Raw genomic sequence first — 72,089 nt, 5'->3', positions numbered from 1 at the left:
ATATGTTCTCAAATAACAATGGAATTAAATTAGAAGTCAAAAGCAGAAATAAAGCTATAAGAATCCCTAAATATTTGGAGATTAAACAACATATTTCTAAACAACTGATGGGCCCCAGAACAAGTCTTGTGAGAAATTAAAAATATATTCTGAATTAAATGAAAATAAAATATGATACCAAAACTTGTGAGATGAATAAAAGTAGTACTTAGAGGGAAACTTAAAGCACTGAATGCATATGTTAGAAAGTAAGATACACCTGAATCAATAATATAAGCTTCATTCTCAGGAAACTTGAAAAAGAAAAGCATTTTAAATCCAAAGTAAATAGAAAATAAATAATAAAAATCAGAGCAGAAATCAATGAAATTAAAAACAGGAAATCAGTAGAGAAAATCAATGAAACCAAAAGCCAATTCTTTAAAAAGATCAATAAAATTGATAAAACTTGAGACAGAACACCTAATCAAGAATAAAGAGAGAAGATACAAATAACTAATATTAGAAGTGAAAGAGCCTGACCAGGTGGTGGCACAGTGGATAGAGCGTCGGACTGGGATGTGAAGGACCCAGGCTCGAGACCCCGAGGTCGCCAGCCAGCTTGAGCGCGGGCTCATCTGGTTTGAGTAGGGATCACCAGCTTGAGCCCAAGGTCGCTGGCTTGAGCAAGGGTCATTGGTCTGCTGTAGCCCCCCCCCCCCCCCCCCCCCGTCAAGGCACATATGAAAAATCAATCAGTGAACAACTAAGGAACTGCAACGAAGAATTGATGTTTCTCATCTCTCTCCCTTCCTGTCTGTCTGTCCCTATCTGTCCCTCTCTCTGACTCTGTCTCTAACAACAACAACAAAAAAAAAGTGAAAGAGATGACATTACAACTGATTCCGTGGAAACTAGAAGAATAATGAAAGAATATGATGAAGAATTTCATGCCCATAAATTGATATTAGATGAACTAGACCAGTGTTTCCCAACGTGGGGCCCACGCCCCACAGGGGGGCAATTCGATAGTTAAGGGGGGCAATTTGAAAGTGGACTCGACAGGACTTGAACTCTTTCGCCCCGGGCCATTTAAATGCAATGCTAGCTATCAGTGCCAAATTTAACAAAAAATGCAATTCTTAAATAATTGCGGTAAATAATTATTAAGTATAATTTCGTTTGATGAGACCAAAATATCAACTGGGTGATTGGCGTCGACAAGTAAACTTTGTCCTGGGTTCACCGGGGAGCGTGCCGTATGCTGCGAGGAACCCCAGACGTTTTAAAAACTCTCTAAACAACGCAGTTATTCTCACCTAATTGGCCCATCGCAACTTCTGTAGTGTCATCATTCAGTTGGTGTTAATTTGAAATGTGTCAGTCAAAACTGTTGTAAAAGCTCGTTGATTTAATAAATATACATATATATATTGCATAGATATAATTGGTAAGTATTTGATTTTATTTTTATCAATATTAAACTCTTTATTAAGTACTTCTTGCATCGGGACTAGAAAGCCTAATATTTTATATTATTGGGGCTATAATAGTGCATGCACGACAATTTTAATTTTAGAAGCATAACTTTCCAGAAAATTTTGTCAAGTGGAAAAAATATAGATACCTTTTGATTTGCGGTAGTAGTGTAGTAAATGTGTTATATACATTTAAATAAATATGAATTTTTAGTATACGTTTACTCTATGTCACATTGAATATATTTTAACACATATTTTAATATTAGTTTTTAATTGATCTTATTTTTATTATAGCCCATAGTAAAATGAGTGGTGCAAGCAAGAAAAAAACTCGTCAATATTCGGAGGAATATTTAAAATTTGGGTTCATACCCGCTGTTCACGATGGGCAGATTCCTTTTAGTCTTTTATGCCAGCAATGCTTGACCAACGAATCAATGAAACGAGGTCGTCTTGAGGCGCATTTGAAGGTGAAACATAGTGCTCATATTAATTCAGATTTGAGTTACTCTAAAACTTTAAAGAAAAATTTTGAAAAAAGAACAACATTAAAGTCTCTATTTACTGCTCATACTTCAACTAATAATCGTGTTCTTGAGGCTAGTTATCAAATTTCTTTATTCATCGCTAAAACTGGAGAAAATCACACTATAGGAGAGAATTTAATAAAACCGTCAATATCAGCATTTCTTAAAATGGTTCTTGAAAAAGATGACAAAGATGTAAAAGCTATGCCACTCAGTAACAATTCTGTTAGCAGAAGAATAGACGAAATGAGTGAGGATATTGAAAAACAACTTATTGAAAAGCTGAAAACAAGAAAATTATCCTTGCAAATGGATGAATCAACTTTGAGAGACAGTGAGGCAGTATTGATAACTTACGTAAGATATATTGATAAAGGACATTTTGCTGAAGAAATGTTGTTCTGTAAAAGATTAGAAAGCACCACTACCTCCAAAGATATATATAATAAGCTAAAAAACTACTTAGATGTCAATGATATACCAATGAAAAATATAACATCTTGTGCTGCAGATGATGCTCCCAATATGATGGGCAAGAAAAATGGCTGCTTAAAATTAATGAAAGATGCGAATCCAGAAATGATTCTTGTGCATTGTGTTATTCATAGGGAAAACTTGGTAGCTAAAAACATCTCACCTGTTCTGAATGAAGTATTACATACAGTAATAAAGTGCGTTAATGCTATTAAAGCTAGTGCCAAATGTGAGCGTCTTTTCAAGCTATTTTGTGAAGAACAAAATGAAGACCATGTGAGACTTTTACTTCATACTGAAGTAAGATGGCTATCTAAAGGAAACTGTTTGAAAAGATTTATGGAACTGTTTGATACTCTTAGTGATTTTTTAAGCGACAAACCTGAAATGAAGTATCTGTTAACAATAGATGGTAAAGCATTTGTGAGTTATTTAGCCGATATCTTTGAAAAACTAAATATATTAAATAAGCAACTTCAAGGAACAAATAAAACTTTTGTCGATGCAAAAGCAAAGATATTTGGTTTCATTACCAATATTGAGTTATGTCAGAAACATTAACAACAAAAACTTTAAACAGTTTCATTGGCTCCAAAAATGTGAAGTAACTGATACCGCTTTACTTGTTATTGTCAATCATTTGAATATTCTATCGGCTGATTTAAAAGAAAGATTTTCTGATTTAAAACAAATTGATTTCCCAACATGGATGATGCAGCCAATGTTAGTGGATTTGTCTGATATATCAAATATGCAGTATCAAGAAGAACTCGCAGAATTGCAAAATGATGAGTCAGTTAAAGCTTTATTTAATATCAAAGGAGTGATGGCATGGCTTTGTGAGGAAACAGAAATCAAATACCCAAATTCAACCAAATGTGCAAGAAAACTATTGCTACCGTTTCCATCTTCATTTTTAGCTGATTGTGGATTTAGTGCTGTAAATGATTTACTGGTAAAAAAAAGAAATCGGCTGGATATAACACAACATGGAGACTTGAGACTAAAGCTAACCAAATTGGAACCTAATATAAAATCTCTGTGCAGCAAGCATCAAGCGCAAGGATCACACTAAATTAAAATAATAAATTAATATAGAAAAATCTGTATTAAAATTATTTGGAATTTAAATTTCTGTTTTTCATTATATGTTTTGAAATTTTACTTACTGTGTTTTGTTAACAATTTCATAGTGATTTCTTCCTAGAACCTATCATTTATGTTTATTAAGTGAACAAATCAATTTTTTAATGTTAAAAATTATGTATGTTACATAGGGGGGTACATAAAAATTTTAGAAAGGTTAAGGTGGGGCATGGCACAAAAAAAGGTTGGGAAACACTGAACTAGACCAATTCTTAGAAAGATATAATCTACCAAACTCATATAAAGAAATTGAAAAACTAAATTGGACTATATTAAAGAAATTAAGTAAATAATTAATAACCTTCCAAACAGAAAGCACCAGCCCCAAATCATTTCACTGGTGAATTCTGCCAAACATTTAAGGAAGAAATAATACCAAATTCTCTACAATCTCTTCCAGAAAATAGAAGCAGAGGGAACACTGCCTACCCCATTATATGAGACCACTTTATCCCAGCACCAAAACCAGATGTCACAGAAAAGGAAAACTACAGTCTCTCTCATGAACAAAATGCAAAAGTCCTTAACAAAGTATTAGCTAATCAAATCATGTGGAAAATTAATTCTATGCCATAAAAAGTGGAATTTATCTCAGATATGCAAGGCTAGTTCATCTTTTAAAAATCAATATTGTAATCCATTGTATAAATAGGATAGGAATAAAAGTTATATGATTATAACAATACATGCAGAAAAAGCATTAAAAAAATATATAACATCATGATAAAAACTCCCACCCAACTAGGAATACAGGAGAACTTCCTCCACTTGATAGAGAACATCTACAAAATACCTGCAGCTAACAGTATATTAACAGTGAGAGGCTAGATGCTTTCTCCTAACATATGGAACAAGACAAAGGTATCCCTTCTAACCATTCCTATTTAACATCATCTTGAAAGTCCTAGCTAATGCAATAAGACAAGAAAGGACATATAAAAGGCATACAGATTGGTAAAAAAGAAATAAAACTGTCTTTGTTCATAGATTGCATGATTGTCTCTGTAAAAAATCCAAAAGAAGCCTGACCTGTGGTGGCGCAGTGGATAAAGCGTCGACCTGGAAATGCTGAGGTTGCCGGTTCGAAACCCTGGGCTTGCCTGGTCAAGGCACATATGGGAGTTGATGCTTCCAGCTCCTCCCCCCTGTCTCTCTCTCTCTCTCTCTCTCCTCTCTAAAAAAAAAAAAAAATGAATAAATAAAAATTAAAAAAAAAATCCAAAAGAATTAAACCTCCAGGTAAGTTTGGGGCAAGGTTTCTGTTTTTTATTTTATTTTATTTTATTTATTTTATAAGAATAAATAGTTAGGGAAATAAAAGAATTTGAGAAGGCAGAAAGCCAAATAAGAGACTAAGGTTTATGACTAAACTGAAAAGGATTCAAACATTTCCTCAGACTGAAACAATTCTAGGCTGAGTAGAAGGAGGTCAGTGGATTCTTTTGGGACGTTAGAGAGAAGTCTGCATGGAGCATGTGGAAGGCTGTATGCCAGACCCAGCCACCTGTGTTTGTTCAAAGATTATCACCAAGAATGACAAGGAGGCCACAGAGAGGTGGATCTCGAAGGGTCATGTGGACTACAGACTGCCAATGGCCCTGGGATGGGATGCAGCACCTCGGTTTTGTATTAGATTTCCAAGTGGGGAAAATCCCAGAACATCTAAGCTAAATTTTCTGTGGCCCAATGGAAGTGAGGTTTAGAGTCACAATTCATTTGTAGCAAACAAAGAAATGTGATATTTCTTAACAGAATATACTAATTCTAAAAAATCTCCCCAAAACAAAAACCAACCAAAGAAAACACTCCACACAAAAAACACACCTCCTTGCTACCAATTAGCTAACTATTCCCATGATTGTATAATTCTTCCCACAGGTAAAGATAATTTATACTAGGTACCTTATTTTGTTATCTTCTTCTTTTAAGTTTCCATCATGATTTTATTTCCCTTATTCTCTCTTACCTTGCCTAACTTTTTGATTTTTTACAAGTATTTTTAAAACAAATAATAAAGCAGCAGTACTCATATTTTTAACCTTTGCTGCCACCCTGTGGCTCTTTCATTACTGTGCAAGAAGAGAGGGCATCTCAGAGCTCCTGCTAAGCCATCAGAACAAGGGCAAGTGTAGGGAAGCACATAAAAAAATTGCAAGCCTGGAAATGCTGAGGTCGCCGGTTCGAAACCCTGGGCTTGCCTGGTCAAGGCACATATGGGAGTTGATGCTTCCAGCTCTTCCCCACCTTCTCTCTCTCTGTCTCTTTCTCCTCTCCCTCTCCCTCTCTGTCTCTCTCCCTTTCTCTCTCCTCTCTAAAATGAATAAAAAAAAAAAATTGCAAGCCTGACCTGTAGTGGCGCAGTGTATAAAGCGTCAACTTGGGACACTGAAGTTGCCGGTTCAAAACCTTGGGCTTGCCTGGTACTTATGGGAGTTGATACTTCCTGCTCCTTCCCCCTCCCCCCCCTCTCTCCCCTCTAGAACTAACTAACTAACTAAATAAAGGAACATTTTTTTTAAAATTGCAGGACATCCAGCCCTGGCCAGTTGGCTCAGTGGTGTAGCGTTGGCCTGACGTGTGGGAGTCCTGGGTTCGATTCCCGGCCCGGGCACACAGGAGAAGCACCCATCTGCTTCTTCACCCCTCCCCCTCTCCTTTCTCTCTGTCTCTCTTCCCCTCCCTCAGCCAAAGCTCCACTGTAGCAAGGTTTGCCCTGGCGCTGAAGATGGCTCTGTGGCCTCTGCCTCAGGCGCTAGAATGGCTCTGATTGCGGCAGAGTGATGCCCCCTGGTGGGCATGCCAGGTGGATCCCGGTGGGGCGCATGCGGGAGTCTGTCTGACTGCTTCCCTGTTTCCAGCTTCGGAAATGAAGGAAAAAGAAAAAAATAAATTGCAGGACATCCAAGGTGGTATTTCACTGTAATGCTTTGGATCTTAAACATGAATCTAGTACATGATATATATGTCTTTTTTTTTTTTTTTTTTAGTGGGCCATTCCTTTATTCTAGCCTTGAACCGGCAGGCAAGTAAAAACACACACAGAGGGCTCCAAAACCCTGACACATTCTCCAGTTTTTCCTAGAATCAAAGGCCCTCACCAGTCTCAGTCACCTCTGGCTCCCCATCTGCACACCTTCTCCATTTTCCTCTCTGCAGAAACTGGTTTCTCCTTCAGCACCCTGCCATCTTGGCTTCCCTCTCTGCAAAAATGGCTTCCTTTCTCTCCTTTCTCCTTCTTGTTGGAATCCATGGGAGTCCGAAAGACCAGAGTAACAGGCTTTATTGAAAGGAAGAAAGGAACCCTGCCGGGCACTTCTCCTGGGGAGAAGAGCACCAGTTACAGACTAGGGGCGAGTTATATAGTGTTTGGGAGAGCCTGAGGGGATACTGAGGCAAAAGTCCTGGTATGTCCGGAATGCTCCTCCATGGGGGGCTTCGAGCATGTGGGTGTTGAATCAAAAGTCCTGGTATATTCGGAATGCCCCTCCTTGGGGGGCTTGCCAGCTTCTTGGAAATCCTCTGTCCAGTAAGGGTGAGGTCTGACAGATAAGCGAAACATCAAGAGGGCATTTTGGAATTCACTATCTATCACTTCTCTCCTCTTTTTTAAGACTCTTTTGGAGCCAAAAACCTCTCCTACAGCAACATTAGCATAACAATGGCCCTTCCCAAGCAGGAAGGAAATTAGCAATTTCACAGACCAGTGCCATTTTTAACAATAAAAGTGGGCAAACTCAGAAAATACAGATTTTACAAACTCATTTGCCCAACATTACCATAGTTTAAATAAATCTTAATATCAGACACTATTAATCCTCCAATTTAAAATAAATTATTTTGGCTATTTTTTTAGTCTGTTGCATTTTAATATAAGTTTAAAGTGAATTCGTCAATTTCTACTGAGGAGCCACTGCGCCACCTCACCCGTAGGTGTTGTAAAGTACCAAAAGCTACAGAATTAATATTAATATTTTGGGAGGTGTAAAGCCAGTAGCCGCGGCCATCAGCACATCCGCCTGGCCCATGCAGGTCCGCATTGGATTCAGACAGTCGTTAAAGAAACAACGGAGCCAAAAACTGATGGGCCATCATCTTTAATCCTAGCTTGCACCCAGCAGGCAAGTAAAAACACACACTGGGCTCCAAAACCCACTCACATTCAGTGCTCACAAAGCTACTGACTTATCTGAGTTTCCTAGCGTAGGGACCCACCTTACCCTGAAGGTTGCATGAGAGGTTGCATAAGGAACAAGGAACTTAGAGCTGACCCAGCCCCCATATCCTGTCTATCTAGATTTGTAACAGTTTTAAAACTTCCACTACCTGCCCTATGTTACTATGCCATGTGACTCCCTCCCCCCTCCCCCCCTGCCAATAGCTAATAGCCAAGTCTGCTTTTGGAAACTGCTTGCTTGCTCAGCCTATATAAGACCTAGTTTTGTAAGCGTTTGGGCGCGGTTCTCATCTGCGACTTTTTAAGAGTATAGTGTCCCTAAGACACCCGAGAGTCCGCCCCTGCGCAGGTTAAAAGCTTGGCCAATAAATTTTCCATCTAAATTCCTGAAAGTCTTTGACATCTGTTTTGTACCCTGGTGGATGCTACACCTAGAATCAAAGGTTTCTAGCTCATCAGACTTATTCACCTCTGTTCCCCATCTCCTGCCTTCTCCCTGCACAAACTGCACAAACTGGCTTCTCACTCAACACTCCACCATCTTGGCTGCTTCTCCTGGCCTTCTCCACGTGGCCTTTCTCTGCTCTCTGCTATCTCCTCTAATGATAATCTCAGAACCAAGAGAGCAAGCTCCTCTTCTGCCCCCATTTTATAGTGTAGATTCATAACCCTTAATCTAATATACAAAACAGGGAAATCTCTAATACAAAGTCACTTCTCTGAGGCATGATTGGATTTACCACACCACATCAAAAAGGGTGGGAAAGGCTTAGTCCTAAACCAAGCCCCAGGCTACAAGGATTCTGCCTGCCCACAGCCCGCCGCCCCCAACACACATTAATATCACCTGGGCAAAGGCCTCCACATGGGCAGCGCCATCTTTAACAAAGTGAGCATAGTATATTTTATCTGCCCAACAGGAGGCTTGAAGAACATTTTATTAATTTGGGTTAAGATGTACAGAGAAATTGTGAGAAATAGTCCCTGTACTGTGTGATTGGCATGACCAGGATGGCCCTTGGCATTGTATTGTAAATGTAAAGGGGAGGAAAACATGGATTCCCAGACATTCCACCATGCCTGTGGGGAAAGGGGTGAATGGCTAGCCAGGTACAGGGAGAGAAAAGCCAAAATAAACCTTTTCTTATAGCAATGAAACATTTGTGGACATTTGTCCCCACAGAAACTACCTCTCCTATGTAAATGTGTGTGATTAACACGTGTGACTCTGGACAAAGAGATGGTAGAAAACACTAGATAATATAGGAATGCCTTTTAATATGTAAAAAGACATCTTTCTACCATTGTGTTGACTTGTAAATTTTGTTTTCTCCAAAATAATGTATGGCTTGCAAATTGAATGTGGTCCTATCATGTTAAAGGACATATGACTATAACCAATAGTGGTAAGGGGCTCCTAATTACAATTTTTGCTTCTGTACTTCCCACTTACAATACTATAAAAACTAAGTAGAACAAAGGGCTGGCACGCTCTCCCTCAGACTTCTGTCAGAGATGCCGCCGCTTGGCCAAGCTAGACAATAAAGCTTTGATGTGTAATCGACGGACTTTGTTTGTGTCTTCAATGTTTCGGGTCCCTCTGGATTAGGCTTAACACAACCTTTAATAAAGTTGCTGAAATATTGATTATGATTTTATTGAATTTATAGGTCATTTAGAGAGAACTGATATCTTAATAATACTGAGACTTCCAACCCATAAATATGGTTTAGCTCTTCATTATTCAAGTCATCTTTCGTTTCTGCCAACAATGGTTTGCAGTTTCTAATGTAGGGAGATCTTTTATATCTTTTGCCCCTAATTTATGTCCAAGTATTTAAATTTTCTGATGCTACTGTAAATAGTATTTTTTTTTAAATTTCCAATTGTGTGTTGCTGGTACCTGGAAATACAATTGATCTTTGTATATTAATCCTATTTTTTATTCTGCTACCACACAGAGCTTTCTTATTAGTTCCCATAGCTTTTTATAAATTCTGTCAGATATTCCAACCTAGACAAGCGCATCTTCTACAAATAAAGGCAGTTTTACTTCTTCATTTCCAATCCAGATACTTTTTGTTTCCTTTTGAATAGAATTAAGGTTAATGGTCTTGGTAGTATAGGAAACAGGTTTAATGCCAACTCCACCATCACTCAGTATGTCCTTTTTGACGTCATTTTCCCTCTTTGAACCCAGTTACCCTATGAAGTGATCTGAATGCTCCCTCCCTCTTCTAACATTCATTAAGACAAAGAATGCGTTCTGAAAGCTGTTAGCACTCTTGTTTTAATCCAATTTCCTGCCTCTAGGCATCTGAGTCCTACCCTCTTCCAGTTAAGGATTGACTCATTGTGCTCAACTACAACTGAGTTGAACTGGAGATTGTCACCTTTTCTCCTCCCAACCTTTCAGTGAAACAGGGAGCAGCTAGTCAGTCGTTCTCTCACCATTTTCCTGCTGCCTCCTGTTGGCAAGGCCCAGTCTGTTTCCTAGCAAAAGCCAAAGCCTTTCAAGTCATAAAAAAATTAGCTCTGAATCACATATATTAAAAAAAGCAATTTCATTTAGTTTTAATTTTTTTCCTTTTAAACTCACTTTATTCTCTTGTTTTTGAATTCAAATCTTATCAATAATGTAAGGTTATGACTTGCTGAAACAGGGTAGGCTTAAAAGCTGAAAAGACAAGGTCCCGTCAGAGTCCAGTAGGGGAATGGTCCATTTACTCCTCATCCGTATGGGAGAGAAATGGGCACACTAAGTTAGACTAAACTGTGTCAGAGAAAACCTGAATCCGTGAAAATAGGTAATTTGGGCAACCCAAAGCCATGGTGAGAATGAAAGATACAGCAGGGTTTTTTATTCTTTTGAGTCACCATGCACCTGGATCTTATTCTTAGGTTTAGGAGACACCTTTTCTTTTTCTTTCTCTCTCTTTTTTTTTTTTTTTGTATTTTTCTGAAGCTGGAAACGAGGAGAGACAGACAGACTCCCGCATGCGCCCGATCAGGATCCACCCGGCACGCCCACCAGGGGCGACGCTCTGCCCACCAGGGGCGATGCGATGCCCCTGTGGGGCATCGCTCTGTTGTGACCAGAGCTACTCTAGCGCCTGGGGCAGAGGCCAAGGAGCCATCCCCAGCGCCCGGGCCATCTTTGCTCCAATGGAGCCTTGGCTGCGGGAGGGGAAGAGAGAGACAGAGAGGAAGGAGAGGGGGTGGGGTGGAGAAGCAGATGGGCGCTTCTCCTATGTGCCCTGGCTGGGAATTGAACCCAGGACTTCTGCATGCCAGGCCGACGCTCTACCACTGAGCCAACCGGCCAGGGCCAGGAGACGCCTTTTCTTCTGAGGAGACCAACTCCCATTAGAGGTAAGGTATGTTCCCCCTCCCTGGCATCCAGAGCATCACATAGGCTTGCCCAATCAGATGTGCTCACCTCAAATTCTGAATCCCAAGTGGGTGAAACGGGAACCATGCAAACCCCGTCAGGCAATGGAAGATGGTAGCAGCATCCACGTCGGATCCCAAGACCAACTTGCACATCCAGTTTCCACAATTCAGAATCATCTGTTTCAGCTCTTTTACTTTAGAAATGCAGTGTGGGATAAATGAAGACCACCCAAACAAAAACAGGCAAAGGCTCCTGTAAAGCCAGTAGCCATGGCCACCATCACAGCCGCCTGGCCCATGCAGGTTCGCATTGGATTCGGCAGTCGGTAAAGAAACACCGGAGCAGCCTGACCAGGCAGTGGCGCAGTGGATAGAGCATCGAACTGGGTTGCGGAAGACCCAGGTTCGAGACCCCGAGGACGCCAGCTTGAGCGCGGGCTCATCTGGTTTGAGCAAAAGCTCACAAGCTTGGACCCAAGGTCGCTGGCTCGAGCAAGGAGTTACTTGGTCTGCTGAAGGCCCCCGGTCAAGGCACGTATGAGAAAGCAATCAATGAACAATTAAGGTGTTGCAATGCGCAACAAAAAACTAATGATTGCCTGACCTGTGGTGGCGCAGTGGGATAAAGCGTCGACCTGGAACACTGAGGTTGCCGGTTCGAAACCCTGGGCTTGCCTGGTCAAGGCACATATGGGAGTTGATGCTTCCTGCTCCTCCCCCTTCTCTCTCTCTCCCCTCTCTCTAAAAATCAATTAAAAAATCAATAAAAAAAAAGAAAAAAAAAAGAAAAAAAAACCCAAAAAACTAATGATTGATGCTTCTCATCTCTCCGTTCCTGTCTGTCTGTTTGTCTATCCCTCTCTCTGACTCTCTCTCTCTGTCCCTGTAAAAAAAAAAAAAAAAGAAAGAAAGAAACAACGGAGCCAAAAAATGGTGGGCCATCATCTTTAATCCTAGCTTACACCGGCGGGCAAATAAAAACACACACTGGGCTCCAAAACCCACTCATTCAGTGCTCACAAAGCTACTGACTTACCCGAGTTTCCTAGAATCCGAGTTTCCAAGAATCAAAGTGTAAAGCCAGGAGGCAGGGCCATGGCCAGCATCAGAGCTGCCTGGCTCATGCAGGTTCGCATTGGATTCGGACAGTCGGTAAAGAAACCATGGAGCCAAAAACTGGTGGGCCATAGTCTTTAATCTAGCTTGCACCCGGCGGGCAAGTAAAAATACACACTGGGCTCCAAAACCCCAGTCACATTCAGTGCTCACAAAGCTACTGATTTATCCGAGTTTCCTAGAATCAAAGGTTTCTAGCTCAACAGCCTTATTCTCCTCAGTTCCCCATTTCCTTCCTTATCCCAGATACAAACTCTGTACAAACTGGCATCTCACTCAGTACTCCGCCATCTTGGCTGCTTTTCCTGGCCTTCTCCACGTGGCCTCCTCCCGCTGCTAGCTCTATTCTCTCTGCTCTCTCATGCTAACCTCAGGAACCAAGAGCTATATGTCTTTTTGTATCAGCATTTGTTCCTTAAAATCTTACTAGTTTGTATTTAACCTTATTTTAGTAGTCTCTCATTTTTAATCTTAGTTCAAACTAAATGCATAGTTACTCTGGGAATACATTAATGTTGATCCTGACTTGACAGTGTCAATTAAGGCTTTTAATGGTCCCTGGAAAACAAATTGCTTAGGAAGCTGAACCTCTCTATGGTAGGCTCATGTCTTAAAATGTTGTAGAATTTCATGTTGGTTTAGAACTTGTCAGATTGGTGCAAAACATTTTGGCTTTCCCTTAAGTGGTAAAGATTAATGAAGACAGTTGTAAGAGGTGTATGTAATATACTCCCAGCCCATTTTCAGGCACATTTTTCATGAGAAATGTGGACAATTGTAATAATCTTGTGATCTGTCTCTAGTAGCCCCTTTCTATTACTTGTTACCATTCTAAATCAAATCTGATCATGCCACTGTCTGTTTTTAAGATATTGCATTGTTAATTTGTTGCTTTCAGTTTTATATCCCACATATGAGTGAAATCATATGGTTCTTTTTTCTGTCTGACTTATTTTGCTTAAAATGATATTCTCAAGATTCACCCATGTTGTCACAAATGGCAGTATGTCATCTTTTCTTATGGCTGAGTAGTGTTTCATCACACACACACACACACACACACACACACACCTATATTCATCACAGCATTATTCATGGTGGCCACATGGAAACACCCATTCCCAGATGGATAAAGAGGTGTGGTACATACATACAATCATAAGCTTTTACAATAGCAGGCTTCAGGTCTCTTAAAAGGATGTTTTCTAGAACTGTAAGGGAAAAGCTCAGTGTCTGACTGGTAACCTGAAATAAGAAAGGGAGAATAATCCAGAATCAGGGAGGCCTTATCTCTTTCTTCAGCATGATTCAGTCTTTATCCTTTGAGGCACAATTCTTAGGTGGCTGATAGCATTCAGGCTCCAACCAACTGTGCTCCCCAATTGCTCACATATGCATATGGTAATACACATTTTTTAATTTTTTTTTTTTTCATTTTTCTGAAGCTGGAAACAGGGAGAGACAGACAGTCAGACAGACTCCCGCATGCACCCGACCGGGATCCACCCGGCACGCCCACCAGGGGCGACTCTCTGCCCACCAGGGGGCTATGCTCTGCCCATCCTGGGCGTCGCCATGTTGCGACCAGAGCCACTCTAGCGCCTGAGGCAGAGGCCACAGAGCCATCCCCAGCGCCCGGGCCATCTTTGCTCCAATGGAGCCTCGGCTGCGGGAGGGGAAGAAAGAGACAGAGAGGAAAGCGCGGCGGAGGGGTGGAGAAGCAAATGGGCGCTTCTCCTGTGTGCCCTGGCCGGGAATCGAACCCGGGTCCTCCGCACGCTAGGCCGACACTCTACCGCTGAGCCAACCGGCCAGGGCTGGTAATACACATTTTAGAGTAGGAACTTGAGGAACTAGAGAAGAGGCTCCTTAGAGTAATAAAAATTTACTAGCCTTTTAGACAATTGAGACAATTTATATTTCTCCATAATGCCCAATGCATGGCTTTATTCAGAGTGAGAGATAAATTTTTTTTTTTATTTTCTTTTTGAGAGATAAATTCTTTTTACTGGTAGACTGACTTTATCCAGTTAACATTGCCAAATATCTAGAGCATAGACATTTTTCAAAGTGTAAACTTACACGGACTAAATAAGAGTCATGTGCTTGTGTTGCTAAATAAAACCAATTTCATTACTCAATGGTAAAACTGATCATAATTAATATATCTAGGCTGATAGCATATCCATTTATCTATCAATTTTTATATACATGTTTGTTAAGGTGAGATTGATATAATCACTGACCAACTCATGGAAATATATCTTATTCTTACTTTGCAACTTTCAACAGGGTCTCCAGATAAGCAGGCCTGTTTGTGGTAAAGAGTATTTACCTGAAGTAAATAGAAACACTTTAGTATAAACAAATCTATATCTTCTAGCCTGTTACGAATTTCTTTATGTTTCGGACTCACAAGACAGAAGACACACCAGATTCTATATACACCGGGCAGAGGGTTGAAACTCTTAGGCGGAATCAGCCCCGAGAAACTGCGCCACTGCATATTTATCAAGTTCCAAAAGCCATAGCTCAGCAGATAAAACTAGAAAGCTACACAAGCCTTTTTCTCCATCCGTTTCATCCCCAATCCTGCACGTCTACTGTTTCCTTTATGATTAAGGGCACAAGAGTCAGAGTCTCAGAGCTTATCAGTCATAAAGGACGTCTGGTTCTTGGAGGCATTCCTCCAAGAATCTTGCGTACTTGCATTCAAGTAACCCAGGCCAGTCTCCTGTTATGGCTAATATACTCCAAGATCTCTTGTCTCCAAGTAACCCCTGCTCTGCAGTTAACTGCCGTTTATATTTGTGCGGGGTTGTCTCCTACACTGGCCTTTCCCCACCCTCCTTGCTTCTGGAATTCCAAGTTCCAGAGAAGCCTGGAAAGAGGAAAGAAATTTAAAATGTTATCTAATGGAACAGAAAGGATGCGCTTTTCCAAAAGGCTTTCCTTATGATTGCTCTTCTCATGTTTTGCGCTGCTCAGGTGCAAAGACCCACCTAACCGATTACCTACCCTGATGTGTCTAGCAAGGCTGCAGGGCCCTTACCTGTTTAACATCAATTCACACATTGTTGTTCACTTCTATCTTGCTCGTGTGGCTAGATAGTTCAAGCTAAGAAAAAAGAGAAATTGTCAGTCATTTAATAAAGTCTTGGGGTCAGAGACAAGAGGACAGTGGGACTAAAATCTCTCTCTCTCTCTCTCTCTCTCTCTCTCTCTATATATATATATATATATATATATAAGCTGGGATTAATTTCCTTTCAGTGATATCTTGATCACCATTTATTTCACTAACAAGAACTCATTTCAAACCATTAGGCTGAAAAAAAGCCACTAATTCCACTAATAAAAACATACTGTACATTTGTTATGATAATTAGCAAAGCCTCTATTACTGATGGGAAATAAACATAATTGAAGTGCTCCTACTAGCTGACTGGAGCACAGCATCTGATTAGATCAGTTTCAACTGCTGGCCAAAGGAAGCTTGGATAGCTGTACACACTTCCCACCCCAAACTTACTAAGTCAGACTCTGGTGCTGGTGCCTAGGCATGAGTATATTTTAAAACTCTGTAGATGATCCTTATGTCTAGGATTGAGAACTACTAAGCCCTAACTGGTCACATTTGGGACATGGATTACTATTATTATTTTTTGTTTGAGTCAAAGATATTTATTCTTTTGCCAAATACAATCACTGATTTCCATTTACAATTATTTTTTTAAGGTAAAAAACAGCAGGTGGACAAAGTACCAGGATTGGCCTTGAGCTACAGATGTGATTCTCAGCTGGTACAGCAGGGCCAGGCAGGGCCAGGCAGGGCAGAATGAACCCGCTAGCAGACCCTCTCCAGGAAGGCCCAGCGGCCCCTCAGAGACCGCTGGTACACCGTTTCAAAAAGTCAGACTCATTTCTGTAATAGGGGTCTTCAGTAATGAGCTGGGAATATGAATTATTTATTAAGTTAGCCATTGCCCATAAAGCAGTAATTCTCATCTTGTCTGTACATTAGAATCAATTTCAATATAAATTGTACTCCTTAGACCCTATCCCAGGCCACTTAAACCAATTAAGTTAGAATATTTGGGTTTGGAATCATGGTACAGTTTTAGTAAAATAAAGCAAAACCAAAAACCTCCTTAACTGATTCTGATTTAATCAGGGTTGTGGCTCTAGTTCTTAAAGTACAGCTCCCTGGTTTTCCCAGGGTGCATGAGAATTGCATGAAGGGCCTGTTAAATAATTGCTGAGCTCTACCAACAGAGTGTCTGATTCAGTAGGTATGGGATGGGGTCCTAAGATGAGCATTTCTGTCATGTTCCCAGGTGCTGCTGGTGCTGCTTATATGGAGACCACCCTTGGGAGTACTGGCTTAAAGCAGTGGCAGAAACTTGGTTCTGCATTAAAATCACTTGAGAGGTCTTTTAAAGTGCTAATGCCCAGGCCACATTCAAAAACATGAGCTTCTACTAATTAAACATGCCAAATAATACCACACTATGCTAAATTAATTAAAATAAATGATAGGCATTATAACAAGACTTTGAGACCTTAGGAAAATTTCTTAACCTATGTCTCAGTATGTTGACTTAATACTGTTATTTACTAAATATGTAAAAAACTGAATGATTGAAAGTCTACAATCAGAGTCTACAATCATCTTTTGGGTATTAGATTTTTTTTGGTAGAAATATTTGATGGATCAGGGTGAACATGTTCTATTTGATTTTAAAGAACTTATTTCCTATCTTAAGTGGACAAAGGCTGAGGAGACAGATGGACATTTGGGGGAAGGAGACAAATCAAAAGAGAATCAGAGAAGGCAAAAGAGAAGCAAGAGCAGAAAAATGCTTTTCACAAAACAAGATATGAAGAGTATTTTGGATTTAAGACCAAATGAAAATTATGAGGTAAGATATCTTTAATTTTACTTTATAAAGTATTTTTTTTCTTGAACAAATTGATAGGTACTGAATTCAATATTTCTTCTTAGTCTTAAGCTTCTTATTAATTGGATTTTAGTTTAACTTTCAGAATAGTAAATACGTTTACATGGTTCCATAGTTGAATAATATATAATGGTATTTAGGAAGTGGTCATCTTCTCATCCTTGGAAACTTCCACTTACTTTTCCCTGTTCCTATAGGTAAGACAACACTTTTTAGTAGCTCCCCCGCCCACCGTGGGAATTCTTCTAGTCTTATGTTATGTAAATGCAAAATATGTGGACGCGTTATTTCTGCCTTCAGCCCTTTACTACATTAAAGAATTTATAATTGGTACCCTGTTATGTGCTCTACTATTTTCTTGTAACAATGTAATCCTGGAGATTTTTCTGTATTGCTATCTAGAATGTTTCCTCATTCTGTTTTCAACTATATACTATATTTTGCTATTGTTTAGATGTTTTCTAATATTGTATCCTGAATTCTTGCTACCTTTTTCATATAGTAAATTGTTATACTTTAATCTGTGCATTAACTTTTGACTCATCAGTTGGGTTTAAATAAATTTGAAAGCCATTTATTTTTACAAGGAGGTAGAGTCAAGTATTTTGTTTCTTTCTCTTTGAATTTCTATCATAGTCACCCATCTTCCCTGAAGCAAATGAATGCCTCTGACCAACTGGCCCGAATTGGGGAAAGATGAGTTTGGTAGTAAGGCACATACAAGCACACACAACAGATTGCTACATTTCAAAGTAAGTTACAAATAAAATATAAAATTCTCTACAAACCAATCACTGCACATCTCTACTTCTTTTCCTGTCATGGCTCCATATACTTTTCTAGAAAAAGTAAATTTCAGCCTGACCTGTGGTGGCGCAGTGGATAAAGCGTAGACCTGGACTGCTGAGGTCGCCGGTTCAAAACCCTGGGCTTGCCTGATCAAAGCACATAGGGGAGTTGATGCTTCCTGCTCCTCCCCCCTTCTCTCTCTCTCTCATTCCCCCCCTTTCTCTCTCTCCTCTAAAATGAATAAATAAAAAAATAATTAAAAAAAAGAATAAATTTCAATTTACAAAGTTAGATGTTGTCAAATCATATCACTTTTTAAAATTCTGCCTAATTTTAATTCCTTAATTCCCATGCTACCTGGCTGGTGGCAGATTCATTTTTAATTATAATTTAGTCCCTTCCCAGGGTCATATCAAACTTTGGATGTGGTACCTCAAAACTTGAGGTCATTTTATCTCCAGTTCATCATAGTAATAAATATTCTGTAGTACTTATCACGTAGTATTATAATGATTCAAGTATGTACCTCTCTCCTTTTTAAGAAAATTCTCCAGTGAGTTTCTCTAAGGGATGAATCTCATTTTATTCAATTTTGTATCATAGCAAGGGACATAAATATTTTGGGATTAAATCTTGGTTTAGGAGATACAGCTAATGATTTGTAACAAATGTACCCTTTAAGTACATTTGCAATCATGATTTCCATATGAACAAAGAAAAAAAGGGCTAGACCTAAGTGACAGAATTTATTACAGTACTTTTAACTTGTTTCCTTTGGCCATATCCCTAATTTCTTTCTTGTTTTTTTATTTTTTATTTTAGTGAGAGGAGGAGAGACAGAGAGACTCCTGCATGCATTCTGACTGGGCTCCACCTGGCAAGCCCACTAAGGGGCGATGCATTGTGCATGGGGCGTTACTCTGTTGCTCAGCAACCAAGTCACTTTTTAGCACTCGCAGAGGCTACGGAGTCATCTTCAGCGCCCAGCATGGGAGGCCAACTCGCTTGAACCCATCGAGTCATGGCTGCAGGAGTAGGGGAGAGAGAGAGAGAAACAGAGAGAAAGAGAGAGGGAGGGGTGGAGAAGCAGATGGTTGTTTTTCCTATGTGCCCTGACTGGGAATCGAACCTGGGACATCCACACTCTGGGCCAAGGCTCCACCATTGATTTCCTTCATATTCCATACTCTGGATTGATGCTTAATGGACAGTAATGTTTGTTCGGCTCTGAAACATGTTTTTTCCTGGCCTTGTCTGAAGTGAGTTGGAGGGGAAGCATGGCTTGAGGTTATGAGTGTGGATTTGGAAGCCAGACTTCTTGGTATTGAATTCTGGTTTTGTCATTTACTAGCTGAATAACTTTGTGTAAGTTACATCACTCTGTGCTTTAATTTTCTCATTTGTTATAATAGTACTTGATTCATAGGGTTGACATATTAATATCTGTGAGGTTTTTAGAGTAGAACCTGTCATAAAAGTAACAATTTTTATCTTTATCTTTTTCTTAGCCTGGAGACAGAGCTAAGGATGCTTGAATTTCAGAGTCCTTTAGAGTTCTAAGCTTATATCATCCAAGATTCGGTTAAACTAAGTCAAATGGAGACAAAGACTTCTAGGACTTCCCCAGAGATCTTCCTGCCCCTCCATCCATATGATAGATGATTTCAATACTTACCATATCTGAATACCTCCTTGAGTTTATATCTAGTTTTTGATCCTGATTCAAAGTTCCAGAAAAAAGATGCTCCAATATAATACTCCTATTTGGGCTTTAAGTACTATATATTCTTTCTTCTAAGAAAATTATTTTCTACATGTATCATCCCGTCAACATTTTCAGTCCTTTAGGGAATCTAAAACCCAAGATTAACTGACTGGTTATACATATTAGTTAATGGTAGCTTTGGTGCTAGCTGAGGATGTATAACTCTCAATTCAGGTCATGTCCCAGTTCGTTATGCTGTCTCCTGAGGTAATCTGTTCAACTTTGTACAATTTCATTATTTCCCTTTAATATGGAAAGTCTTTTCTAGTTAAGTCAGGCTTTTATTTTCTGGTAAAATTCACTCTTTGACTTTTTCTGAAGGTATTCCCATAACCAAACACACTTTATACTTTCTTAGTACATAATTCAATGTTTTCTTCTTTTCCCTGCAACCTCTACATGAAGCTTACACAGACCAACATTGTTGTAACCACTTTCATTTTCTGAAGTCTCAGCTCTCGATAGCTATGAATTTTTATTTGACAATTTTATTTCATATAAAAAATAAGAAATGCTTATTGAATAACTGCAGATACAATGCTAGAGACTGACTAGAAAAAATGGTTTATGCATTAAGGCTTCGGAGATACAAAAGCTATTTCTTCCATGGAGACCTGAGTTTGTGGAACAGGGACTCCAGCAAAGCAGTTTCCATTGACGTAGTCTTCAAGCATTTCCTTGATCTGTGGTAGTGGAAAGAATAAAAAATTAAGATGGACTTGGGTTTCTTGAGCAGCGATGATTACTTCCCTTAGATCTATGTAGTATGGGGCCTAAGAGAACTCATTAGTATGGTGGGAAACAAGATTCATTACTTGTGATTATCAAATAAGCAATCCTCTGAACTATCTGAATATCAGTGGCCCTATCCAAATAAATACATTTTTTTTTCTACAGTAACTTGCACTAGAAGCAATATGATGTCTATGAAGAATACTGAGCTAGAATTTTATGGAGGAGATTTGAGGGTTCCAACTGCATTTGGAAGTAGTGTGAATTGCTTACCTTTGCTGCAAGGAGCACTGTACTCAGCAATTGCAAACTCATCTGAGTAAAAACAAAATCATGAGGTGAAGTGAAAGGGATAGCAAACATTTATGGGATACAGATTAGTGAAAGAATATTGTGGGAAAAATTGTACTGTGTCAGAAACATCAGCATCGCTCATTTGATTCATTGCTGGCTGCTTTATATCATCAGTGTTTCAAATGCGTATGTTGTGTTTCTCTTTACCTTACACTTTTGAAGGACAGTGCAATATTGATTGCACTTACTTAAATCTAATATTGTCATATTCTTGATTTAGCTGAAGGGGACTAAATATCTTACAGTGTTATGTATTAGTTGATATATTTATACTATAGGAAGTTTCTACAATGTGTGTATAGAAGGCAATAAGAGGAGAATCAGATTTTATTCAGACAAAATGAAGTGATAAATGCTGTTAATATAATTAATTGCTCCTTTACATTTCTGAAATGTAAATTTCTGTGATCAGGAATGTAACTTCTATGTGAAAGTTCCTCAAGTTGCTCACACTCACCTGTCTCATAGTAATCATAGACTTTCACTATGGCTGGTTTCAGATCTCTTACTGGAATATCTTGTAGAAGCGTAAAGGACAAGCTTAGTGTATGATTTGTTACCTAGAAGGCAAAAGGGAATTAAATACAGAGGGAAGAGGGAGGGGGAGTAAAAGGGAGGGGGGCAAAGTAGGTGTAATGGGGGGGTACGTGGATGGGGGTGAGGGTCTTATATTGAGTGGGGCACTTAAATCCATGTTAACACAATAAATTAAAAAGTTAATTAAAATATATATATAAACAAAATAAAATAAAATTTGTTACTTCCAAAAAAAAAAAGAAAATCTGGACATACAAGTTCAAGTGTCTACATAGGTCATACTCTGATGCTCTTCTGCAAATACTTAACTAAGTCACGGAAGCAAAAACAACAACAACAACAAAACAAATGGAATTGAATATACTTTCTTCTCTCATCTTTGAGGTTAAATATTCATTTATTTATGGGGAAAAAGCTACTTTTAAAAAAAATAAATAAATGTAGTCCTTAAATTGTACAGAAAGCTCCCAAAGTAGAAAGAAGAAAGCCTCCCCAAATAGTTTCTTAAATAACTAAAACAAATCATATAGTTCCATCAATGCTAGTAGATGGCTTTGTTCATAGGGGGTGAATGATATATGATTTTTATTGGTTGAATAGCTTTGTTCATTTTTGATTATCCAGAGATTTGGCACATTTCATTTCTCTATTCTATAGGAATACTTGTGTTGATTCAAAAAGAAATATAAAAGGTCAATCCCTGTAGCCTTGTTTAAGTTTCATAAATTTGTAAACTATAGTATTCAGCAACTTATAAATGATAAACTATGTTGCAACACATAACAATAAAATTAGGTTGGTTTTTTGATGGTCTGGTCTTATTATTATTATTATTTTTAAAACAAGGTTTTCATTCTTTTTTTCCAGAGAGAGTCAGAGAGAGGGATAGACAGGGACAGACAAGAATGGAAAGATGAGAAGCATCAATCATTAGTTTTTCGTTGCACATTGCGACACCTTAGTTCTTCATTGATTGCTTTCTCGTATGTGCCTTGACTGCGGGCCTTCAGCAGATCAAGTAACCCCTTGCTCAAGCCAGTGACCTTGGGTCCAAGCTGGTGAGCTTTTTGCTCAAACCAGATGAGCCCACGCTCAAGCTGGCGACCTCGGGGTCTCAAAACCTGGGTCCTCGGCATCCCAATCCAACGCTCTATCCATTGCGCTGCCACCTGGTCAGGCGTCTGATCTTATTATTTTATGGCCTAAATCCTTGCTGAGATTGACAGTATTTTTCCCTTTTGTATTGTTGATTATTTTTTAAAGCTGTTTAAAAATACCCTTTTATTTGTTAAAAATAATCTGCCTAGCTGAATTTTCTTTGATTCACTTTGGTGACCATTCTTGATTTATGACACTTATAAAAACTGACACTTGCTTTTGTGTTCTTGTGTTCCCTGGTGTTGTTGATATAATTGACTCATCTAAATGTATACTCCCTTATTTTACTCAATATCTTCAAAATAACTTGAGGACATAATAAGCACATTTTGTGGAGAATTTCTTGCTTATGGGGTTCTAGAAATAGGTGTTTCTATTATTATATATAATAAACCATTTCTTTCTATATTCCCAGATGAAATATTCTTAAAGGAGGAAAGAACATTTACTGGAATTAATGTTAGATTTCTCTGATATTTAACATGGCAGTGATGTCTCCAGAATACTTTCACTTTCCTTAGAGGGATTATTGTCTATGTTTTTTGCAACTAGAGTGACAGGATTCTTACCTTGTCCAGGTAAATCAAAACATGGTTGTTGCTGACTTCTGTTCGGCTCACATCATTAGATCTTTCAAGCTAAAGAAAATTGAGACATTACAAATGTTAATAAACAGAAGAAAACCCTGTGGAGACTCAGAGAAAAGAACTTTTATTACTAACTTAAGTCTGATGGTAAAATTTCTTCAAATATTTTTGTTAGTAAAGACAATAATGTGGTAAAAATAAAAGATAATTGGGATATAAGGTTTTTATTAGTATGACACCTGGCCTATGTGTAAAGTTGATTTATTTGAAAAAAATGGGACCTAAGTATTCTAAACTTGGGAATTACCCATATTTCAAAGTTTAATTCACATTCTATTCCTTAATAAAGGAGGTGGCTTTTTTTTATTGTGTTAATTTATAACAATCTCATTTTGTCTGAACTTTTGTAATAATTGAAGTTTATGTCAATCTGTCATTTTCATATTTTTTTCATGGTTTATATTTAGATGCTTTATATTCAAGATTCTAAGCTACATGAAGGTAGGAAGCTGTTGACATTTTATTTCTAGTAAGTGTGGCTGCTAGCAGTGTGTTATGCACGTGGTGGACACCAATACAAACATGCTAAATTATATTTCTGAGGTTGGAGAAAGTATCAGTCTTTCATAGAAGTTAATTTAATAAGATTATAATATATATTATTTTATTCTGGAGATACATAAAACATTAAATAAAATAGGGACTCTTGGACTCGTAATAAACCTACCATTTTCACTGTTGGTTTCAGGGGACTAAAGCCAGAGACCATCTTCACATCAACAATCACCATGTTGGAGGTAGGACGGTTCCCAGTGTAACTGAAGATCCAGGGAAGGAAGGAATTGGAATTTTCTGTTACTAAATAGTCTTATTTTCTATTTCACAGAATGCACTCAACAACACTCAACAACCCTGAAAGGTACATAGGAATTTTTTATTTTATTTTTTAGTGAGAGGAGGGGAGGCAGAGATAGTCCCACATGTGCCCCAACTGAAATCCACCTGGCAAGCCCATTAGGGGGTGATGCTCTGTCCATCTGGGTCCCTTGCTCTGTTGCAACTGGAACCCTTTTTTAGGGCCTGAGATGGGAGGCCATGGAGCCATCATCAGTGCCTGGGGCCAACTTGCTCTCATTGAGCCTTGGCTGCAGGAAGGGGGGGGGGGAGAGAAGAGAGAGAAAGAGAGAGAGAAAGCAAGAGGGGGAGGGGTGGAGATGTAGATGTGTGCCCTGACTGGGAACTGAACCCGGGACATGCACATGTTGGGCCTCTGGGCGATGCTCTACCACTGACACAACTGGCCAGGGCCTGGGAGTCTTTCTAAGTCTCCTACCCAAGTGGTTCAGAAGACTGGCTAAACATTAGGATCTTCAGGGAACCTGTTAAGCCAGAGACCAGGAGTACTCTAGACCTGAAGAATCAGAAATTTACATGTGTCAACTCGGAGCATGCGCATTTTAAGGCTCTACAAGTGATGAATAGCTGGGCTTGAGACCTTTAATCTGTTGGTTATTTGTTACATATACTTTATATTCACTTCTTTCTCTGAATAGTGTTATAATATTCAGCTTATAATATTCTTGGGTATAGATACATTTTTTTTTTGTCCATTGAGAAATTTTATTTTTATGTATGTATTACATCTCTAGAAAAATAATTCCAGGACTTTCCCTCCTGTGCACTTTCATCTTGCTTTTTCATGGTCCATGATGCCCACCAAGGTTGTCAGTACAATGAAACCAAATTGATTGGATGAAAGCATATCTTTCTACCTTTTTTCTAGATATTTGAGTTGTACATCAAACCTGGGGCTGTGATTACTCCACACTAGTTTAGCCTTGGCCGGTTGGCTCAGTAGTAGAGTGTCAGCCTGGTGTGTGGAAGTCCTGGGTTTGATTCCTGGTCAAGGCACATAGGAGAAGCGCCCATCTGCTTCTCTACCCTTTCCCCTCTCCTTTTTCTCTCTCTCTCTCTTCCCCTCCTGCAGCCAAGGCTCCATTGGAGCAAAATTGGCCCAGATGCTGAGGATGGCTCCATAGTCTCTGCCTCAGGCACTAGAATGGCTCCAATTGCAGCGGAGCAACACTCCAGATGGGCAGAGCATCGCCCCCTAGAGGACATGCCAGGTGGATCCCAGGTGGATCCCAGTCGAAGGCGCATGCAGGAGGAGTCTGTCTGACTGCCTCCCCCTTTCTCACTTCAGAAAAAAAAAAACAAAAAAAACTTGTTTGCCTTTCTTTTTGGCATTGTTGATACTCGAGAACAGCAGCTGGGACATTAATGTGCACCATTAGGCAATACAAAGAGATGGCGGAAAAGCTACAGATATATTTTTTGTAGTCCTTGTAGCTATTTAAATACTGTTGTGTGTGTGTGTATGCATTTTTTCCTCAAACTTACTTTTTTTTGTGTATAATCTGAGATTTAATTATTGCCAATAGAAATTCTAACTAAAGAGCCACAACCTCCTTCTATTCTTGCTTTTCAGGAATTCCTTCCCACATTTTTTCCCTGGCTGCTTGATGATTGGCCATTATCATGAGCCACACAATAACTATTTGGACCCAGAAGTTCATGACCAGCAGACATCTTTTATCCGGGGAAGACAACAGCCCCTAAGACAGAAATTTGGGAAAAATTAGCCAAAATGTGTAAGACAACACCAGATTTCATCTTTGAATTTGGAATCAGAACTCAATTTGGTGGTGACAACTGCTTTGGCATGATTTTGATTCCTTGGATTACATAAAAACAATGAGCCCAAACACAGACTTGCAAGACATGGCCTGTATGAGAAGACCTTAAGAAAACAGAGTCCTGGCCAGTTGGCTCAGTGGTAAAGCGTTGGCTGGCATGTGGATGTCCCAGGTTCAATTTCTAGTCAGGGCACACAGGAGAGGTGACCATATGCTTCTCCACCCCTCCCCTTCCTCTTTCTCTCTCTCTTTCTCTCTTTCTCTCTCTCTCTTCTCTTCCCACAGCCATGGCTTGATTGACTTGAGCACATTGGCCCTGGGCACTAAGGATGGCTCTGTGGAGCCTCTGCCTCAGGTGCTAAAAATAGTTCTGTTGCAAGCATGGCCCTAGATGGGCAGAACATTGGCACTAGAGGGGTTGCTGAGTAGATCCCCATAGGGACTCATGCGGTTGTCTGTCTCTCTTATCTCCCCTCCTTTCACTTGAAAAAGAAGAAAACAACAACAAAAACAGGGGAAGGAATGCAAGAACAGTATGAAGAATGATGGGACTGTGAAGGTCATTGTTGGTGTTGGCAAAAGTGAGCTGGAGATTAGACAACAGAAGGAGTAAAGATTCTTCAGTGACTTTACATGTGGTGATTATGCAGATTTTTCATGAGATGACTAATAAACTAAGAACTTTAAGAAAATAAATATAATTCCTTGTTTCTGTTCTGGAATGGGCAAGAATAATATAAGATTTTATTACAGTAGAATAAAATTAAGATGAATCATTACATTATAATGAAATCAGAAATTCAGGTCAGAGGCAAGGGATAATGTTCTTCCTTTAGTTATTACTGAGAAAAATGAATAACCTTTAAATCAGGGGTCCCCAAACTACGGCTCGCTGGCCACATGCGGCCCCCTGAGGCCATTTATCCGGTCCCCGCCGCACTTCCAGAAAGGGCACCTCTTTCATTGGTGGTCAGTGAGAGGAGCATAGTTCCCATTGAAATACTGGTCAGTTGGTTGATTTAAATTTACTTGTTCTTTATTTTAAATATTGCATTTGTTACCGTTTTGTTTTTTTTTACTTTAAAATAAGATCTGTGCAGTGTGCATAGGGATTTGTTCATAGTTTTTTTATAGTCTGGCCCTCCAATGGTCTGAGGGACAGTGAACTGGCCCCCTGTGTAAAAAGTTTGGAGACCCCTGCTTTAAATAATGAGATGTGATGATAATAGAACTGGAGGCAAAGGATGTACAACATAAACCTCATCACTGAGAATTTCTATATCAGCATGAGAATACATGATTTTTTCAGTAAATGTAGTACAAACATTTGCTGCCTCAGCACTCTGCTTAATGAGGAGTGCCAGTAAGATTGGTTGTTATACCCAGAATTAGGTGATTCAGTTGGAAAGTTTTACCTGACATTCAGTGATATCTGGAAGCTGGTGTGGGCTTTGGGTCCATCACAAGTTTGGGGCAGAGTTTGTACCTCCAGAACAAATGGGAATTCCTCCTTTTCTGGGAGAATATTGTATTTCAAGGATGTCTGTAACATCAAAGACAAAGATGTGTTTCTTCCTTCCCTAGTATTTCTCCCAACTTTGTCAACTCTTTCTGCCCCAAGAGTCTTACCTGGAGGTAGACACATCCTTCTCCTGACACTGTCATGCTATATTCTCCAGGCACCTCTGGCAATGAAATCTGCTGCAGTAGCAAGCGGTTGTAGTTTTCTACTTGGAAATTTCTGGAAAATGTCCCTGAAGATTGGATGGTCACCTGTGCAGCCTTCCCAGTCCTGGTGAAAGTGGCTGCTCCATATTTGGACAAAGCATGGAGAGCCACCACTGTGTCCTGAAAGAGACAAGTGAGAGAACCACTTAGGTGTGATAACCCTTTGAGGGCTCCTAGGCCCATGTCAGCTGTCACAAAAGGGGTTTTGATTTCTTGTTTCCTTCACTATTTAAATATTAAAGTTCTGATTTCAATATTGGTTATAATCCTTAAATAGATGACAGTACTGTAACATTCACCTATCTTTCTTGAACTATATGCCCTAAAGTTTATTTTATTTATCAAGAAATTGATCCTTTTCTTTCTATAAATACATGTAGGATATGAAGTGTAGAAAATATATGTGAATGGGAATCATTTATTGGCATTGGCTGTTTGCCTAAAATATCTTTTTTATTTTGGTGAATAGTGATTTTATAAATCAGACAAAGAGTTTTTGTAAAGCTGAGTCATAACTATGCATTTTTTCCTTTGGATGATTCCTAAATATTAATTACTTGACACATAAAAATATCTAAATTTTATATATATATATATATGCACACAATATTTATACATATAAAATATAATTTTCTTTTCACTATTTAATTTTTTTACTTTCAATATACATATTGAGAAAAACAATAAGAAAAATTCAGTTATCACTCAAAGCATTTGAAAACTTGACAACTGTGGTCATATCTGTTACCACTCAACCAAAGTTCAGTTGTCTTCTGAACTCCAGATTAAATTCTACCCTGCTGCTGAGATCAGTGTCCTGAAAAAGCCCAAAGTTCTTTGCAGCCATGATCAAGGTCATGCTTGAGTTTGTCCAAAAGAAATAATAATTATAATTATCTACTTGATTTATTGACATCTTTATTTGGCTCTTCCTCTTTTACTGGAAGGTTGAATTCCCCTATTTTCATGTTTTCAATTTTCATCAACACTGAACCTGGGTAACATCCTTTAAATAATGTATAAAAAATGAATGCTAACCATTCTAATACAGAATTATTCAGTTTTTTCCATTTATATGAAAAATAAAACAAGTACAATGGAGAAAGGATGAAATGGCATTTTGTCATTACTGTTTAGGCTAACATCTAAATTCTTTGAAGATAAGACTTTCTGCTGTATACATATTGATGAATTTCTTAAATATAAAATTAAATACTTAGAAGTCTGAATGGATAAAAATAGTTCTTTATGTTTTTGATAAGTGGTTAAAGAAAGCATGACATTTGTCAGCTTTAAAAGAAACCAGTTCAAGAATAAACAATTTTCGAGGAGAAATTATTGAGGGCTGAGTAGTATTGCTAAGAACAGCCTGAAAGGGACTCTTAGAACTTCCCAAAGATTGATAGATTTTTCTTTTTCCTTTTTTAAAAAAACATTTATTAAAGGGCACAATGAAATAAGGAAGGGTTTAGGTTATAAGAAGCAACAGGAGAGCCTAGGCGGAGATGCTTTGGCTCTCTGGAAATGTCATACGAAAAAAATGCGACTCCGCGGGGCTCAGTGGGAAAAAAGAGGGTCTTGATGACAGGTTCAGGGGGTTAACCTGGGATGAGGGGCTGCTGCCCACTGCTCCCCTGGTTGCAAGTCTCAGGAGGACCCTTAGGATTTAGGAGAGACGCTTCAGTGTGTGGCGGGGGAAGAGAGAAAGGAGTGAGGTGACGGCATGGGTGCGCCCTAGGAAGGGAGATGGGCAGATTGATAGATTTTAAAATTCATTCTGCTATGACTATTGGTAGCGGTGCCTCACTATTTCAGGAAGGCAGAACTGTTACTAGAAAGAAGACCCTGTGAGAATACACAGGAATGGGTGCCAGAATTTTAGGCAATTTCTTTTTAGCTCTCTTTGACTTTCATTTTCCTTTATTTTTCACTATCCCTGAACGCTAATAATGTTTTCCTCATTTCAAGTTATTCTCAGCTTTATTTATTTATTTTTATTTTTTATTTTTTTTGTATTTTTCTGAAGCTGGAAACGAGGAGAGACAGTCAGACAGACTCCCGCATGCACCCGACCGGGATCCACCCGGCACGCCCACCAGGGGCGACGCTCTGCCCACCAGGGGGCGATGCTCTGCCCCTCCGGGGCGTCGCCATATTGCGACCAGAGCCACTCTAGCGCCTGGGGCAGAGGCCAAGGAGCCATCCCCAGCGCCTGGGCCATCTTTGCTCCAGTGGAGCCTTGGCTGCGGGAGGGGAAGAGAGAGACAGAGAGGAAGGAGGGTGGGGGGTGGAGAAGCAAATGGGCGCTTCTCCTATGTGCCCTGGCCAGGAATCGAACCTGGGTCCCCCGCGCGCCAGGCCGACGCTCTACCGCTGAGCCAACCGGCCAGGGCCTCAGCTTTATTTTTTATTCCTGGATGTGTTTATGTCTTGTTCAGACCTTGTGATTACCTGAAGGTGAAGTAAAAGGTTTAGAAATATTACACACCTGGGTAGAGGAGAAGCCCCCTCGAGAATTCTGTTGCTTTGTGATCCACCTCACAATGTGCGATGCAGAAGTCAGCTCCTCCGAGGTGGGGGCGGGCTGGGCCGTGAGGTGAGCGAGGAGCACATAGGACGTCATCTCCACCTCAGCAGAGGGAGCCTGGGGTTGGTAAAAGAGCCCCACTCGTTCCCTGGGTTTCTGAGGTCGTGTCCAGTGAATAGAATTATCTGGGGGTGAGAAAAATAGGTTTACAAGTGACTCCATGCTCACATTTAACTTAAGGTAGTCAAACTTACCTAAACCAGAGCTGAAGTGAGGATTGCATTCCTATAATCATCTCTGGAACCTAATCTAGGTGATTTTCCTTCTGTGTAAATCTGAACGTGGTTTCTTTCTGCCAGGTTAAGGCAGAACATGTTGCTGAAGTCAGAGGAGAGGTTATTGAGGGCTGAGTAGTATTCCTGGGAGCAGTCTGAAAGGGACTCTTAGAACTTCCCAAAGATTGATAGATTTTTTCTTTTTTATTTTTTTTAAAAAACATTTATTAAAGGGCACACTGAAATAAGGAAGGGTTTGGGTTATAAGAAGCAACAGGAGCGCCTAGGCGGAGCTGCTTTGGCTCCTGTATTTGGGGCCTGTAGCCATCCAGGTTTATAAATGGTTGCTACAGTTGAGTTGGTGGGAGAGCAAATAGCAGTTCTCTCACTGGTTGGCATCATTTCCTATTTCTGATATTTTCCAGACCTAATCTGGTGTTTGTTAAGTGTTCTATAAAGCCTACCCCTAGAAGTTTCTTGTGAGGATCACAGATCACTTGAGATAATGGAGTTGATGCTCATTAGATAGAAAAAAAAATACAGTGATTCTTAAAATCCCAAATACTGAGAAGGCTGTGAAATACTGGGAACTGATTTACACTGCTGTGCAAAGTAAAGTGCTCTTTGGAGAGCAATCTGGCGATATCCAGCAATGGGGAAGATGTGCTCAGACTACCAAGCAGATAGAAGGAGATGTGTGTATTCATTGCGGCATGGCTTGTTATAGCAACCAATAAGAAACAAGCAAAGATCCAAGAGGAGAGACTCTCCATATAAACAATACCTTTTTTACTTTTTATTTATTTATTTATTTATTTATTTATTTATTTATTTGCAAGAGATATAGAAACAGAGAGAGGGACAGATAGGAACAGACAGACAAGAAAGGAGAGATGAAAAGCATCAATTCTTTGTTGTGGCCCCTTAGTTGTTCATTGATTGCTTTCTCATGTGCCTTGACTGGAGGAGGGCTGCAGCTACAGCAGAGCAAGTGACCCCTTGCTCAAGCCAGCAACACTGGGCTCAAGGCAGCGACCGTGAGGTCATGTCTATGATCCCATGCTCAAGCTGGAAACCCCGCACTCAAGCTGGTGAGCCCGTGCTCATGCTGGATGAGCCTGCGCTCAAGCCATTGACCTAATGGTTTCGAACCTAGGTCCTCTGCGTCCCAATTTGACACTCTATACACTGCACCACTGCTTGGTCAGGCTGGATATCTTTTTATTATTTGCATTTTATTTTTCATTTCTCCGACACGCCCTCCCCCATATAGACCATTGTTTACAGAGAAGTATTGTGTAAATTGGAAAAGATTTGTCAACATTATCAGTTTTGTGAAATGAGCATAAAATACCAGAATTTATTCATGGGGTTACTTCCTTCAATCTTTTGGTTTAACATGATCTGATTCATCAGGTAAAGATCGGCTATATATTGAGAACTGCTAATCATAGTGGCTTGCACTTTAATAATACTTTCTATGTGCCATATGCTGTACTAAGTGCTTTATATGGATTAACTTATTTAACTCTGACAACTCTATCAGGTAAATACTATTATTATCCCCATTTTATTGATGAAGGCACTAAGTGACTTGCTCAAGGTCACATAGGTAATTAGTTTTGGTGCTGGTTTCCGGAGGCCAAGCTTCTCACTACTACAATATACTGCTCCTTATCTTTTGATGTGTGACTTGATTAGGAAATCCCAGATTTTATAATGATATAAACAAAAGAAGAGACAAGAAGGGGATTACAGGAGGTAGACACAGGGGGTTTGTGTAATGTTGTAGTATTTGATACAGAGAATGTGGGATAGGAGAAAGATTTTGGCTCTGCTCTCACCTTCCTTCACTGCCTCCTCACTAAGCGACTTGAGGACTTCGTTCCTTTTTTCCTGGTTACCTGCCAGGGCAAAAGCATAGGCCAGCAGTGCCTTGGTGTAGACATGGCTTCCCTGGGGTTCTTCTTTTGCTGACTTCCAGGCTGACTCCAGGCAGAACAGGGCATTGCGGACAACAGGGTGCTGTGAAAAGAGAAGAAGAAGGGATCTGGCCTGTGTGCACAGGGATATCTCTATCTTAAGGATAGCAAGAATAGTATTTTTAATCTGTTATCCTCACATTTGTAAAGCAGGAATATAAGGCATATCTTCAGAATTCTGTGTGTGTATGTGTGTGTGGGGCTGTTAAGGAATGAATAGCTTAAGAACATCATGGGGAAAGTGTATCTTCCTTAATGAATTGAACACTATCTCTCTTGATCTGGGAAACATTGGCATTGCCTAGAAGGGAAACTGACACTTGGCTTTTAGAAAGTGATATTTCAGTGCACCCAGAATTATGCTTCAGGAGGTGGAGGTGGTACCTACAGTGACAGGAAGAGGAATCTCCAGAAGGGCGATGGTGATATAGGCAGAGAGGGTCTCTTCGTCTTCTACTCCACCCTGCGTGGATGAGTGAGAGAGATTTGAGTCATTTGACTTCTGAAAAGGCTCTTCATCAGCTCTTTGTTTTCATGGAATTTATCCTTACTCATATTCATCCCCATGGGGCAAAGTATCACAATCAACCTATCCAGGTTTTATATTTTTCTGATACCTTCCCTAAAGAATTCCTACACTATTACCCCCTCTCTTCATCCTTGTACACATCCAAATGGACAGATCAAAGCTCTGAGTACACTTCACCTTCATGGCATTGTTGAGCAGTGATCCAGAACTTCTGAAACAGCCATTGTCCTTCTGCTTTTGAGAGAGCCAGGTGAGGGCTTGGGTAATGTGTGCTTCATCAATGAAGATGTGGGCTCGAGCCTGGGCAAAAGTCTTCAATACAAAGGCAGTGAGCCTGAGAGAGGAGGAAGTGATGATGATATTTATGTTACATAAATGGTTTTACAACCACTTTGAAGCAACAAGCTCCATAGAATACTTCTTACAGTGATACGTCTTGTGTAGTAGAGCCCCCATTTCCTTTGGACTACTTGATTAAATTGCTAGACTAGTATTTCCTTGCTGACTCACTTCTTTGCTACAAAGTTTAAGTACTTCTAATGTTAGTTTTTAAAAAAATCTTATTTCAGTAAGGCTTTAAATCTTTTTTTCTTTAGAGATTTCTTTCTGTGGACGGCAGAATCTTGTCATAGACAACTCTTATGTGCAATAACAACCTCTAATATTGTTTTGCCTTAGAGATTTTTAAACTGTTTTGTATCATTGATCCTTCTTATTTCTTTCTTCCTATTGGTGAATTTATTCTCAGTCAACTTGAATATGATCTAGAAAACATAATATAACTTAAAATGTACATGATTTAACTAGAACTTATATGATATGTTCATTGGCTGTACCATTAAAAAGCTCATGGTTATGGGACTTAGTTTAGAAAAAATTAACTATTTAGAAAGAAGACTTTGATGTATTAACAGGATGAATTTGGGGGACAAGTGTAGCATATAAGTATTTGAATCTCAGCTTTTCTGCTTGTGACCTTGCTAATCTTGCTATATTTATCTAGTATAGCCAACTATAAGCTTAGTAATAAGTATCTGATAGGGTTACTGTGAATATAATTATGATAATATATATAAATGAGCTGGCATAAAAATAAGAGGTCCAAAAACTCTTACCAGGTATTGCCTGTGCTCCCGCTATAGTTCTCCCCAAAGGTGCTATAAGAGCCATCATGGTGCTTGTAGTTCAGCTGTCTCTGGTAACCTGGAGTCAAGGTTAATGCAACAGCATGCAAGATCGTTCATGATGCAGCCAAAGAAACACCAAAATGTCTGGGCCTTTCTTGTGATAGTTTCTAAATTTTGCTGTCATATGTTAGAAGGTTCTGAATCTTAAACATTTTATTGGAGAAGGGACGCTGGGTAGTTGTTATGAAATTAACTGTCATAGTATTCTTATAAGAACTATCATAGTATGATAAGATGATGTATCATAGTATTGATAAGTAACTCAAGCTTATCAGGAAATCCAATCTATTTTTAAAGTAACATTGTGAGGTCTTCACTCACTTCATTCTATGACTCACCAGTATTGAGGTAGCCAGTGGCCTTGGACTTGATCTCTGGAGTCAGTTGCTGTGTTTCATTTAGATAATTCAGAACATAGATGTTAGGAGCAAAGAGGACCATATTCTGTTCTCCACAGCCATACGGCATTTTGAGGAGATTTTGTGTGTTTTGCATTGCAGAGCTTAATATATCACCTAGGAAATGGGAGAGATAGGCAGTCATAAAACTTATAGATTATAACTTAGCAGAATCATTAAGAAGAAATAAATTAATAGCTGAGGTGAAATGAGGATTGTTTTGAGAGGTAAGTCAGGGACAGAAGTTTGATTGGAAGCAACAAACAAAACTAAAAAGGAGAAAAGTTTAAATTATAATTGTTATTTTGAGAAAGTATTCATAGAAAAATATGTAGTAGAAACTGTTGATATAGTAGAATGATCTACTAAGGCTGGGGTCTCACCCAAAACTGAGAAGAAAGCTCGGGCAGATTCTTCTACCACATTTGGTGGCAGCTTAAGAGATAATTTTTCAGATAACTCAGCACCTAGAGAAAGAAACAAATCAGCATAATGAAAATTATTTCTGCTATGTATCTTCCTGAAGTGATCTAAGACCAAGAAGTCAGACTTATGCCTTGTACCTAAACTTCTGAAATGTTTCTTTTGATACTCCAGTTTTTTATATCTTAAATGTATATGAATAAGATTCTGAATTTTTCAGAACTTCTACAACCACTTTTACCCTTCGAGTTATATTCCAAAAGAATTCTACACATTTATAAGTGCCCCTGATGTCATTCTACGGCTAATATAAAATGGCTATCACAAGATGATATATTAAATGTCCATCCCCACCTGCCTTAGACAACAGTTGCATTAAAAAAACACCCTTATGTATACATAGAAAAATAAAAATACCCCAGAAGTTCCTGAATTCTACAATAATGCTTTCATCAAATTTCACCAGAAAAGAGGATATAGTATTTTTATGGAAGCCCTAGACATAGGGGTGGGGGTGAAGATGAATAGTAATTGACTCATCACAAATAAATAATTGCTGCTGATAAGCATACATTTACTGCCATTTTAATGTTGGTGAATTACACGAAGATGAAAAAGAAAAATGTAAATATTTATCTTCACACTAATCTCTTCCTCATAGATTAATAGTAAAACTTTTGTCAAAGGGTACAAAATTTCAATTACGCAAGATAAATAAGTTCTAAAGATTTATTATGTAGCATAATGCCTATACTTAACAATATTGTATTATATACTATAACATTTGATAATAGGATAAATCTTATAATAAATGCTTTATCACACAAAATAATAAAGAGTGGGAGGGAATTTTGGAGGTGATGATTAGGTTTATGGTATAGATCGTGGTATGTACTTAAATCTCCAAACTCATCTAGTTATATACATTAGTTATGTATGTTTTAAAATTATATTAATTACATATGGTCATAGAATTAAATTTAAATTAAATTATATAATTAGATATATAATTATATATTAAATACATATATAGTTATGTTAATTATGTATATATTATTTGTATGTCAAAAACCTCTATTACTTTCCAAAAAAGAAAAAGTTCTGTAGGGAAACAGATGCCATAAGTAACACAAAAGACAAATTACCAACTCAAAGCAAATATTTATAACTTATCCAATAGATAAAGATTCAGTGTCATACAGCTGAATCAGAAAAATGACAAACTACTCCCAACATAGACAATCAAGGATATGAAAGCCATTCACAAATATGCACAAATAAGCTCATCCTCACTTGTAATTAGAGAAATATAAGTTAAAACAATATATTGTTTCATTCACATTTTTGGTTAAAATTGAAACCTTGGATGGTAACAGATGATGATGATCATCATGGAGAATGTAAACTGATGGAAATACAAACATGAAATTAGGTAACAGAATCTTTTAGTTCTACTAAAACTAAGAATATACCTCCTGCTTTTGAATCAGGAATTTCTTATTTTGGCATCTACTTTAGGTATGCTTGTATATATACCTAAGGGGGCCTGCATTTACAGGGTGCATGTACAGGGTGGAGCAAAAGTAGGTTTACAGTTATGGGTATGAAAAACACAGTTTATTCTTGTATTCTTATTAATTATTGTATTATTTTCCATACGAACAATTGTATTTATTTATTTATTTTCAGTGAGAGAAGGGGAGATAGACAGACTCTCACATGCACCTTGTCCAATATCCACCCAGCAAACCCCCTGGAGCTGATGCTCTGCCTATCTGAGGCAATGCTTGCAACTGAGCTATTTTTAGTGCCTGACGCAGAAGCTTCACAAAGACATCTTCAGTGCCTGAGGCCAACGTGCTCGAATCAATTGAGCCATGGCTGTGGAAGGAGGAGAGATAGAGAAGGGGGAGAGAGAGAGGGTGGGGGAAGGGAGATAAACAGTTGGTCACTTCTGTGTGTCCCGACTGGGAATCAAACTGGGACTTCCACACGCCTAGTAGATGTTCTACCACTGAGCCAACTAGCCAGGACCCATTTATTTATGCATGCATGTATTCATTTATCCATTTATTCTGACAAATAGTTAGAAAAACCAACTTGGGAATGACTAAAAACCAAACAGAACTGTGATATATTGATAGTATGGAACCAACGGGAACTAAAAGAAATTACCTAGATTTATAATTTAACAAGGATAATTTTTTTTTTTTTTTTTCTGAAGCTGGAAACGGGGAGAGACAACCAGACAAACTCCCGCATGCGCCCGACCGGGATCCACCTGGCACGCCCAGCAGGGGCGATGCTCTGCCCACCAGGAGGCGATGCTCTGCCCCTCCGGGGGGTTGCTCTGCCACGACCAGAGCCACTCTAGCACCTGGGGCAGAGGCCAAGGAACCATCCCCAGCTCCCGGGCCATCCTTGCTCCAATGGAGCCTTGGCTGAGGGAGGGGAAGAGAGAGACAGAAAGGAAGGAGGGGGGGGTGGAGAAGCAAATGGGAGCCTCTCCTATGTGCCCTGGCTGGGAATCGAACCCAGGTCCCCTGCACGCCAGGCCGACGCTCCACCACTGAGCCAACTGGCCAGGGCCAACAAGGATAAATTTTGAGACAAATTACTACTTAAAAAAACAATTTACAGAATGAAACTGATGCCATATATGTAAGTCATACATACACAAATTCATCTACACATCTGATTTCTAAACATACATGGATGATCATTAAAGTTGTATTGAAAAAGACTGTAATGAGGTGACATTAGCTTTTAATATGAAGTTCTGGTTGTTTTTTTTTTAAGAAGAATTCATTTTTGTAATGGATAGGTAATTAAAATTAATTCTAATAAAACTGTTGATTAGCTCTAGTTATAAAAGAGATAAATTAAAATAAAAATTCAGAATGGGAAGAGAACCCATGATAAAAGGATTTGGTGATAACACTAAATTCACTTAAATGTAGTAATAAGGTTAAACAATCAGGAAATTAGATTTTTAGAACACATTTTATAAATTTTAATCTTGACAATATAAATATCATACTGGACAGATATCAGTGAGTAGGCAGAGAAAGACAAGGTACACATGTGCTGTTGGTTTAACATTAGTTTGAGGTAAGAACACATTGTATCGATAAATTTCCTAGTGCAGTGGTCAGCAAACTCATTAGTCAACAGAGCCAAATATCAACAGTACATCGATTGAAATTTCTGTTGAGAGCCAAATTTTTTAAACTTAAACTATATAGGTAGGTACATTCTTTATTGAGGTAGCGCCCACACGTGGTATTTTGTGGAAGAGCCACACTCAAGGGGCCAAAGAGCTGCATGTGGCTCGAGAGCTGCGGTTTGCCAACCACTGTAGTGTACTATATTTCTATAAATGTTTCGACTAAAAAATTCTTCAAGATAGAGTTATATATTTTATTATAAGCTTCTTCAGTTCCTGCCAAATGACTGACAAGACATTAGGTTCAGGATTGTTGTCAAACAAATGTTGACATGACAGCAATGGTACAGGCTATGACAACTTTTTTTGGGGGGAAATAACATAGTCCCGTTATCAAATGCTGTTGGTTCTGCAAAACTCAGTGGTGGTCTGAATTTAGCTACCCATATATTGTATTACTGAATATTCAAGGAAATATCCCCTTGGCAATATTCTGATTCTACCCACTTTCTACTTATAACCACATTATACACTGGTCAGAAAGACGTTTGGTGGTTGCACAGGTACCGTAAGAGAAAATGACTCTGATGCATTAGCTAAGGATATTGTTTTGATCCAATTACTTCACTTCTCTAAGATCAGTTTTCTCATCTGTCAAATGGGTTAATGTTTTTTTTGGCTTTTTATCTACCTCATAAAGTATAGAAATAGTATATAAAATTCCTTAAACTTCAAATGTTATACAAACTTCAGTCAACTGTTCTTTTAATTACTAACACTAAGTTTTACCTGATAGGCAAAGCAGGGAGTTGAATGTTACTTCCTTCTGTAGTCCTTCAGGCTTTAGGTGAAAAGAAAGAAAAGTTAGAGATGAGAGTGGACTGACTTTCAGGATTATTGTATTGGTAGGGTAACCACAAATTTCTTGATATTAAACAGAAGTGGAACTTATTTTTCAAATGTATTATATAAAATTCTTTTTAATTTTTATTTTTTGAGAGGGAGAACGAGAGAGACAGGAAGAGAGAGAGAGTGTGAGAGGCATCGACTCATAGTTGCTTTCACTTTAGTTGTACATTAATTGCTTCTTGCATGCACCTTGACTGGGTTAAGCCAGTGTTCCCTTGCTCAAGCTAGTGACCTTGGGCTTTTTACGCCAGTGACTCTTGGGCTCAAACTGGAGAGCTTTGGGATCATGTGGATGATTCCCTGCCTCAAGCCAACAACCCCATGCTGATGAGGCTGGACTCAGAGATAGCAAACTCAGGGTTTTGAACTGGCAACCTCAGCATTCCAGGTCGTTTTATCCACCGTACCATAGCCAGTCAGGCTGTATAAGTACATTCTATAAGTAAAAGCAACATGAAGGAGACAGGTTGGTAGATGAGAAGTGAAGGGAAATTGTGAAAATAAATTAAGAGAAAGAGATGAAAAGAGACATAGAAACAGATACAAATATTTATATCTGTAAAGTAATATAAAATATCTCATGACCATATATTATTTAGCCCTTTTTATCTAAAAATTATAGTCTTAAGTAGATTCACCATTGTTCTTATTCATTGGTGACCTATCAAATGGTCAGGCTTACTCACTTCAACCAAAAGCGCCTTGATGATTGTGTCTTTCTTTCCATATTCAGGGACCACAGCCACTTCAGTCCCACACAGTTCTTGAGACTCTAGTGCCTCTGCACTCACGGTGAAATTCATATTCCCTGAAGAGAGGGCCAATTAAAGATGAGCACTATCTCCTCTTTCCTCCATACCTCAAAACTTTAAGATTTATAAATATTCTGTAACTTCTTTTTTTTTTGGTTTTATAAAAACATCGGAGCAGGAATAAAAGCAGCATAAACTAGATAATAGTAATGCTGAACATCCAAGGTGGAGAGTGGAAGTAGGTATATCCATCTAGAAATCTTAGAATAAAAAGGAAAAAAAAAATCCTACCATCTGGGGGCAGGACATCTTTGTCTGAGGGAGGTAGAAATGGATATAAGAATCCCACTGCTACATAATCCTTGAATGGTATTGAACAGTATCTAGGAATCTGCCCCTTACCTAATGACTTTGGGGTTATTGCCCATGACACGGTCTGTCGTTCGTTCCCACAGATGCAGTGAGAGTCTTGTTCCTTCTCCCCTGGGACTGCTAGAAATTCAGGGGAGGCTTCTAGGTGCACACTAACCTGAAACCACACATGAGGCAAAGATAGGAGATCAGAGGAGGAAGGGGACCAATGGGAGAATGGCTTGAAAGAAAGCATTTTGGAGGAGTGGTTAGATTTTAGGTTGCCAAATATTGAAGACCATATAAGTCAATTTGAACTGTAAATAGGAGTGGTTTGGTTGGTATAATCTGCTCTTTCATACGGTGGGACCAGAAGTGAGGGAAAGTCATGTTGACTGTGGGAGGTCTATAACTTTGGCCTGGAATCTTGACCATTCTTGCAGTTTTCCCAGCAGAGTATTCAAGGTTTATGAATAATTATGTTTTCAGTGGAGGTAAGATGCTTAAAAATCATTTTTGACTAAGGATACATGAAAAGTTAAATATATAGGAATGCAGAGGTTGAAACCTTATAGAATCCAAGACATGTAAATGGAGCCTAACAATTTTTAATGTCCATATCTGAAATCTTCATATGACACAACTTTCTTAACCTTAGAAGATTGTGGTAAGAATCAGAAACTTGTTTCAAGTTGCAAATCTGGTGTTTGGAGATATCAGCAACTATAGTTATGAGTATGCTTATGAATATCTGATAGCATTCTTCCTCTGGTGAGAACGTTTTACACACGGGAGTTTGTTAGTATTCTTAGGAATGCAATTTTTAATTTAATTGATTTTGTGTTCAATTTAGGAAAGATAGGTTCTTACCCGGATGCATTTGGGAAGGTAATTTAGGATAGTGGCCTTGAGTGTGAAGGCTTCTCCACGGATCACAGAGTAGGGCATTGTGAGTTCCACAAAGAAGGGCTGGAAGGCTCGGAGAGAGGTGGGAAGAGAGAGCCCAAGTCCAGTGTCATTGGACAGGCAGAGGGCCCCTGCCTTCCACTCAGTGATGGTGTCAGGGACTGTCACTCCCACTTCAGCCACACCAGAGGAGCTGGGGAAGATGGCAATGTGAAGAACAGAAAGGAAGCAGGTAAAAAAAATTCTTTTTTGGAAAAGAACCCCTATAAATGATTCTATTGTCATGATCTGATGCACTCAGAAGAAATACTAATAATAAAGAGAATAAACAAGGCTTAAAATGGAACATGCGGTTGGTCTGATGGTAGTGGGTTATCAGAACTTATTAACTTAGTGTCATGAAAATGGAACATGTATCTCCTTTGCTTTCAACTTTGATTGTTTTTAGTTCCATTCCCTATCAGACATATAGCTGTAATATAAATCTATTATAGTCAATATAGTTATAAACTAAATATGTAATTTGAGATTGTTCTTAAATATTTCTCTCTAAAATATTGTTCCACTGAGGGCAGATTTATAATTTTCAATTCTACTATTACTATGTGTAGTTGGCCTGACGGACTCCATGCTTAATTCAGGATTGCTGACCAGTGAAGGACTTCTTATGGGTGTTAATTTGTGTAGTACTTGTTTATATTTAGTCCTTATGCCAATATTCTGGAAATTTTACATTACATTTGTGTAAAATTTCTTAGCTCTGATGCACTTATATTACTGATATGTCACAGCAGAAGTAAACAGCCATGTGTCTAAAAGAAATTCTTGGACACTGAAAAATTAGCAAAAAAATGGAAAATTGCGAGGAATCTCTATTACATCTTTTCTATAAAGGAAGTTACTTACTCGACTACCACCAAGTCCCAGATCCATGTCTCAGGAAAGTATTTTCGCACAGTCTCTGTGAAAGTCTCTGATTCATGTGTTATATAATCGTCATAACGTTCCAGTGCACTTGTTTCTATGGTAGGTGAAGGAGGAGGAGACAGAAACAATAAATATAACGATCAAGCTTATAAGAGGGTGTAATAGCTGCTGCAAAAGAAATAAACAGGGTGATGAAATATAAACCAGAGAAGGAAACGAGTGTTATTAATTTTATTTATTTATTTATTTTAGGGAGGAGAGAGAGAGAGAGAGAAGGGGGGAGGAGCTGGAAGCATCACCTTTTATATGTGCCTTGACCAGGCAAGCCCAGGGTTTCGAACCGGCGACCTCAGCATTTCCAGGTCGACACTTTATCCACTGAGCCACCACAGGTCAGGCCAGGAAATGAATGTTAATAAAAAGCTTCTTTGAGGAGATAATATTTTAGCTGAATTGTTAAGTATTAAAATAAGCTAGGAGTGGGGTGGGGGAAGAGAACCACAGAGGACATAGAGACTTCGAGGTGGAAAGAGCCTTGGATCCTGGGATTGTCTATGGGGCAGAAAGGAGTCTTCTGTGGTCCCTGCACATTGTGCAAGTGCAAATTTCTATGATATGGGGGTGGGAAGAGGGCAGGAATCAGAGTTTTCATTTGGTATGTTTCTCTGTGAGAGCAAAAAAAAAAAAAAAGACATAAATATCATGACAGTGGCTTTAAGAAATGGTTTGTAGGGGTGCAAAGATAAAGGATTAAAAAAAGTTCTTGCCTGATCAGACAATGGCGCAGTGGATAGAGCATCGACCTGGGATGCAGAGGACCCAGGTTGGAAACCTGAGGTTGCCAGCTTGAGCACAGGCTCATCCAGCTTGAGCATGGGGTCACTGGCTCAGCTGGAGCCCCCCCCCCCCAATCAAAGCACATATGAGAAAACAATCAATGAACAACTAAGGTTCTGCAATAAAGAACTGATGCTTTTCATCTCTCTCCCTTCCTATCTCTCACTCTTTCTCTCTAATACATACATACATACATAATACATAAAACTCTTTATTTCCCTATGTCTCAAAAAATCAGAGTTATGATCTCTTATCCTATTTACCTTCTGTTAATGGTGTGCTGGTAAATTTCTAACAACCAGCTCTCTAGAAAAATATTTGTGTATATATACTACATACCTAAGTTATCTATAAATCTGACAAAGGGTTGTAGAATGTAAGTTATAAGTAATAATAAAAATGTACAATAACTTTTATTTAAATTTCATATAGCTAATTTATTCTGACTGATTTTTGACAAACTTTGGTTTGTACTAAACCTATAGTCAACCATGATATGACAATCAAGGGCTATAAGCAAATGCTTGATTTCTATTTGACTCATTTAAGAAGTAGCCCATATCATTGGCAAATTAGTGAGATTTCTATATGAATACTGGCTGATGTTTTTGGGACTTTAAGGAGTCTTTACTTGGCTGATGAGAATGTAGTCCTGACCTGTGAACATTTCTGTTTCTGTTCACAATGTTCTTATGCCTGAAAACTTTTTCTTTCCTTTTTAACTCCACATACCGTTATTTACCAGATACAGATTCTTTATAACTGGCTTTCCTGATTCATCAATCAGAATTAATACTTTCTTTTATTCTGCAGATCTTCCCCAATCTTCTGACACTTTTCACAATCAGCCTTGTGTTGTCTCCAGCTTTGCATATGTGGAAGCCTGACACAATAAGAATTTATGGGTTTGTATTGCTATGCAATCTTGAGCCAACACTTGTGAGTCACAAGTGGCTTTATGGTTAATTTGATTAGATCTTTATCTTTAAAATTTTTTAATTAATTGATTTTAGAGAGAGAGAGAGACAGACAGACAGACAGACAGAAACATCAATGTGTTTTTGTATGTGCCCTGACCCAGGATTGAACCAGCAACCTCTGTGCATTGGTATGATGCTGTAACCCACTGAACACCCAGTTAGAATAATTACATTTTATCTTTTAAAAACATATTAGGTAATTAATTTATATTAACTTTTACCTGCATGAGCTAGTAGTCTTGGAGCTGATGTCATTGCAAAGGGGCGTTTATGTTTACATAGTTGGGGTTTATGAATCTTTGAGTTGGTGAATACCTTTAAGCCCATATCCTATAAAGAAAATTATCATGTAATCAGTACATAAATATTATAAAAATAGGTATATAGGTACATATCTTTTTTCATTGAAATTCACAAACAATCCAATTAATTTTATATTAAACTTTTAATGTTCATATTTATAGAAGGGATATTGCTATAGAGGTAATTTCATTCTCTTTTTAAAACACTTTCAATAGTAATTATTTTATATATGTGATATTTATAAGTACAAGGCAATGAATTTTAGTAAAAAAAAAAGAAAATTTGATTAATAGCCCCAAAATTTGCAGTGCTGGCTCTTTGTTATTAGTAGATGTTATTTTTAGTGACCTAGGAGAAGTCACTTGATTTCTTTTGTGCTTCTTTATGTGCTATCACCCTCAACTATGATATGAAGGCATTAAAATAAAGAATTTAAAAACATATAATATTTTGTAAACCTTAAGAACTGCCCATCTACAATACAAGGGATTTACCTGTAGGAAGCTATACATATCTTTTCCATTTGTGTCGGATACTGGGGAATAGATGATTCCATTGACATAGACATGGTGACTGACACAGTTTCCCTTGTCTTCTTCATGTTGATTCAAACTCTCAGGGAAACCACTGAGATCCTTTACAGGTAGCAGGTTATAAACCTGTAAAAACAAAAGACAAAGGGATAAACTGATTTATAGTTTATTTTTATTAAGTGCAATGATAAAAGAAAAGAATGATCACCATCAATCTTTGAGTACTTCTTTGCTTAGATATTTTATTGAGAAGATGATTTTGAAAATGTTTAACTTTAAGAGAAATTGAGGTCAGCTATATTTGAGCATTATACAAAGCTTTAAGATGATAGAATGAAATGATAGTTTCGTCTCTATTTTGTGGTTAGCAACTGACTTAGTGTATAATAAAGTTAATGGACACATGCTCCAAACAGGCACATGTTTACAGAAACAGAGAGAAAGTCAGAAAGAGAGACAGACAGGGAGAGACAGACAGGAAGGGAGAGAGATGAGAAACATCAATTCTGTTGAGACACCTTAGTTGTTCATTGATTGCTTTCACATATGTGCCTTGACTAGGGGGGTACAGCAGAGCGAGTGACCCCTTGCTCAAGCCAGTGCCCATGGGGTCATGTCTGTGATCCCATGCTCAAGCCAGCAACCCTGTGCTCAAGCTGGTGAGCCCCCACTGAAGCCAGGTGAACCTGCACTCAAGCCGTTGACCTTGGGGTTTCGAACCTGGGTACTCCATATCCCAGTCTGATGCTCTATCCACTGCACCACTGCCAGGTCAGGCAATATATACCTTCTATATAGAACAGAATAGTATTTTCTTAAGTATTATTCATGGGAACAAAATGTTCCAGATCTTCACAAATACATAAAACTTTAACTGGAAATGATGCTTTCAAATTCATTTGGAAAAGAAAAGTTAGACATGTAAAAATGTTGGTAGAGGCACTGTATTATATTCATAGGAGTTTAAAATGGACTGATAAGAATAGATTAGCAAATTAAATAATGTAATGAAATTAGACACTTTCTCAAAGGCAGCTCCCGCTGAACTATTCTCCACCTTCCTCCTCTACTTACTGTTCTCCAAGCATATTATATAATTATTGTCTGTCTAATCTATGAAAATGTTCATTCCATGGGAACATGGATTTTTGTCTTTCCAGCAGTTCACTACTAGATTCCTGGATCTTCATCACACAGTGGGCACACACCTAGGACACAGTAGGCACTGAATAAATATGTGTTAAATGAGTGGCTTATGCTACTTGGAGCAGTGTTTCCTTAGAAAAACACTATCAAGGATTGAGAGAAATTAGTGTTCTAACCCAGGTCTACTACTAAATACTTAAAAGCTTCTGCTTTATTATTAACAAATTAATAAAAATTTCTGGTTTTTTTTTTTTTTTTTACCAATCAGGTTTATAATTAAAAAACAAAAAACAAACCTCTGAGAACTATAAAGTTTTGTTATACAAACACAAAACATTGTTATTTTCCCACATATCTTCCTGCTTTCATTGTTGAAAGGTACTCAATACTTTTTTTAGAAGTATACTAATATTTTCAATGAAATTCTACTGGAAGGACCAAAAAGTAATTCTTCTTATAAGTTCCTCTTTTAGGGAAGAAAAATATAAATTTCCCTTTGTACCATTTTTATAGTAAAAAACATCAGTAAGAGGTTATTCTAATTTGCCTCATATTAAATATTTGAAGACATGAGCAAGTGACTATTAGAACATGGTAAGTAGTTTCTTAGTGTTTCACTCCAACATACCCTTTACTATTTCTTGTTAGCCCAATATTTTAAGAGAATTCACTTATTAATGTCATTTATCATATAGTAATTCATTTTTCTTAATTTTTGCTCATCAGTGACACTACAATATCTTCCTTCAGAAATTGTGTTCATCTTGAGACAACCAGTATTTCAAGTAACATAATTCTTTCTTTTTAATAGTCACTTAATAACTTTTAGCGAGAGGAAGGGAAAGAGCAGGAGAGAGACAGAAACATCTGCTCCTGTATGTGCCCTGACCAGGGATTGAACTGTAAACCTCTGCACTTTGGGATGATGCTCTAACCAATCAAGCTATCTGGTCAGGGCTCACCTGATATAATTCTTATGAAAACAGAATTTTGATATTTAAGATGTGCATTCTTAGTGCAAGTAAATGAACCATTTTTTGAAGCTTTTGGAAATGTTAAAACTAGTTTTGAAAACTTCATTATCGGTTTCATAGAGCTCTAGAATGTCAGGGTCTATCTATTAGCTATATCTATCTATCTATCTATCTATTTATCTATCTATCTATCTATCTATCTATCATCTATCTATTATCTATCTATCTATCTATCTATCTATCTATCTATCTATCTATCTATCTATCTATCTATCATCTATCATCTATCCATCCATCCATCCATCCATCCACCCACCCACCTGTCTGTCTATCTAACCATCTATCTCCATATGCAATATTTTTCTTACCAAAACAAAGTGCATATGAAAGAGCTCAGAACTATTCACTCTTAGATGAATATAATTGTAATAGATCCTATCCTACTCAGAAAGGCATTTCTTCTTGCTTGGAGACACTTATCTGGACCTTCCTGACCCGAGGCCGAGGAAACTCACCGAGGTCGGGGAGAGCTCTGCCTCAGGCTTCATGAGCAGCACACTTTGGTCCACTGCACGGAGGGCACAGAGCGACTGAGGAGAAGCTGTGACGCGCAGGCGGGCCTGTGAGGCTGGGAGACTCTGCGCTGGGCTGAAGCTCACATCCACCTGTGAAATTGGAAAGAAAGAGCAAAAAAGCAAATTTCCTGACTTAAGCATGTACTCACCAGTATTTTCTGAGTGCTGTCACATTCACTGCATAAACACTTTGTTTGCCTTTGCAGTGGCTGGTGCCATGTGGGACCTGAGGTCTTTTATCCCCTATACTTCACTTTGATTTTCAAAATTTGCTGGAGCCAATATAATGACATTTAATTATTTTTACAACTAATTTAATTTTGAGATGTCATTGTTATCTTTGATACATGATGAAGAGTTCATTAACTGCAAGGTAGAATGCAGATGGTTCTAGAGGTGCCTGTATTTTTCTTCTGGCTCTTTAGTAGCCGTAAACACTTGCTTACATATTTCACATTTCACTATAGAAGAAGGGAATGAGCTACTCTGAATCCTATCACATGGCAAGAGATAATGCATGAGAATTTTGCACTAGGAGTCAAGTGACATGGCTTCTTCGTGTGATTCTGCCATTCCCTTGCTGAAATCTTTTGGGAAGTTTATTTAATCCCTTTGGTCCCAATGCTCACATGTAGGAAATAATTAATAATGATAGTAACTTCTAGCTTAATGTTAAAAACTTACGATATGAAGCACCCACCTTGTTGGCCAGACAATTTTCAACTTTATATTTTGCAGAATCTCCCACTACTTCCCCGTCAGGGAAAATGGCATAGATGAGCAGTTGAGCGACTGGAGCAATGTCTGAGTCCACAGGGACTGACACAGGAAAGTGACCTTTCACTGGAGCACAGAGACAATGAGGAAGTGATTATGGGTTAGACATCTGCCCAGAACTAAAACGAAAATTTTCTTCTATTGCACAAAGGCATTTTAGGAGCCTGGTTGGGTTAGCGACGATTTCTGTTAGTAGGTGTAATATTCATATATATGTGTATGTATATATAATGAACTATGTAACAAATGGATGACTGCCCCTAAGAACTCCACATTTCTAAAAACTCTAGCTTTAGGGGAAAAAAAATCTTTTAAAACCATTTTTCCATCTTGGCTGCCATTTGATCTAGACCTCACATTAGAGAAGGGAAATAGACTCTGAAGTTGTGAGTTATAAAATCAAGAGTTTAACACATTGTATTTATTTTTATATCCTTTTCATTTCTCTGTGAACAAAATACTCTATTCTTCTTAAGAGAAATAATGTGCTTCTTTAGAAGTTATTTTTTGCTGTCTACGTAGGTTCTTTAGAGGTTGCATTAAACTTCTCTAAGTCTATTTATTGTGCTTCTGTGTTGTTATGACAAAGCAGCAAAAGACTAGTAGTTCATGATAGTTTTCTAGTAAGTGATCTTTCAGACATTCTTAGACTAGGAGAAAACATCAGAGATTTATAGTGTTCCACATTTATTCATAGGGAGAGTCCAATTCAATGGTGGAAATCCCAATTAAACTTTTCACAAATCATAACAATTTTTGAAAAAGAAAAATAATATACAAATACAAATTATTCAGTATAAAATCTAGTATATAGGCCCTGGCCGGTTGGCTCAGTGGTAGAGCGTCGGCCTAGCGTGCAGGAGTCCCAGGTTCGATTCCCGGCCAGGGCACACAAGAGAAGCGCCCATCTGCTTCTCCACCCCTCCCCCTCTCCTTCCTCTCTGTCTCTCTCTTCCCCTCCCACAGCCAAGGCTCCACTGGAGCAAAGTTTTCCCGGGCGCTGAGGATGGCTCTGTGCCCTCTGCCTCAGGTGCTAGAATGGCTCTGATTGCGGCAGAGCGACGCCCCAAGATGGGCAGAGCATCGTTCCCTGGTGGGCATGCCGGGTGGATCCCAGTCGGGTGCATGCGGGAGTCTGTCTGACTGACTCCCCATTTCCAGCTTTGGAAAAATACAAAAAAAAAAAAAAAATTTAGTATATAGAAGGCACTCCAAATTTTTACCTCCTCTTCATTGATTAAAACAATTTTGAAATGTCATTTGGTGAAGATGTCCCATGAATATTTATAGTTTGAAGATTTGGAATAAGCACAGACTATAAAAGCACTAAATCTACATTTTTAATAATCTGAAAAGAATATACTGAAGGAAAAGAAATATTTGATAAAGGGTGTAAAAAACAGAAAGATTACTTTCTCCTCTCAACGTTTTCATTGGGGTTAGGTAGAAATAGCCTCTCTTTATTTGAAATTATTCCTGGTATTCCTGCAGTGTAAGGTTGAATGTATCAGTGTGGGGTGGGAATGTGGAGTTATGACAGTACTCACATTCTCCTTGCTCCACGGGCAGTACATGGGTCCCAATTTGGACAATACCTCCCTTTGCCATTACCTGGGGGGAAAAAGGCAATATAAAGGAATTAAATTTGCCTGGCAGAGATCTTACACCACGTCCTCCTCTCCATGTGATATACTTGTTGTATTGCACATCTGCTGGCAATAATTAGCCCTAAGAGAAGTCAAACTTTCCAAAGAGAAGGAAACTTTCTAAAGAGCTTCATAAATCTTTGTCCTCCAGAGAGCATTTGTCCACAAATGAGTCAATGCAGTGGCCTTCCTGCTCACCAGATAATAGAACGTGAGCTCCTTCAGCTCCTGCAGAACCTGTCCATTCAGAATATAATGTGCTTGAATTTTCTGAGTTTGGCCGCAGGGCAGTTCATGAGGCATGGGCTCAAGGTAGACAAAACTGTTGCTTGGAGAGAATACAGGATTAGCGGTGTGATGAGCTTCTTTGTGTTCATCTGACAGCCATTGGTAGCTATGACAGAGGCTATGATCCTTGTATTTGGCCTAATGAATTAAAAAAACAATATAATTTTATAGGTTATATCTCATAGCGAATCAATGTTCGTTCTCACAAAACTGCACTAGTTGACTGTCTTTCCTAAACTAGCACCTAGAAATCTTTTGCTCCACAGTACAAAGTGGGCAAGAAGTTACTCCTCCTCCTTTTTTTTGTTTATCTGTATTGCAGGCATGGCTTGTGCCTTTACACTGAAGGGGACCCTTGGGTTGATATTTATATTTTTGAAGAACATAAAGGGAGGCATCTTTTGCCCTGATTAGTTTGCTCGACATTTCTTTGGCCACTTTACTAGGCAGATAGAAACACTGGAGTTATGAGACCTCTTTGATGAAACTAAATAATTTCCAGAAATTGGAGAATTGCATTTCAGAAAGTCAATACCTGACTTCTGATGAGCTTCAAATAGGCATTATGAGTAAATATAATATTGCAATCTTAAGAGTCTGAGAATACTTTTTGCAAATAGCATTGGCTCAAGAGTTAAATTGGTGTATTGGCCAAAGTCCACCTTTTCTGAGCTGTTTTAGACTGATCTTTTTAAATGCTTCTTGCAATTCTAGATTTTTAATCTTTAATGGCACTGTTTGGGCTATATTTCCATTTTCTTCCATATAGAAGTAGTTTGCTAGTTTTTTTTTTGTTTTGTTGTTGTTTTTTTGCATTTCTCTGAAGCTGGAAACGGGGAGAGACAGTCAGACAGATTCCCGCATGCACCCGACCAGGATCCACCCGGCACGCCCACCAGGGGTGATGCTCTGCCCACCAGGGGGTGATGCTCTGCCCCTCCGGGGCATTGCTCTGCCATGACCAGAGCCACTCTAGTGCCTGGGGCAGAGACCAAGGAGCCATCCCCAGCGCCCGGGCCATCTTTGCTCCAATGGAGCCTTGGCTGCGGGAGGGGAAGAGAGAGACAGAGAGGAAGGAGGGGGGGGTGGAGAAGCAAATGGGCGCTTCTCCTATGTGCCCTGGCCGGGAATCGAACCCAGGTCCCCCACACTCCAGGCCGACGCTCTACCGCTGAGCCAACCGGCCAGGGCCAGTTTGCTAGTTTTTTTTTCTAGGCCTCCCTATCCTCCCAACTGGCATGAGTGAGTCCTTTTGTAAGCACATCACTTTGTTCATGTCTTTTTTTAAAAAAATTTTTATTCAGTGAGAGGAGGGGAGGCAGAGATAGACTCCTGCATGTACCCCAACCAGGATCCACCTGGCAAGCCCACTTGCCAGGGGGCGATGCTCTGCCCATCTGGGGCATTGCTCTGTTGCTCAGCAACTAAACTCTTCTTAGCACCTGAGACAGAGGCCATGGAGCCATTCCTAGTGCCCAGGGCCAACTCGTTCCAATCTATCCATGGCTGCAGGAGAAGAAAAGAGAGAGAGAGAGAGAGAGAGAGAGAGAGAGAGAAAAGCAAGAGGAGGAAGGGTGGAGAAGCATATAGGTGCTTCTCCTGTGTGCCCTGACTGGGAATCAAACCTAAGGCATCCACACGCTGGGCAGAAGTTCTATCACTGAGCCAACCGGCCAGGTTCTGTTCATATCTTAATATATGTTTAATGTATGTTCTGACATATAAAGCCTCAGAATAAAGAGTAAACATTTAAAAATAATATTTTCATTTTCAGGACTAGTCCAGTGCCTAGCACACAGAAAGTATTTGAGATACTTTTTTTTTTTTTTCTGTGACAGAGACAGAGAGAGAAACAGAAAGAGGGACAGATAGGGACAGAGGGAGAGAGATGAGAAGCATCAAGTCTTCACTGTGGCACCGTAGTTGTTCATTGATTGCTTTCTCATATGTGCTTTGCCTGGGGGGCTCCAGCAGAGCAAGTGACCCCTTGCTCAAGCGAGCAACCATGAGGTCATGTCTATGATCTCACACTCAAGCCAGCGACTCCATGTTTAAGCTGGTGAGCCCACACTCAAGCCAGATGAGCCTCTGCTTGGATTTGAACCTGGGATTTTGAACCTGGGTCCTCCACGTCCCATTCGACGCTGTAGTCATTGCGCCACTGCCTGGTCAAGTGAGATGAGATACTTCTTGATGGCATAAATGAGTACACATTTGATATTCAGTTATTAGAAGTATAGGCTTGTACACCACCTATTTAAAGCTTAATCAAATACATGGCTCACAAAAATTAGGGGATCAGGGATACTCCAGTACTTTCAGCCTTTTGTATAGTGCATTTTCACCAATGAAATAAAAGTTGGTTTTACATCTCATTTGCATAATCAAACAACTTCCTTTGATTTGTTTGCTTTTCTGATGTTCTTTTTTAATAAAAAAAATCAAAATCAACTGCTTCTTTTTCTTAATTGCTTCATATTCATTTTGAAATATCCCCTAATTTTTGTGAGCAGTATATATCATTTATCCCTTTTCATATTTATTATTTTTATATTTTTGTATTTTTCTGAAGTTGGAAACGGGGAGGCAGTCAGACAGACTCCCGCATGCGCCTGACTGGGATCCACTTGGCATTCCCACCAGGGGGCGATGCTCTGCCCATCTGTGGCGTTGCTCTGTTGCAACCAGGGCCATTCTAGCGCCTGAGGCAGAGGCCATGGAGCCATCCTCAGTGCCCGGGCCATCTTTGCTCCAATGGAGCCTCGGCTGTGGGAGGTTGAAGACAGAGACAGAGAGGAAGGAGAGGGGGAGGGGTGGAGAAGCAGATGGGTGCTTCTCCTGTGTGCCCTGGCTGGGAATCGAACCCTGGACTCCTGCATGCCAGGCTGATGCTCTACCACTGAGCCAACTGGCCAGGGCCTATCCCTTTTTATATTTAAACAATTCTAGGAGGCAGGGGTTTTTCATCACTATTATTATGTAATATCTGTTGTATAGCTATATAGCTATAAATGTATATTTACATCTCCACTGTATGCTTCACAAAGCAAATTATATGGAGATGGGAAATGTCTGGAGAAAATTAGAACAGCAGAACAAAAATAAAGAACAATAATTTAAGAAGTGTATATATTTGAAACTAAATGCTAATAATGTTAAAAATGGGCTTTTATAGTAACAATATTTAGTAGTTAAAGGGAGCTTACTAGGTACTTTAACATGTCATATTGGTAATCCCCTCAACAATTCTGAGTTAGGTGCTAATATTACATCTGTCTAATAGATAAAATGAAGTATAGAGGTATTTAGTTATTTGCTCTTAAAAAGAGTTGAGCCAGAATTTTAATCTAATTTATTCGATTCTGAAACATACACCTTTTAGAAAAATTGTGGTAAGAAATACATAACATAAAATTATGGTCTTCACCATTTTTAAGTGTATGGTTTGGTAATACTAAGTAGTGTGTAATAGATCTTCAGAATTTTTTCATCTTGTGAAACAAAAACACTATAGCCATCCAGCAATAAATTTCTCATTTCCCCTTCTTTCCAGCCCTGGCAGCCACCAATCTACTTTCTTTTGCTATGACTTTGATTACTTTAGATACCTCATATTAGTGGAATTGTGTGTGTGTGTGTGTGTGTGTGTGTGTGTGTGAGACTGGATATTTCACTTAGCATAATGTCATCCATGTTCATCTGCATTATAGCATGCAATAGGATTTCCTCCTTTTTAAGGCTGAGTAGTATTCCATTACATGTATATGCCACATGTTTGTTTATCTGTCCATCTCTTCATAGATATTTTGGGTTGTTTTCTCTTTGTGGATGTTGTGAATAGTGCTTCTATGAGCATGGTTGTGAAAATATCCTGCTTTCAACTTTTTTGATTATATTCCCAGAAGTGGGATTACTGGATCATATGGTAGTTCTATTTTTAATTTTGTGAAGAAATTCCACACTGTTTTTCATAGCAGTTGTACCATTTTATAATCTCAGTAACTGTGCACAAGAAGATCCCACACTTTAAACCACAAAACTATACTGCCTCCTTTTTAATAAACTTTTTCAAAGTTAACCTTAAATTGGTTTCTAGTTTCTAGGTTTTTTTCTCTCCATAGGACTAAACACCACTTGGAAATTTCATCACTTTTAGGTTGCAATCATTTTCCAAGGCTACTTCACATTACTGGTAACTTTTTTCCAAGCTTACCCTGACAGTGAGGGAGGAATCTTTAACGTTGGTGGTGTTGATGGAGAACTGCACCAGGCCATGCTTATCAGTGGTGGCATTGATGTGATAGTTGGCAGCACGTGCTGTGATGAAGATGAGTTTATTTGGCATGGGGTCACCTTTTCCATCCACTAGGCGCACCTGAAGATTAAAATGTTGTGGTTCAATTAAATGACTAATCCCCAATAGGCACAAAATATATTTTATCAGAAATATTTATTGAGTGCATCTTATATGTTGAACATGGTTCCAAGCATTGAGGCTAAAGCAGTGAATAAAAAAAAAGTTCTTTCCATTAGGTAGCTCACAGTCTAGTAAAAGACAGATATTGAGTAAATGCATAAATGATATACATTTATATTGTAGTAATCAGTCGGAAGAAGAAAAACAAAACAGTGTTGCATGGAGCCAGGTGGGCACTTGAACTATCAGGTGGACCACCCTGTGAAGTACATGATTGTCTCACCACTATGCTGTACATCTAAAGTGAATGCAGAATAAAATGTAATGTAAACTATAATTAAAAAATTTAAAAAATAAAGCAGTGTAAAGGCATAGAGAGTGATGGATATCATGATAAGAGTGACTGGAAAATGTATTTTGGGAATCTTTTGGAAACATTGTGTATCACATATTACTCTTGGAGAGTCACAGAGCACGAGTCATACCATAATGAAAAATTTTAACCCATTAGCTAAATTTAATTGAGCCCCTCTTCTTGTGTGGCAGATGACTAACTTTCCATGGATTAATGTTCTTAAGTATATAAGTGCACCAGTGAACAATTAATTAATTGTCTAGAGTGCTTCACTAGTTGTTTTACATGTGATATCTGCTTTTCAACGTAGATTTTCAATCTTTTGGAAGGTAGGCAGGTTTCATAAGGCACTTCCTATGTGAAAAATGTAAAGTGGAGATGAAGCACATAATATTAAATAAAGGCTTAAAGTCATATTACTGCTAATTTAAACTCAGCAGATGGGTAGTCTTGTTTCTACCCTGAACATGGTGATTCTTTTTCAGGTTAAGCTACTTATCATGGCAGAAAGAAGTGCAGCAGCAGACTTCGTCAGAACGTGTAACTGATGAACAAAATCCACTTTGGCTGCATGTATGAAGACAACGATAAGTACAAAATTCTGATTTGTTCTCTCTTTTGCTGAGGCTCATGACTAATGGAATAGTTATTTAGCAGGACTAAATATAAAAAATGTACAATATGCCTCTGGAAAATTTAAAAACATGGAATATGGAGTATACTTTCATTTTAGGATGTGACCAAAGTTTCTGAATATGTTTGCTGTCATAATGTAATTAAAACATTCTAAAATTTACTCCACTGCTTCTTTATTGAGTCTCATCTCACTCCACTGCTGAAATCTTAGAGCATTTCCATTAAGAATGTGACACACAGCAATTATGCACCAAGATGCATACAGCTGTTAGATTTCTGGAGTCAGCAAGGTCCATTTTCACAGCTGCTTATAATAGAAAAATCACAACAAAAGATTTTTGTAGATCTATGAGAAAATTTATATATTTTTAAAACCTGAGAACCATTGTGTGTACTGTTTAAAAAAAATACTTGTTGTTATAAGAAAAGTATTGTAAATATAGCCATGAAATAAATTCTAAGTACAATAAAATCTTTTATGATTCAAAATAAAAATTGAAACCACCTATCCACTCACTTCCATATAAAGTTAGTGTTGGAAGGATAATGTATGTGGCCACAAAAAATTTGTAGATTCTTGTGAAAAAATACTGTAAAGATATGAGAGTGCCTGGTAAACCGTGCAAAAAGGATTGAGTGATATCATACAATGCTGTTCCAAAAGTGAAAATTTTCTAATTTTTAAAAATTTATTTAGTGATTTATTTATTTATTTTAGTGTGAGGAGGGGAGGCAGAAAGATTCCTGCATACATCTCCACTGGAATCCACCTGGCAAGCCCACTAGGGGGCGATACTCTGCCCATCTGGGACTGTTGCTTCATTGCTCAGCAACTGAGGCATTTTTTTTTAGTGCCAGAGGTGGAGGCCAGGGAGCCATCCTCAGCACCCCAGGCCAACTTGTTCAAAACAATCAAGCCATGGCTGGGGGGTGGAGGGGAGAGGGAGAGGGGAAAGAAGAAGAAGGAGGAGGGGTGGAGAAGCAGATAATCACTTCTCCTGTATGCCCTGACCAGGAATCAAACCCGGACATCCACATGCTAGGTCAATGCTCTACCACTGAACCAACCGACCAGGGCCCCCCAAATTTTCCAATAGTGCTTTAGAATTATTGTTATAGATTTCATGTGTAGATTGATAGAGGAATAAATTTATTTTTATGTGGTTTTATACTTTTGCTTATGTTAATTAACAGGTAACAATAATCAGGTATAGTTTTAGCAGAATATGTTGTGCTAATTCTGTGATGATGTGTGGTCTGATTTGTGAATTGAAAAATACTCCACCTGACATAAAAGTGAGACTAAGAGACATTGATAAGAGTGTGGTGGTTACGGGGGGAGGGGGGAGAGGGAGAGGGGGAGGGGGAGGGGCACAAAGAAAACTAGATAGAAGGTGACAGAGGACAATCTGACTTTGGGTGATGGGTATGCAACATAATTGAATGACAAGATAACCTGGACATGTTATCTTTGAATATATGTATCCTGATTTACTGATGTCGCCCCATTAAAAAAATAAAATTAAAAAAAAAATACTCCACCTGCCCAGAGAAGGGGATTCCTTGTCTCAAGTGTTGGTCCACTTTCACAAAGTAGAGTTTGGTTATGGTTTTTGTTATTTCACTGGACCCTTTTCCTGTTAACTCCACCTCTGAAAATAAAGTAGGAAAAAATAAGTTATTTTTTGGAAGGACAATCTCCATAAACTTCTTTCTCTCTCTCTCTCTCTTTAGAGACAGAGAGAACCAGAGAGAGGGATAGTTAGGGACAGACAAACCGGAAGGGAAAGAGAGGAGAAGCATCTTAGTTGTTCATTGATTGCTTTGTCATATGTGCTTTGACTGGGGGGTTTCAGCAGACTGAGTAACCCCTTGTTCAAGCCAGTGACCTTGGGCCCAAGCTGGTGAGTTTCGCTCAAACCAGATGAACTTGTGCTCAAGCTGGTGACCTCGGGGTCTCAAACCTGGGTCCTCCGCATCCCAGTCTGACACTCTAGCCACTGCACCATCACCTGGTCAGGCTACTTTTTCTCTTTTAATGCATACTTTGGCAAAGGAAATGTTACTGTCCATTGTTTTTAATCCCATACCAATGTGGTATGCAAACCTGTTCCTTCTTCTTTGATCTTGGCTTCTACTTCAAGTTCCATTTTATACCCTTGTCTCTTCAACTGGAAGACTTTGGTATTTACTTGCTGGGAGAAGCAGCCCTGACTGTTTAGCTAGAAGGGGATAAAAAAATACAAGAACATAATACTAGATAGATTAGTGGTCACTTAATCTGGTGGGATCTGGGGGGGGACACAACATAATTTAGATATTTCTTTTTTTTTTTTTTTTTTTTTTTACAGAGACAGAGAGAGAGTCAGAGAGAGGGATAGACAGGGACAGACAGACAGGAACAGAGAGATGAGAAGCATCAATCATTAGTTTTTCATTGTGCATTGCAACACCTCAGTTGTTCATTGATTGCCTTCTCATACGAGCTTTGACCGCGGGCCTTCAGCAGACCAAGTAACCCCTTGCTTGAGCCAGCAACCTCAGGCTCAAGCTGGTGAGCTTTTGCTCAAACCAGATGATGCCTCGCTCAAGCTGGAGACCTCGGGGTCTTGAACCTGGGTCTTCCGCATCCCAGTCCGACGCTCTATCCACTGCGCCACCACCCGGTCAGGCTAGATATTTCTTGTAAGAATGCAATACCTATTCTCTATGGATTAGTTATTATATTTTACAACAGTATTTGGTTTATAATTGACAGATATATTCCTTAGAATTTTAGATTTCCTAGAGTAAATGAGATAGAAATGCCTCAAAGATTTTGGGGTAATCTATTGTAACAGGCAGCTAACCTTTCACCAAAGTCAGGTTCTCCTATAGTGTACAGCTATTACTGGAAAGTGGCCACCAATGTGGGGACTGTGTTTCCCACCTCCCTGTACCTAGGTGGGGCCATCTGAGAAGGTCTCACTCATAGAAAGAGCAAACATGACATCTTTCCCAGGCAAGGTGGTTAAGAGGTATGTGTTGTTTTTTTTTTCTTTTTCTTTCATACAAATGGATGCCAAGATGGCTTTGGATGTCAGGTATTGAAGTTGTCTCAGCTTTCATCATTCTGTATGCTTGGTGCACCAAAAATACCCACAATGGACAATTTTAAGAAATAAATAATTCCTATTGTGTTAATTCATTTATTTTTAATTTTTTTTCCCATTGATATGAGAGATAAAGAGAGGAAGAGAGGGAGAGAGAGAGAAAGCATCAATTTGTTTCACTTAGTTGTTCCATTGAGTTGTGTGTTCATGGATTGCTTTACCTACGAGCCCTGCCAGGGGATGGAACTGTGTCCTTGGCATACTGGGACAATGCTTTATCCACTGAGCCCAATTATAGTTAGCATAGAATTCTCTTCTAGATTGCTCTCTTATTGAGTTAGCACCATGTTGTAACTCACTGGTTATTAACAATGCCTCAGTTGTTAATCTCTAGAAGAGTTTTCCACTTACCTTCTGACTGAATTTCTCACAGACAGCCTGGGACTCTTCACCGAAGCAGTTAGAAGGATTATTATACTTTCTGCATATGCTCATAGTCACATGTCCTGGGACCGGCTTCCCATATGTGTATCTGTCATAAGAACATTTCCAAGTGAATCAAAGCAGACACTGAACATTTACAATTTTTATCTATTTATATTTATTTATAGTCTTCTTTTTAACTACAGTATATTCACTCCCTACACTTTCCTTCTTAGGGCTCCAAGAATGTTGTGCACAGTGAAGTGATGACCCTTCTCTTCTAGAATTCTCCAGTGCAATGTACTGAAACTTACTACTATCTTCTTTTATCATGTCTTTCTTTTCTTAATTTTTAATTTTCAGTTTTATCTTAAAAAGTTATCTTTTGTATTACCAAAGCTACACCTGTTCTTACAAGAAAAACCAACTCTGACAAAACAAGACAGAGAAGAAACATGTACTCTCAATTCTACTAGGAATACAAACTACTAATACGACGGTGCCTCTCCTTCCGTCATCCTCTCTCCATGTGTAACCATGTTTATTTACATAAAATTTTACTTGTTTACTTTTTACACAAATGTTGCTGTGTTTTCTGAGGTACCTGTTTCTTTCCCTATTTAAAATTTTCTCTATATCTCTATTTCCAAGAATACTGGCTCACCAATTGTGTGGGATCAAGAACATGGTGGCCATTATTCTGAGATTGTGCAAGGGCACAAACCCAGTTGAATAGTGGGTGCATTATATAAGTGATCTGCAGGAGTGGTCACATCACTGTCAGCTCTTTCTATGAGTGCTACTGCTGGGCTACTGGAGATGGGCACATAAGCTCCTGGGAACATGACTTCCTTTCTTTTTTTTTTAATTTTTTTTCTTCTTTATTCATTTTTAGAGAGGAGAGAGAGAGGGAGAGAGAGAGAGACAGAGAGAGAGAGAAGGGGGGAGGAGCTGGAAGCATCAACTCCCATATGTGCCTTGACCAGGCAAGCCCAGGGTTTTGAACCAGCGACCTCAGCATTTCCAGGTCGACGCGTTATCCACTGCGCCACCACAGGTCAGGCGACTTCCTTTCTTTTTTAAAAAACATTTTTTATTAAATTTTTTGGGAGGCCATTGGTCTTCAAAACCATATAGGTTTCAAGTGTACAGCTCAATGAAACATCATTTACATATTTTATCGTGTGCCCAATGCCTCAAGTAAAGTCTCTTTCTGTTCTCATTTCCCCAGCCCTTTGTTCCCCCAGGCCCAGTGTCCCACCACACTGTTGTTTGTCTATGTGGTACATATGTGTGTGTGTGTTGTGTGTGTATGTTTGCTAAATCTCTTCACCTTCTTTCATCTAGTCCCCAACCCTCCTCCCCTCTGACAGCTGTCAGTCTGTTCCATGTGTCTATGCCTCTGTTTCTATTTTGTTCATCAGTTTATTTTGTTCATTAGACTTCACTTATAAGCAAGATCATATGGTATTTGTCATTCTCTCACTGGCTTACTTCATTTAGCATAATAATCTCCTGGTTCATCCATGCTGTTGCAATAGGTAAGATTTCCTCCCTTTTTTATGGCTGAGTAATATTTTATTGTGTAAATGTACTACAGCTTTTTATTCACTTATCCACTGATGGACCCTTGGGCTGTTTTCAGATCTTGGCTATTGTAAATAATGCTGCAATGAACACAGTGGTGCATATATTCTTTTGAATTAGTGTTTCAGGTTTCTTTGGGTATGTTCCCAGGAGTGGGATCGCTGAGTTAAAAAAGCAGTTGCATTTTAAATTTTTTGAGGAAACTGAATAGTGTTTTCCACAGTGGCTGAACCAGTCTGCATTCCCACCAACAATGAAGAAGGGTCCCCTTTTCTCTACATCTTTACCAACACTTGTTTGTTGACGTATTGATGATAGCTATTTTGACAGGCACGTGGTGATATCTTATTGTGGTTTTAATTTGCATCTCTCTGATGATTAATGATATTGAACATTTTTTCTTATGTTTATTGGCCATCTGTATGTCCTCTTTGAAAAAGTGTCTATTCAGGTCCTTGGCCCATTTTTTAATTAGGTTGTTTGTTTTCTTGGTGTTGAGTAGTATAAGTTCTTTATAGATTTTGGAAATTAACCCCTTCTCAGATGTATCATTGGAAAATATGTTCTACCATTTACTGGTGGGGACATGAATTTTCAAAGTTGGAAAAGACACACTCACTGAGAGAGGTATGTAATATGCCTTAGGTAGACTGATGAGTTAGATGAGATTTCACTATTATATTTTATCTCAACAAATCAGAATTCAAATTATTTTTCCCCCATGTATGCAAAATCAGGTAAATAATCTGTTGGTGATTGAATTTCCTCTATAATCTTGTGAAGGGGGAGCCACTATTTTTTAATATTATTCCATTTGTCTGTGTGTGTGTGTGCGTGCACCTGTGTGTACACACAAGCAGGTTTGCTACATTCAGAATGCCAGTAGCATGGTCTCTCTAGGAACAGTTACCTGCACCGTGATAGCTTTAATAATGCTGGTAGGGACGTGAGAGCAAGTAAGGAAAAGTAAGAAAGCAACAGGAGAGGAAAATTCTAGAGATGGGATTTTCTTGTGTGTTTAAAATATTTGTGCTATCACTCTTCCTTGAAACACTAGCCATAATATCTCAAATGGTGAATCTTTTAAAAAGAATTCCCCTCTGAATATTAACAAGGTATAAACTCACAGGCCACACACTGACACATTCACCACTTCTTCCAAGATAGTGATTATCTTTGGCATTGTTACTTGCACATCAAACTTGGGAAGCACTGTAGATTGGAGAAAAGGAGGTTTGTGATTAGTTTTCAAATTTTATGGAATTAGTATTTTCAGGTTCTTTGTAACAATTCCTTAACAATATTTTAGACCTCTAAAGTGGTAGCTCTCTTCTCCAATGTCTTCACCTTACTCTCAAATGGAGATTCTGACTGAAGGTCTACGAATCACTGTAACCTTAATGAATTAGGGAGAGTCCATTAAAACAAGGATGCTTCACATTTTTTGGAGATTAAAAATTGCTATAAAAAATAACTAAGTTCTTTGAAGTCCTATTCACAAATCATTTGTCTTCTCTGGAGTTAGGTATGTAAATGGTTCTACTCTAAACTCAGTCTCATCCACGGGAAATTAAAGGACTTCAAATAAGCTCAAATTCTAGGCCCTAGAAGTTTAAATATGAAGAAAAGCATTCCATGATTTTCCACAATTCATACCAAATTCCTCCACAGTGAAGGGGTGCTTTATACTTCTGTCTGATTCCTTCTGCACCACCACCTTGTAGGAGCCCTGGAAGGGCTCTGATGAGAGAGGGAATGTCAATTGCTTGAGGCCACTCTCTAACTGAACTTTCTGCCATTGTGCGATGCGATTTCCTTTGGGGTCCTATAGATACATTAATTGAAACTTACAAAAGGGCTTAAAGCATTAGAGACAATACAGGAAATCTGTGGACAGTCCTGTTATCCACAAAGAGGAAAAAGGAATGGGGAGGGGAGATGACTTAGAACCATCTATGTTATCCAAGTTTGAAGGCTTCTCCCTTCATACCAAGTTTCTGGGATACTGTAAGAATCTCTCAACTAAGAACATTTCCCCTAAATTTATTACTTTACGTGTAATTATGTAATGTTTCATTTAGCTTACTTCAACGTATATTAGTGGGATCTGAAAGACAAAAGAGAAAAAAAGAACTTTAGACTTGTTCAAAAATATTCTCACTTCTGATTTATAAGCAAGACAGTTTTACATAGAATAACTTTATCTGTAGTAAAACACACAAAAGTTACAGGTTAAGTATTGCAATGCATAAAAGAACAATATATCTGCTTCCATGGAACTTACTTTTCAATAAGGAATGATACATAAGAAACACGTGTATATGTGTATATATACATATAGTTGAGATATATATATAAGATATGTTTGATATCTATCTTTGAGATATATGTTTGACTTTTATTTTGTTTTTTTTTATTAAATGAGAGGCAGGGAGGCAAGGAGGCAGAGACAGACTCCTGCATGCACCTCAACTGGCATCCACCCAGCAAACCCACTAGGAAGTGATGCTCTGCCCATCTGGGGCCACTGCTCCATTGCTCAGAACTGAGCCATTTTAGCTCCTGAGGTGAGGCCATGGAGCCATCCTCAGCACCCAAGGCCAAATTGCTTGAACCATTTGAGCTATGGCTGCAGGAAGGGAAGAGAGAGAGAGAGAAAAAAAAAAGGAGAGAGAGAGAAGAGGGAGGGAGAGGGGTGGAATAGGATGGTTGCTTCTCCTGTGTGCCCTGACTGGAAATCAAATCTGGGACTTCCACAACTGGGCTGACACTCTACCTTGAGTCAACTGGCCAGGGCTGACACATGTATTTCATATATTTATATATTTAATAAATTTATATCTGTATCTATCTATATCTATATATATCAGGGAGTGGTAAGTAGTATCTTGAAATAAATCAGGGTTAAGCTGATAGATGAACGAAGTGTTTAATTTTAGATAGAGAAGTGAAAGTAGAAGCCTAGACTAGTTTCTTGGCTTGTTTAGAAGTGACATTGACCAGGAAGGGGCTGTAGCATGCAGATAGTAAGAAATCGTCTGGACACATTTTAAGCTAATGTAATTTTCTAATGAAGTAGATGCATACATGTGTGAGAAAAAGAGCAAAGGCAAGATCATGCCATAATCTTTGCCTTAGGGACTGGGAGAAAAAAATTGCCTCTGAGATAGGGAAATGTAGAAGAATAGATTTGGGAGAGAAAAATGAAGACTTTGACTTGGTGTGTCTTTATTAAGTTAAGAGTTGTTTCTTATAATAAATATCAAGTGTTGACCTGGCCTGTGGTGGCACAGTGGATAAAGCATTGACCTGGAACACAGAGGTAGCCTGTTCGAAACCCTGGGCTTGCCTGGTCAAGGCACATATGGGAGTGGATGCTTCCTGTTTTTCCCCTTCTCTCTCTCTCTCTTTTTCTGTGTGTGTCTCTCTCTGCTCTCTAAAATGAATAAATAAAATCTTGAAAAAAATATCAAATGGTAATTGTTTGGAACAAACATTGACTTCATTCTTTTCCTTTCTTTTTTTTTGTGGCAGAGACAGAGAGAGTCAGAGAGAGGGACAGATAGGGACAGACAGACAGGAAGGGAGAGAGATGAGAAAAATCAATTCTTCGTTGTGGTTCCTTAGTTGTTTATTGATTGATTTCTCATATGTGCCTTGACCAGGAGGCTATAGTAGACTGAGTGACCTGTTGCTCAAGCCAGCGACCTTGAGCTCAAGCTGGTGAGCTTTGCTCAAACCAGATGAGCCCACGCTCAAGCTGGTGACCTTGGGGTCTTGAACCTGGGTCCTCCACATTCCACTCCGACACTCTATCCACTGCATTCTCCTTTCCCTTTTTAAAAGAGATTTTGGTAGGTGTGTTTGAAAAAATTAGAAATCTTTGAGAAGTTATTTGAACTTAAATTATTTGACTTAATGTGTCTGTTGGTTAATATGTCTTTTTAATTTACCTAATTGAGAACTTTCCAAATAGGAAGTTTAATTGGTGATGATTGCCTAAGTATCAGTACCAAGATAGAAAGAATTAGCTACTCTCTTGATCAGGGATACTGTTTAAAATGATAATCTTACACTATTGTAATGTCAGAAATTACTGTCCAGATTCCTCCTCTCCCTGGTCCTCCCCAACACCAAAAATAGGCGCCCAGCCAGATTACACAGATAATAATGACTCTGTCTAGAAATTAGGAAACTCACCAACTCATTCAGGGGGTGAAAATTTTCATCTAATGAGACGACACGAAATTTCACTGAAATAGAAATATTTTTATCAGTCCCATAAATCTTAAACCAGGACTGTAGGCCAGTAGAACAAGTTATTAAGGAAATAGGATTATAGGACATTTAAGTGGGGAATACACAGGGGAGGATCTTTCCCTTTTGAAGTTGTCCTGACTGTAGGTCTCTTTGTACCTGTCTGCTCTGGTTTGTAGATGGGTTTGTCTGTCTGGATAAAGACCAGGCTCTTTTGGTTTTTAACCACCACTGCAGTCCGCCTCCTGAATTCCTGGGTTGCTCCTTTCACTCGGAAAGTGAGAAACATTACCTCTTCATTGGATGAAGGACTTGGGACCTGAAATACAAGAGAATCTTGAGAATCCATTCAGTCTTCCACCCTTCCTCCCCCATCCCTGTCCCACTCTTCCCTGGAGATCTGGACTCTGACTTAACTTTATTCCCTCATTCTTATCAGGGAAAACTGGCATGGACAAGAATTACTTCTGTCATTTTTCAATTGCAGAGACAGACACAAGATGGAGGAAGATATATCAGTAAGTAAGGTCACAAATGAGATTCACATCACCTTATAGATACAATCTTGATTCAATACAGAATTGATTCAATTACTATTACAATGAACTTTACCAAGTTTTGGTTATCGGCTAAAAAAGCATGGTAAAACATATTTAAGTCTATGAGAAAAAAAATTATAATATTTTATTGCTATAGGTTGTTGTCATTTTACATATGGGCAACAGTGAAGAGTTTGGGGGCTTATGTTGAGTATTGGCTTAGTTTGCTTTATTAATATTTTTTTCATTTAATTTTAAAAATTCAATTTTTCCTTTATCTAGTACATATTGCTTTTGTTTTCTTCCTGGAAATTCCTGCATTGGTTCTTTTGTTTTTTTAAGAAATATTTTTATTTATTTATTTATTCATTTTAGAGAAGAGAGAGAATGAGAGAGACAGAATGGGGAGGAACAGTAAGCATCAACACCCTTACGTGCCAGACAGGGCAAGCTCAGGGTTTCATACTGGTGACCTCAGCATTTGAGGTCGACGTTTTATCCACTGTGCCACCACAGGTCAGGCTGTTTGTTTCTTAATTTCTATACTTGGTAAATACATTTAGATTTCTTTCTGAAGTGTTTGCCAGCTTCTCAAAGCCTTATCTGGACTGCATTCTGTATCCTTACTTATAACCCTGGCCAATAGAACCAAGTATATAAAGTCTAACAACCATACTCACTGTGAAGGAGACACAATGGAATAAGTCCTTCTCTGCCACCAGGTCAGTGAAGAGGCTCCTGTTCTCTCTGAGAGACTTCAAGGAAGCCCTTACAGTCACTGTCTCATTCAGGTGGCTCAGAAGGAAGCAAGCCTTTTCAGGAGTTTCAGTGTGGAGCAGAGAGGGGACCAGCATCATATACTGCCTGGAAATGGGGAGTCCAGATAGAGGAGAGTGTAGGAGAAGAGGCATTATTATCAACAGCACTATTTTCCATCAAAATTACTGGTACTATCATTAGTTCTATACCATGAGAAGACAGATTGAGAAGCATGAAGTTAACCTTTGCTCTTGGATGGCACATATGAGAATTATTCTCCTGTCCATCATCACTTCCACAGCAGTGACCATTTTGCTTAAAGTGAGCCTTAAGTAGATTAAAATTTGCATGTTTGCCTTATTTTAAGAAACCCAAAAATGTAAATACTTGAATTCAAATTAAAAATACGTTAATTATATGTATTCATGTTATAAGTCTATTTTATGTTAGTATTGCTGTAAAAAGCAAGCAAGCTTTCAGTTGAGACACTGAAAGATCAATCGATGAATGCTCATTGAATATTTATATGTATAGATATAGATATTCAACACCCTGAGAAAATGGTATGGCAAGTACTTGCCTTCCACTTTACAGATGTAGAATCTGAGACTTAAAAGAAGTGAATCATTAGTTTAAAGTCTCAGTTATGGTAAACAACTAATGAAATCTTAGTGTGTTACCTAATGCTGGATGTTTGCATTTTAAATATTTGCCTTTCAACTCCCAGCTAGACAATGACTCCACTCAAAAATGATCTTCTAGTGACTGAATTTTGGGTCTTGGGAGCTCATGAGCAAAACAGAAATATTCTCAATTCCTTCATATATATAAAATACTTCATTGATTCTGTAGTTTTCAAATATTTTTTGTTCAAAGGATTCTCAATAATTTTTTAGAAAAATTGCATTCCTTACACATTTTCAAGAAAACAATAATTTTTATCACAAGTTTAAATAATAGCAAAAGATATTATTTATGATGATATTTTAAGTTAAAACTTACATCATTCTTTTTTAAGTGTCCCATTGAATCTTAAATATCAGAGATATGATACCCAATTTAACTTACTTTAAAAATATATCAAACTGTTCTTCTTGTAATTATCAGAAATTTAACATTTTTCCATTTTTTCTCCTTGAACTTAAATTTCCTTGCCACTTACTACACAAAAATTTATCCTAAGATTTTTATGCTTCAAAATTTTGTATATATATAAGTATATATATATATATACACACACACACACATATATATATATGTATAAATGTAGATTAGATGTGGGCATATACATTTAACTTTAACTCTTTGTCTAAATTTAATGTGACCATAAAGTTGTAAATGTTAAACATTTTCTTCTAGACCCAGTTCTTTTAAAAAATCTCACTTATATATAACAGATCAAAGCAAAATAAATATATTGCAAATTGTAATACATACATATTAGATAAAACATCAAAATACCTTTGAAGCATATCTTTAATAGAACACATGCTTATCCATAAATGGATATTCTTTATTGCAAGATTAAACAAGGTCTAGCATTAATTCTGTTGTTATTTTTTGTTTGTGTAGATGTAAATGCCATGAAAAATTATTCACATAAGAGTAAGAAAATGACAGCTAAAACAATTATACATTATTATCAGTTTTTGTAACTCCTTCTACGTTACATGCCAGAAGTCACCCATTGCCTTAATTATCAAGAATGACATCTAATCATCTATCAGCTAATGTTCTGTTTAGATCTTCTTTCAGTTTTGTTGAAACAAAAAATCTGTTAGCACATGATCTACAAAAGGGTTTTCTCCCCTGTCCGTAGAATTCTTTGCTTTCTCAACATCAACATCAGTATTTCAAATTGTTCCTTTCTTTGGCATTCTAAAGATTTTTTATTCTCCAGGACAATGCTCCATGGTAACATCTAATTGAGGGAGAGGCTTGTCTTTCTCTTATAAAGTGGCAGATGGGCAATTAAGAAAAGGGAGGCAAGAAAGGATAAATAGCATGGTCTCAAGCAGATTAATATGAATGTAAGAATCTAAAACTGAATTCCTTTAAAACTAACCATTTTCAATGCCCTTTAGAAAGTCCTAGTATATCCCCAGATAATTTAGAGATTCAGAGATGCAGAGAATTAGAGAAAAATGGTTAAGAATAAGTAAAAAATGAATACACTGAATTTATGAAATCTCATCATTAGAAGAGAACCTAAAGATAAGATGGTGATGGTTTCAAATGAAAGACAAATAAATGATATAAGTAAAATAAAGAAAAGGATTCTTTTCCTAACTCTTTAAAGTGCATTTTAATGAATCAAGCAAGAGTTTAACACAGATATATAAGTGGTGCACAACAAGAGTACGGTATTTTAATTCAAAGCAGAAAAAAATGTAAGGAAAGGACTCTGAATGTTTATGCTCTGTGGGAAACTCACGGTTGTCCAGAGAGTGAGGCATCTGTAGGCAGGACGACCAGAAGGAGGAGAATTAGACTTGAATGAAGGAGTTTGTTCTTCTCCATGCTGCAGGGAGAAGGAACTCGAGGAGACCAGACTGTATTGCACCCGAGTCCCTGGAGTTGGTCTGGTCCAAAGTGGTTCTCAGAGCAAATGGGTTTTATGTTGCTCTCTGAGACAACATGAAGTTCCACCCACACAGCTGTCTAAACAAACTAGAGGTCTCTGAATGTTCTCTGAAAGGGTCATTGCTCTCCGAGGCTTAATTTATGGTCAAGGTTAATTCCTGGCTAAATAGAATTCCTGGAGGGATAAAATCCACATTCCCATAAGTGCTTACTTTCTCTGGTTTTTACTATAAAGCAGCTGATCAGCTTTTCAAACCCTTCTCCCTTACTCCCTCCTTCCACTTCCCCATAGCACCTTTTATGGATTTCTACACATCTTTTGTGTGAATAGTTGGTAAGGGAAGCTACAATTTAAGCAATACTGGGCAGACTCCCAGTAGATATTTTACTGCAAGTCCTCCATTAAATATTTCTGCCTTAAATGTTGAAGCAGTTACAGAATTCAGTAGTCCTCTATGGAAATGATATTGAATTAAGCTAACAATGGTTTTTAATTTAAGGGCATTACTGGATTGCAGATAAAAAGCCAGTCCCTGGGAGAATAGTAATTAAAAAAAAATTTTTTTTTGTACTAAAAAACTGAAAAGATGAAAGGAGAAGTAGCTGGACTTCAAAAACAAGCTTTCACTTATTGTGCCTGACAAAGATCCCACTTACCTTTACCACCGGCTATACAAACAAATTTTGTTGCTGACTTCTAAATATGCTGCTCTTTATCAATCTTTAATCATAGACAATATTTCTTTCATCTATCCACCCATTTTTTTATTCCACTATTTATTTTTAAACGAGAGGAGGGAAGATAGAGAGACTTCCACACGCACCCCAACCAAAATCTACCTGGCAACCTCTGTCTGGGGCCAATGCTTGAGTACTAAGTTATTTTTAGATCCTGAGGCCAATGCTGGAATGAACCGAACTATCCTTAATGCCTGGGCCACTCTCAAACTAATTGAGCCACTGGCTGCAAGAAGGGAAGAGGGAAGGGGACAGTGTGCTCTGACTGGGAATCAAACCCAGGACGTCCATCTGCCAGGCCAACGCTCTATCCACTGAGCAATTGGCCAGGGCCTGGATTTTTTAAAATAAGTATTCTAGAGCCTAGTAGGACTAGTTATCCAGTAAAATCAAAGAGATAGAATGGAAGTTGGTACAATTATATAGGTGAGAAATGATGGTATTTTGAACTAGGATATTCATAATGAGTTTGAAAAAAGGTTGACAGATGTGTATTATTTTTATTCATTATAGAGAGGGGAGAGAGAGCGAGAAGGGGTGAGGAGCAGGAAGCATCAACTCCCATATGTGCCTTGACCAGGCAAGCCCAGAGTTTTGACCCAGCAACCTCAGCGTTTCCAGGTTGACGCTTTATCCACTGCGCCACTACAGGTCAGGCTGATGTGTATTATTTTTAAAAGGCAAAAGTATAGTATACAATGAATATATGAATGTGGTGGATAATGGAGAATGTGCTTTTCAATTTTCCTGGCTTGTCACTGAGTGAACTGTGTTGCCTTTAACTGATTGAGTGAAACAGAAGAAACAAAACTGGGAACAGAAAGACAGAAAAGCTGAGGATTGGAAAGATAGTCTAGTGTTAGAAAGTGCTTGTGATATATTCAAGTATTAATATTCCCAAGGAGCTTATCATTTCCACCTAGAGTTTAGAGCAGTGTGGTCTAATAGAAATAAGTGTGAGCCTCCTATGTAACTACTTTTTCTAGCAGCCACATTAAACAAACAAAAAGAAAAAGATTAATTTCAATTCTGTATTTTACTTAACTCAATATACCCAAAATATTATCATTGCAACTTTTAATCAATATAAAATTACTAATGAGATACTTTACTTTTTTTTTTTTTTTGCACTAAGTCTCTAAAATTTGGTGTGGATACTACACTTAAAACACTTATCAATTTAACCACATTTCAAGCACCCAATTGCCTATGTGGTTCCTGGTTATCATACTTGACATAGTAGGTTTAGAGCAATGTTTTTCAAATTATGAGTCACCATTATAGTGAGTTATGATATGATCAGTGAGTCATAACCAAGATTTAAAAAAATGAAATAAAATATAATAAAATAGAAAATAAGCCTGACCTGTGGTGGCGCAGTGGATAAAATGTCGACCTGGAAATTCTGAGGTCGCCGGTTTGAAACCCTGGGCTTGCCTGGTCAAGGCACATATGGGAGTTGATGCTTCCAGCTCCTCCCCACCTTCTCTCTCTCTCTCTCTCTCCTCTCTCTCCCTCTCTGTCTCTCTCTCTCCCTTTCTCTCTCTTCTCTAAAATGAATTAAAAAATAAATAAAAAATAAATAAATAAAAAAATAAAATGTAAAATGTAAAAAAAAAAAAAAGAAAATACAGTGTTAGCAAAAAAAAAAGTAATTGAAAATATTGATACCAGAAACATCTGTTTCTCATAATTTCAATAGAAACTGCTGATGTGTCTTATTAACACTTCTCCAATTCTAACTTTAATAACAGAACTCCTGAGTTTTGCCTAAACACAAACTGTCTTCTATTTCTCTCTGGAAGTGGGAATGGCTAAATTTTGGTGACTGAGCATAAATGGAAGTGATGCATGCAATTTTCAGTTCATGATTGAAAAAGGAAGTCTTACATTTTGTGCTTTCTCTTTACCACTTGCCTGGAATATAGACAGAATGATGGTAGTCAAAGCTTCTACTGTAGATCACAAGACGGGAGCCATGTGCCAAAGAAGGCAGAGTAACAAGCGAGACTAGTCTCAGTCCCTGAATCCCCTAGACTGGACTTTCACTTAGTAAAAAAATAACTTATTAAAGCCACTGCATTTCAAGATCTCTTTGTTAAAGCAGTAAAACTTGTATCTTAACTAATATAATTTTTCTTTCTTTATCACTGTCTTTATTTTGATCATTTCCATCCTTAACTATGAGTGTCCTAAGTTACAATGTAAAAAAAACCCTTAAATTGTGAAACTGTGATTACAGTGTTATATTGTGAACTGACTAATGAAAATGTACAAAATTTATTATTGTAGGTTAAAGTTAAAGCAATTTGAACACTACCAGTTTACTGAGATCCAGCCTGAGAATACAGACTAAAGATTTATCAGCTTATTGGGAGAGTTGATGCCATTGAAATAGATCACAATATACAGGTAAGATAATGTTGACGAGAAAAGAAAGATCCCAGGGCAAGAACCCCAAGGACTATCAGTGTCTAGGCTATATGCAGAGGCAGGCAGATGGAAGAAGAAAGTACAGAGAGAGAGAAAGGGAGAAACAATCAAAAAAGTATGAGATCTGTGAGTCCCAACAAAAGAGATAACATTAAGAAAAAAAATAGAGAAGATTTTTACTAGTAAGAGTGACTGGGTCTTTAGCCAAGACATTAATGTTAATAGCATACAAAAAAAAAAAAAAAAATCATTTCAAAAATTTGCATGATAGACTGACCATGC

The 72,089-nt window shown here is 38.4% G+C and overlaps 1 protein-coding gene across 1 annotated transcript; it reads right to left on the bottom strand.

The window, feature by feature from the left end:
* Positions 1 to 20,273: 20,273 nt before the first annotated feature.
* On the bottom strand, positions 20,274 to 68,845 carry LOC136327210 (alpha-2-macroglobulin-like). Its single transcript, XM_066264167.1, has 36 exons — positions 68,488 to 68,845; positions 65,975 to 66,158; positions 64,915 to 65,074; positions 64,699 to 64,751; positions 62,585 to 62,605; positions 62,155 to 62,323; positions 61,626 to 61,710; positions 58,900 to 59,020; positions 57,504 to 57,618; positions 56,939 to 57,048; positions 54,202 to 54,363; positions 49,899 to 50,126; positions 49,602 to 49,665; positions 47,978 to 48,120; positions 47,218 to 47,367; positions 44,544 to 44,708; positions 43,968 to 44,076; positions 41,909 to 42,023; positions 40,967 to 41,195; positions 40,148 to 40,274; positions 39,680 to 39,801; positions 38,874 to 38,925; positions 34,879 to 34,962; positions 34,436 to 34,612; positions 34,026 to 34,113; positions 33,088 to 33,244; positions 32,770 to 32,844; positions 32,244 to 32,424; positions 30,086 to 30,309; positions 27,499 to 27,717; positions 27,285 to 27,412; positions 23,901 to 23,991; positions 23,156 to 23,224; positions 21,349 to 21,451; positions 20,811 to 20,852; positions 20,274 to 20,488 (listed from the first exon to the last, which is right to left on the bottom strand). Exons 1-36 carry the CDS (start codon positions 68,571 to 68,573, stop codon positions 20,472 to 20,474), a joined length of 4,425 nt encoding a protein of 1,474 aa, XP_066120264.1. The 5' UTR covers positions 68,574 to 68,845; the 3' UTR covers positions 20,274 to 20,471.
* Positions 68,846 to 72,089: the final 3,244 nt, after the last annotated feature.

The sequence above is a fragment of the Saccopteryx bilineata genome, chromosome 1 (genome assembly GCF_036850765.1).
Source record: "Saccopteryx bilineata isolate mSacBil1 chromosome 1, mSacBil1_pri_phased_curated, whole genome shotgun sequence".
In the NCBI taxonomy this organism is placed as follows: domain Eukaryota; kingdom Metazoa; phylum Chordata; class Mammalia; order Chiroptera; family Emballonuridae; genus Saccopteryx; species Saccopteryx bilineata.
This window is presented reverse-complemented; position numbering and strand designations above follow the sequence as displayed.

Bases quoted from the DNA above. Each gene is read 5' to 3' on its own strand.
- LOC136327210 (XM_066264167.1), bottom strand. From the start codon at position 68,573: ATGGAGAAGAACAAACTCCTTCATTCAAGTCTAATTCTCCTCCTTCTG. The intron at 64,752-64,914 runs GTACAAAGAGAC...TTTCTATTTCAG, and splicing joins CTACAAACCAGAGCAGACAG to TGAAATTTCGTGTCGTCTCA. The intron at 41,196-41,908 runs GTAAGTAACTTC...CATCTTCCCCAG, and splicing joins TGGGACTTGGTGGTAGTCGA to CTCCTCTGGTGTGGCTGAAG.